This window comes from Panthera pardus, unplaced genomic scaffold, assembly GCF_024362965.1.
Source record: "Panthera pardus isolate Hobbes unplaced genomic scaffold, ASM2436296v1 HiC_scaffold_17, whole genome shotgun sequence".
Taxonomy (NCBI): domain Eukaryota; kingdom Metazoa; phylum Chordata; class Mammalia; order Carnivora; family Felidae; genus Panthera; species Panthera pardus.
The window spans coordinates 119,029,773-119,101,582 of record NW_026526732.1 but is presented as its reverse complement, the minus strand read 5'-3'; the positions used below and the strand labels follow the sequence as shown (position 1 = coordinate 119,101,582).

Below are 71,810 nucleotides of genomic sequence, written 5' to 3'. Positions count from 1 at the left end.
CTCTCTCTCTATATATATATATATATATATATATACACACACACATATATATATAGTTTTTATATTATATATATAGTTTTATATATTATAGTTTATATATATGTATATATATGTGTATATGTATATACGTGTATATATGTGTATATATGTGTATGTGTATATACATATATATGTGTATACATATGCGTGCACACACACACACATACATATATATTATAGTCAGGTAGATGGTAGCTAATGAGGGGAACCATCCCAAGGTGAGTTTTTGATGATATCTTAATTCATCATTGCCTTCAGGCTAACATGTGATATATGGAGATGAATTATTTATTTCTATTTATTCACCATGAGAATGTTTTCCATTATAGTGCTTTAAAGGGCGGGAGAATATTTTTCTTTGGCAGGCATAAAAAGCCAAACATTATCAGTCAAAACTTGTTGTGGTACAAGCATACAGATCACAGAAACATACTGTGCGGTCATTTCTATTTTTATTTTCTGTATAGTAAATGGAAAAGAACAGACTAAATGGTCACCTCGCTGGCGTCCTCCCCAACAGATGTTCTGGCAGATGGCTGAGGAAGCACATGGTAAGTTTGTTACCTGGGCATCTTTCTGACGTTCAGTGTTTCTGATGCTCTGATGTTCAGTGTTCGCTATTGGTCCTGGGTCTCTGGAGCATGGGACAAGGGGTCTGATCACACTGTGACCTGATTTCAATCAGTGCACGTTGGGGTGTCCCAGCTGGAGGTTTTGTGAATTGTCATTCCAGCTTGCAAATGACAGTCTTTTCCAATGAGGACTGAGTTTTATTGCTGGCAAATTCAAAGCAGTGACTGATACAATCATAGCTGGCAAGAAGTTTCTCTTTTATTCAGGCCACTGTTTATTTTAGCCTTTAGGAATGTTAATTTCCTCAAGTAGACTGGGAATCGTTGGTTATGGGTGCAGCAACAATGATAGTGAGAATTTTGTTGAGCCCTTCGGGTTCTGGTAAGGAAACCCAATAAGAGAACGATCTTCTTGTGTCCTGCAAGGTGATTTGGTCTCACTCTGCCTGAAGAAGCAAAATTCTGCATGCTAATTTCTGTCTTAATTGCTGCCCCTAGATGAACATCAAGTTAATGAAGTATTGTATTATGACAATCATGTGTTGCAAATGTACTAACCTGATCTGACAGGGGAAGGAGGAGGGTAGGAGTGATCCTTACGTGAATTCAGGGGTTTATTTATAAACCACGTAGACTTTGCCTGTGTCATTAAAGACTAACGGCCTCATTCCAAGGTAGAGTTAAGGGTAGGTTTACTTACCGCTAAGCTGCTAAGGTTGTACTCAGAGAGTAGGCTTGCTCTAGGAGAGACACCAAGCATGCCGAGGGTGGGAGGGGGGGCCATCCTGAAGGCCAGCAGGCACATCTCAGCACCCCTGCAACAGGTCTCGGCAGGTGCCTCACAGCGGCTCAGACTGGGTGACAGCTTTATCACCTCAGTCTGTCCTGGAGAGAGAGGGCCACTAATTCTCCCTATTTACGAAGTCATTTGTCACTGAGAATCCCCAGGCATAAGCAATCCACCAGTCTTTTATGAATATATTGCTATACGCTAAACACACTCTTCAGGTTTTAATATAGCATTTGCAACTAAATTTAAACTGTTGCCCTAGATTCAAGCTGCCCGGGCAGGCTGTAGGCTGTATACGTTAGGCTTCCCAGCTTCAGCTAAATCAGGATAGTCTCCCCACCAAAGGAAAGAAGTCTGTCACAAAGTGGTATTTGTTTGAGAAAAATGCAGGCCCCCCACGGCCAACTCTCGGGACTCTTCTGCCAAGACACAGAGTTAACATCAAAGTTTTTAGAGTCGCAACGGACTTTTCGAGAGTGCAGTAAAACATTGGATCGTGCGTAACTTGTTCTGTGATTGTTCTGCAAGACGAGCAAATATTTCTAATGAATTTTAACTTGATAAACGAACGATGTCTTGTGACTCGAAGTCATACCTGATGCCGAACATCACATGATCACAACTGAGCCAATGGTTCTTGAAATTTGCTTTGATATACGAGTGCTTTGGATTACAAGCACGTTTCTGGAATGAATTATGCTCGCAAACTGGGGTCTTACTATACCAGTTCCCGTGGCAAGACCAATGAAGGCACAACTTCCCCAGCTGTTTCCACTGAACACAACCTAATAGTGGCATCATGTAGGAAAGCCTGACCACTTCGGCTTAAGAGGCATTAAACTCACTTTCGGATGAAAGCCGTGTTAATTCAGAAACTCCCATACAATTGCATATATGGTAGGTGATTAAGGCCTGAATTCCTTCTGAGGAGATGGAAGGAAGCAGTCAGATATGCTGGAGACAATTCTAGACTTGGGAGCCATGGTTCTTCGGGTGGTCCCAAACTCATGGATCTTAGCCAAGTGCATCTCAATTCGTAGGCCTGGCTTCCCGGTCTGAACAATGAGAAATTATGTCTGGGCCCCTTAAGATGAGACTCTGCTCTGAAACTCTAGGAATACCTAATTATACTGTAGCCTGGAAAAAATGTATGGCATTTCATTTTCAAGTCTTACATCTAGAAATAGACTCTCCAAGTTCCTGTTGCTTGTTGAGTCAATTTTCGCATAGAGGAACTTGCACAGTAATATTGTAGAGGGACAGTCCCTCGGGGCAGAAATGCGGAACTCTACATTTTTGCGTGTTTGCACTGTGTTTTTCATAAGACTGTTTATTCTTCCTTTTACTTTTGAACATTAAAATATTGTTAAGGTACCTTGCTCGGGTGAGTGTCCAACTCTTGACTTCAGCTCAGGTCATGATCCTTGGTTCGTGGGATCGAACTCCATGTCAGACTCTGCACTGACTATGGAGCCTGCTTAATATTTTCTCTCTCTCTTTCTCTCTCTCTCTCTCTCTCAAACAAAATAAAAATAATAAATAAAAAAATAAAACATGGTTAACAGCTATGTCAGCCCGCAGGCAACAATGGTGACCCAGGGTAGGGTTTGACTGCGTGAGAAAGACAACCCGTCTGGAATGTTTCTCCCTCCTGTCGTAAATTTTGGATTTTACAACAAGGTTAGTGGTAAGTAGACATTTTTAACCAATCACAGGAGGTTAATACACACACACACATGGATGCATGAACATGTGCGTATGTGCATATGTATGTGTATGTATAAAAAGCCACTCTAATTTTCATCAGAAGTTAAAGCAAATTGGGCACCTGGGTGGCTCAGTCAGTTAAGCATCTGACTTCGGCTCAGGTCATGATCTCACAGTTCTTGGGTTCGAGCCCCGCATCGAGCTCTGTGCCGACAGCTCAGAGCCAGGAGCCTGCTTCCGATTCTGTGTCTCCCTCTCTCTGCCCCTCCCCTGCTCGTGCTCTGTCTCTCTCTGTCTGTCAAAAATGAATAAACGTTAAAAATATTGTTTTACAAGAAGTTAGAGCAAATTACCACGCCCCACTTAAATAAAGCTCTAAAAAATGTGTCAGGCAAAGCATAAAATATTTATATAACAGAAGCGTCAACGGGCAAAGGTCTAAAACCACAAGATACCGTATTGCAATCAAGACATTAAACCCTCTTCTTAAATCTCTACCCGTTTCATTTCAGACCCCAATAAACCAGCCTTGCTTTTACTGGTCTTACAAGCTGTGAAATGATTTGGCCTGAGTTTCCTAGGAGATTTTGTCCTGAGAAGGTTCCCCACGTTCTCCGTATCATTAGGAAAGTCTCACATTTAAGAAGGCTGCTGTAAAGCAAGTGTAGATTTGGAGAAGCAGGGACTCTCTTCCCCCAACCCTACACAACTCCAGACTTTTTTTTTTGGGGGGGGGGGGAGGTGTGCACACACGCATGTGTGTGTTTCCCCCTCTTTTTTTTAGCTTAAGCCAACAAAAGCAGTACATGCCAACTATTTATTTACAATTCCAACGTACCCAGATAAGATTCAATAAAAATATCGTAAACTGTTCTCTCACAGTAGCTATAATACCAGCCTCGAAGTTATACTCAGCGCCTGCCGGAAGTCACAATTATTCCTAATCTGAGTGGAATTCTACTCCCATGCCTATAAAATGGAACGATTTTTCACATCGATAGTAGTATTGTGCATGCAGCATACCAATATTCATGTCATTCTTTGAATACGCTAGATACTTTGTGGAGCGTTCAGTACTGGAAAACCAAAACCCAAAATAAATGAATAAATGAATGAAGTATGGCAACGGCTGTCACAGGCACCCTCTCATACACATTAGCTTCATCTACACTTTACTTCTTTGCATTCCCTTCAGAAGCCGACCCTGCAATGTGTAGAATCCAAACACTATGCGAGCCTCTATCCATATTTTCTTTCCGTGCCAAGCTACATGAAAACTGGGCAGACCGTGGGGGGTGCCTGGGGGTCTCAGTCAGTTGAGCATCCGACTCTTGATTTCAGCTCAAGTCATGATCCCAGGGTCGTGGGATTGAGCCCCGCCTTGGGCTCCACGCTGAGTGTGGAGCCAGCTTGATATTCTCTCTCCATCCCTTTGCCCCTCCCCCACTTACATGCTCTCTCTCTCTCTAAAAAAAAATTTTTTTTGTAGACTGTGTTAATGTGTATACATAAGGTCAAAATTTATATAGCAGGAATCCAACGTGCAGACAAAGAAACATTTTCTTTAATTGATCTTATCTTGCTCGTGAGCTCCAACGTGCATCATTTCTGTCAATTAAAAAGTGACTTTTTTTTTTTTTAACATACTGTGCAGAAGAGGTTTACTGTAGCAGGCCTGAGGCTGCTATCTTTAGAAAGGCCCGCTTGCAAGGTGGGGTCTTTGGCTGACATCTGGGAATTTGGATTTGGAAAGGGTTTCCCACCACTCCCGGCTCTAGTAAGAACGACTCTGTGCCCATATTTCTTCTGCAAACAATATGGTTTATGCTGAACACCTGCTTTCCTTTGGGGAGACTGAAATTTTGGTACCTGCCAGGCAGAGGGTGCCCAGGGGACCAGAGCACAATAAAAAGCCTGGGCACCGTGTCTGTAGTGACATTTCCTGGGAGACAACATTACACGTGTACTGTGATATCTCACTGCTGGAGGGATTAAGCACAGCCTGTGCGTCTGCACCGGGAGAAGATCCCGGGAAGCTTGTGTCTGGCTTCCCCCGACTTTGTCCCACGTCCCAGGAATCCCTTCACTGCTGTGGTCGTTCTCAGCAGTGAGTACTCACTGTCTGCTGAGCTCTGCCAGTCGTCCTAGTGAATCACCAAACCCGGGAGCGGTCTTGGGAACCCCCAGCACACACGTGATCACTGAGTGTGTCCCGTGTGCCAAGCACTTTTTCTAGCAGCAGGGGATATACAGGCAAGCAAAACGGCCCCCATGGAGCTTCCGCTCTCTTTGGAGGGTCTGTTATTTTATACAAATAAACAAGCAACGTAGACGGTGTGTTGATTGTAGGAAGTACAGGAAAGGAGGATGGGATGTGAACTTCGGGGCCTGCCGCTTTGAAGAGGGAATCAGAGAAGGCTTTCAGAGAAGAGCTGAAGGAGATAAGGAAGTGAGTCATGGGAAAATCTAATGCCAGAACTCTCTAGGCAGAAGGCATAGCTGGTGCAAAGGTCCTGAGGTGCACGACTGTCCAGTTCAGGAACAGCAAGGAGACCAGTACGGCTGCAGGGCTGTGAGCCCTAGCAAGAGTGGTAGGAGGTGGGTCAGGGAGCACTGGGGACTGCCAGCACTCTGGCTTTTTTTCTCAGGGAGACAGAGAGCCATTAAAGGGTTAGGAGCAGGAGAGTGATTCTAAAAGATTTGCTTTTCAAAGCACGATTGTGGCTATTTATGGAGGGTACAGTGGGGGGGCAGCAAATGCAGCAGGAAAGATGGTTAGAAAGCCGGCTACAGCCCAGGACTTGCAGATGGATTAGGTGCGGGTGTGACAAAAAGAGTCGGTGATGACTCCAGGGCTCCCCCCAAGCACTCGATGACGTTGCCAATCACTGGGCTGGGGAAACCGAGGAAGGAGCGGGAACGGTCGGGGAGCGGGAACACGAGAGAATCGGGAATTTTGCTCCTAGATGCGTTAAGTCTGAGATGCCTAACAGTCTAGTGGAGATGGGACAATCATTATGTCCACTTTGTAGATGAGGAAACTGAGGCACGGAGAGGTTAAGTGACTTCCTCAGGGTCCCACTCACCGTCAGCAAAACTAAAATTACTCGCCCTTGGTGACAGCATACACACATGTTAATCATAAATATATCAACGTCATTTAAGGAACAGCGATATAATGTGACAAATACAGTCTCATCAAAACAAATACTGCTGTCGTTGACCCGCTGTGGTTTATCAGTATACGGTTGGCGGCTGAGTGGTCTCCTAAAGCCCAGTTTTCCCCAGAGAGTTGTCTGTTGGGAACAGAAATCCTGGGACTGCGCACTGCCATTTGACATGCCATAAAGCCTCGGCTCCAGGAGTGATAAGCCAATAATACAATCAGGAGAATGAATGGAGGGGAGAAAAGACAAAAGACACTTATTTAAATTTTTTAATGTTTTATTTTATACTTGAGAGAGAGAGAGAGAGAGAGAGAGAGAGACAGGACAGGACAAGCAGGGGAAGGGCAGAGAGACGGAGACAGAATCTGAAGCAGGCTCCAGGCGGTCAGCACAGAACCTGTTTCGGGCAGTGACACCATGACCTGACACTTAACCGACTGAGCCTCCCAGGCACCCCAAAAGATGCGTATTTAAAAACCGCAGAAGGCTTCCCCATTAGGAGAGGACATAGGCGGTGCTGTTTCTGTTTGCAAAATGTTGGAGACATCCTGCAGGCCCAGATAGGAAGGTGATAAAATTAACTTTGGTATATCTGTGCAAGAGAGAATTATGTTGTGCAAAAAAGAATGGAGAAGACCTTTATGGGTTGACAAAGAGGGATACGCAGAATATGTTTTTTAGCAAAAGCAGCAAAGTGTAAGACAATGTCCTACAGCACGTTACTTTTTACGTAGGAAACAAGGAAAATAAAAATAAATGTAAGAACTTGTTTGATTTGCAAAAATAACACGGGAAAGATACACGGGGAAAATGAATCATATTAGGGAAAGCCCTAAAAAAAAGGAAAACACAAAGGAACATACATGCATTTCAAATGAATAGCAAACCACCCTGAGGGGGGTGGGAGGAGGGAGGAGGAGTGACAACCCTACGAACTTTTGAACACAGTGTTTCAATTATACACGCTCCATCTAAAGACAGAAGGAGCTCTAAACAAATTTTGGGCTCTAGGGGCGCCTGGGTGGCTCAGTGGGTTAAGCGCTGGACTCTTGGTTTGGGCTCAGGTCAGGATCTCACGGTTGATGAGGCTCTGCCCTGACAGCGTGGAGCCTACTTGGGATTCTCTCTCTCCCCCTCTCTCTCTGCCCGCCCCCTGCTTGTTCCCTCTCACTCTCTCCCAAAAGAAATAAATACACTTCAAAAAATGTTTTTGAACTCGGGTTAGTAGGTTTGCTTTTGCAGTGGAATTGCGACTGAGCAGAGGGGAAGAACCAGACATGGTCGCTCCGCCCTTTTGCAGAGAAAAAGATACGTTGCAAGGCGCCAAGGAAGAAGGGGAGAGACAGTTTCTCAAAGCCACCTCCCCTAAGGGTTGGGGCTGGGTGTATTTAAGCATAAGGGTCATGATGTCATTGGGTACGTAGGTAGAATGGAATATGCTGATTGGATATGGAGGAAAGGGCGGAGCCTCCTTTCTGAGCATGTGCATTCAAGAATCATGGCTCTTCACGGGATACAGGTTGGTCAAATGGCAATGGAAGCGTGACCAGGGCAGTGGAGCTCAGGGCATGTTGTCACTGAGGTTACTTCCTTCACTCCTGGTCTTTTCCGCTCAACTGTAAGAATTCTTCCCCCTTTGCTCCAGTCATAGCTAGTCCTGTTGCTGATGGGTCAACTATGCAGAAAAAAAAAAAAGCCTCGTGAATCAATCAGGTTAACCAGAGTTTCCTTGGGGGGCAGAATAGTCAAGCATTTGTTAACTTAAGCAGCCAGTTTCATAATGGCTCGGCCATACTTCCAGTGAATTCTAGGATTGAGCCTAGATTGACAGTGGGTGCTGGGCTTCCCATTATCAGAAATGGGAGTTACAAATAAAGAGGGGAAATTACAGACTGAGACTTGTGGTGCTGGATTGAAATGGGAGGTATCACTATAAACTTTAAGATAGGTAAGTAGATGGATGGATGGATGAATGGATGGATGGATGGATGGATGGATGGATGGATGGCAGACCGATAGAGATAAGCACGTATGTGGATTTGGCATGAACACTCCATGCTGCCCAGATTCCTCTCAGGACTGTGGGATTTATTGCCAAAAATGCAAGGGAATGCTGTTGACTAACAGCTCTCAGCTGTCAGCCCTCTTCAGAATTGCCTGGCTTCATGACCTCTTCTCTTGGCAGCCTGTGTCCAGTGAATGATGGATGGAAGGATATAAAGGCTGAACCTCTCACCCCCGCCCAGAACAACTCTGAAGGACTATCCAGCATCAGCGCTCCCCTGGGGTCAGCTGAGGCCTTGTAAATACCACATCGGAGCCCGTTTCTCCCTTTGCACAATCCTGCTTCCCTTGCAATACAGAGGATTTCCTCCCTAGAGTGCTCCCTGTTAAACTTTCTGCTCACTAATGTCTGTCTTGGGGTTTTTTCTTTTATTTTTATTTTTTTGATGTTTATTTATTTTTGAGAGAAAGAGAGAGAGAGTGAGCAGGGGAGGGACAGAGAGAGGGAGACACAGAATCCAAAGCAGGCTCCAGGCTCCGAGCTGTCAGCACTGAGCCTGACGCAGGGCTCGAACTCATGAACCGCAAGATCATGACCTGAGCTGAAGTCAGACGCTTAACCTACTGAGCCACCTAGGTGCCCGTCTGAGGGTTTGATTCTCAGGGAACTCGACCTGCAACACACACACACACACACACACACACACACACACATCCTAGCTCTGTCTGCTGAAATGGCTAAGAAGAAAAGACACCCAGTAACAGTGAGCACACCTTGTGACCATATATTTTTAGCTGTTATTCTCCACTAAAACGAATAAGGACTCCTTGAAGAAATGGCCAATTCCAGGGTTGGAAAATAAAATAAAAGATGAGCCTGAAATATCTTGCATCAGACAGAAGTGTTTGTTCAAAGAAGGATAAGACCACATCAAAAGGACACATGAAACAGCTTGAGGGATTGCCACTGGCCAATTCTGGCATAATTTTAATGTTGAAATAAATAATATTAATAACAAATCGTGAACCGCTGAATGAGATAGGAATCTACAAGTCTCCACCGTTATAAGTAAATGAATGAATGAATGAATGAGAAGGAAAATCTCTTCACTGTAGTAGAATACCAACAAATAAATGTAGAAGAAATGATGGAAGTAGAAAAATCATTTGACAAACAGCAAAGCAATGAGTGGTTAATTCAAGCAAGAATCATTGATGGATGCTAAAAATTACCAGTGAGAGTTTGGTGACGAATAGGATATCTACATAATTTCACAATATCCTCCCATAAGATACTTACTGATTACAAAGGGGAAAGAGTAGCTTTATAGAGGGAAACTGGGTAGACGCCACCTTAACCAAGTGACCAATATTAACATCACCCATAATGGAACACGTTGACATCCTGCCCTCTGAATGAATGCATTGAGAACGTGACATCATTTTAGTGGTATCCTAAAAAATGCACAACCTCAATCTAATCTGAGGAAACATTAGACATGCCCAATTGAGAGACATTCTGCAAAATAACCAGCCTGTACTTGTCAACAATATCAAGGTCATAGAATGTACAGAGTGGGGATCTACTCCAGATTAAAGAAAAGCTGAAGCTATTTGCCAGTATATGATCCCAGATTGCACCCTGGACCAGATTCTTTTCTTCTATTTTATCTTATTTTTGCTCTAAAGGACATTATGGGGATAATTGGCAAGGTTTTAATAAAGTGTGTTGATTAGGTAATATTTATTAATTTCAGTTCCTGATTTTAATGAGTTATGCTGTGGTTATTTAAGACAATGCCCTTGTTCTTGGGAAATATATACTGAATGAAGTGTTGAAGGATAAGGGGACATGCCTGCAATCTATTCTCAAATAGTATTAAAAAAAATCACATACACACACACACACACACACACACACACAGACTAATGAAGCAAATACAATAAAATGCTGACAACTGGGTAATTTGGCTGAAGGGCAAACGGAACAGTTTCTGTATAAGGAGCTCTTTGTATTGTTCTTGCAACTTCCTGCATTTCTGAAATTATTTCAAGCTAAAAAAATTAAAACTTGGGGGTAACTTTTGAATATCCTACTTGATAGCCTACAAAATTGAGGAGATTGGCCATTGGGGAAAATGAAGTGCTTAAGACAAAATGTTTAAAAGTTTGAGGATGTATTACTCATTAAGATAACAAATCTGAATGAGCTGAATCAGAAAATTAAATGAGTATGCTGGACCAAATTTTCAGTATTTCACTCTATACAAAGGTGCCATTTCAGGGGTGTTTGGTTGGCTCCGTTGGTTAGGCGTCTGATTCTTGGTTTCGACTCAGGTCGTGATCTCACGGTTCATGGGTTCAAGCCCCGTGTCAGGCTCTGTGCTGACAGCGCAGAACCTGCTTGGGATTCTCTCTCTCCCTCTCTCTCTCTCTCTGCCCCTCTCCTGCTCGTACTTTCTCTCTTTCTCAAAATAAATAAATAAACATGGAAAAAACAAGCAAAAAACCCAACCAAGGTGCCATTTCAGATTGCATGCCATATAGCCTATGGTGTGATGCCAAAAACATTTTAAAATATTGTCTTTGGAAAAGCAGAGGATAATTATACATACCCACTAAATTATTGCAACTGAAGTGACTTGCTATAGCCCGGGGATTGTTAATATGTTTCTTCAACATTATTGTGAAGGTGATTTGACATTTTTATTTGTATGGAGTTTTTTACTTTAATATGGAAAAGGAAACGCAGAAATAATCTTAATACACATTCTCATGCAGTCTCTGCACAGACATTTTAAGATAAGTAATACATTTAATAATTCATTTAAAGGAGAGAAGGAAATATCACTGAAATAAGGGCGCAGCGTTATCTGAATGTTTTATGCAATTATTGTAATTAATATTTAATTCTTTTTATGTGTGAAGTTCATGCTGGCAAATATGTAACTTTGCTATCTCTGGAGTCTGTGTTGATAGTTTTAGTTTTTTTCCATTAAAAATAATTACATTAACTTGGTATACATGATCATAGTCAAGGGATTAAGGTTATCAGTAAGCCACGTAGGTATCTTGTATCTCCTGATACGATACAATGAGATTGGCACTTCACCTCTGTACCTCAGACAAACTCCCACTGAGGGGCATTCGACAAAATACCCAACCAGCACCCTTCAAAACTGTCAAGGTCATGAAAAATGAAGAGAGTCAGAAAAACTCTCACAGATCAGGGGAGACTAAGGGTACATGACAACTAAATGCAATGTGGCATTGTAAAGGCATTCCTGGCAGAGAAAAAGAACATTAGTGGGAAAACTGGTGAAAAAAAAAATGTCTACAGTTTCATGAATAGAAACGTACCAATGTCAGTTTCTTAGTTGTGACAAACATACCATGCTAACATTCGGGGGAATGGGTAAAGGGTATACGGAAACCCTCTGTACTATCTTTGCAAATTATTCTAAAATAACAAGTTTATTTTAAAATGATTCCATTAATAGGAATCTATTCATGAGGTTGCTAGAATATAACTTGCTTTGCAAATTGAACATTTAATAACTCAAAAATAATTTAATGTACCCCTACTATTTGTCGAATAGTTCTGAAAGGACTAATTTAGCCTGCTGAATGCATTACGAAACAATGAGAACTCAGATTACATTAGCCCAGATGACATCCCATTCTCTACATTCTAGACCAGAGGAGAAAAATTTTTGTAAGCTTTGGTTGGAGGTGGAGGAAACCAGATAATGAAACTACAGATGTAAAATAACAATCAGTAATGATTCTATTCACTAAGAGTTTTGAAGAATATCAACTATTCAGAGTTGGATTGGTGGCCCAGAAAATAACCTCTGATTGAGGGGGAAAAGGCCAGGCTATTAGATTCTTTTTCACAAAGAGAGGGGAAAGCTGTTCTTTTTTTTAACCACACGTAAAGGTCGCAAAGATAAGATGCTTTGCTTCCTCACATCTGTATAACTTTAGAATGTGCTTCGGCTCACCCTTTAGAAAACCTGTATAATGTACAATTTAAGTCACAATCAGGACTGAAAAAGGAATGACGGGCTTTTACTGATAGGAAAAGATAAAATAGGAGGGGAAAATTCTGGGAATGGAATAATTTTAAAGAATTATGTAATTATAGAACCCTGCATTTACCCTTAAGGTCCATAGTGCTAGCTCAAAGAAACCATTTAGCCTACGTCCATCTTGCTATAGGTCCTTTTTTTGTTTGTTAAAGTTAAAAGTCTAGCTGAGTCCCCAAATAATGGGACTGCCAACATAATGGTTTAGTGATTTCTTTTAAGTAATTATATAGTAGAAATAGCCTTGATATAGAACTACAGTCCATGTTTGATCATCTAGATTTATCTAGATTGAGTTATAGTTTCTACATATGGCCTGAAAGTGCTTTTCTGCTGTTTAGCTAACATGCCACCTACTTGGATTACATTAGTAGCCGTGACTTTGCTGAATGAACTGGGGTCCCCATGGAGGATACCTTTGACAGACCCCCTTTCCAAGAGCCCAAGGCAGAAGTTCTTTAGGACAGATGCATCACATTCAATAAAATGACAAATCAAATCCAATAAGAACTAATGTAGCCCAGGTTTAATGTTGTCTCACATGGTAATAAAAAATGAAACGAAAATACGACAACACCACAGCCCCAAACCTCTGGGACGCAGCAAAGGCGGTCATAAGAGGAAAGTATATAGCAACCCAGGCCTTCCTAAAGAAGGAAGAAAGGTCTCAGATACACAACCTAACCTTACACCTTAAAGAGCTGGAAAAAGAACAGCAAATAAAACCCCAAACCAGCAGAAGACAGGAAATAATAAAGATTAGAGCAGAAATCAATGCTACTGAAAACAAAAACAAAAACAAAACAAAACAAAACAAAATGGTAGAACAGATCAATGACACCAGGAGCTGGTTCTTTGAAAGAATTAACAAAATTGATCAACCCCTAGTCAGTTTGATCAAAAAGAAAAAGGAAAGGACCCAAATAAATAAAATCAAGAATGAAAGAGGAGAGATCACCACCAACAGTGCAGAAACACAAACAACAATGAGGGAATATTATGAGCAATTATATGTCAATAAATTGGGCAATCTGGAAGAAATGGACAAATTCGTAGAAACATATAAACTACAAAAACAAGCAGGAAGAAAGCTGGATGGCTCTCCAAGGGAACTCTACCAAACAGATAAGGAAGAGTTAACACTCATTCTTTTGAAGCTGTTTCAAAAAATAGAAATGGAAGGAAAATGGGCTAACCGGGCAAGGGGCATTAAGGAGGACACTTGCTGGGATGCGCACTGGGTGTTATATGCAGGGGATGAATTACTGGATTGTACTCCTGAAAGCATTATTGCACCATACATTAACTAACTTGGATATAAATTTAAAAATAAGTAAATATATAAATAATTTTTAAAAACGAAAGGAAAATATAAATGTGAAAGCAGCAGAGTTCAAGGGAAGGGAACACAGAGTGAGATCGGAAGATTATGGTCTAACCATAGCCCGCTAGGAAGACGGGCCTGAAGATCCCCGACGTCTAGAAAGATCTGCTGTGCTCTGGAGTAGCTCCTTTCTTGAAAAGAAGCCACTGCTGTGTGCTCACCCCACTGTGCGAGCAGGCCAGAAGTTGGCTGTAATGAAATGTAGGAAGACTTGGGATCTTGGCCTTGGTTAGGGAAGAAATTAGCGCTCCACTGGTGACGTCTACCAAACATTTAGGGAAGAATTAACACCAATTCTACCAAGGGGAGGGGACGATACTCATCTCATTCGATGAGGCCAGCGTCATCCTGATGCCAAAACCAGACAAAGATATTACAAGAAAAGACAACTGTAAACCAATCTTCCTGATGAGCATAGACGCAAAAATCTTTTACATGACATTATGAAATCAAATCCAGCAATACGGAAAAGGGAATTAGGTCTGTTTGTAATTCCTTTAAAATTAAAAAAAAAAAAAGATGGTAATTTATTTCCAACATCAAAACAAGTCTTATTTATGCCTCGTACAATGTTATGTAATTCATTCTTCTGAAAGGAAATATTGTCACTTTTCCTTTGTGCGGGATGGTGGAGCTTCCTTTAAAGGCCACCGATGCCTCTATGGTGGTCACTCAGAGACTTGGCAGAAAGAACCTGGCATCCTTTACGACTCTTAAAGAGGATATGCGCATGGCATATGATATCATCCAGAGCGTATTTTGTAATTTTATGTCATTTTATCACATTCCATTATGTACTTTAATCCTCTGAACTTTTAGTGGGTGCCTGGGTGGCTCAGTCGGTGAAGCATCCAACTCTGGATCTCGGCTCAGGTCATGATCTCATGGTTTGTGAGTTTGACCCCTGTGTCCGGCCCCTCACTGACAGCATGGAGCCTGCTTGGGACTCTCTCTCCCTCTCTCCCTGACCCTTCCCTGCTTGTGCTCTTACTCTCTCTCTCTCTCAAAATAAATAAATACACTTAAAAATAAAAGAAACAGAATCTTAAGTATATCTTCTGCTGTACCTTAAGGAAAACGTGTCTGCTTTATATTTCAATAGCGCTTTCATGTAACTTATCTCATTTAAATCATATAACAACCCAGTATCAACGGAGGACAGGTATGACTCCATTTACAGCTCTGAAAACTGAGCCTCAGGTTGTGACATTGGTACCTCTTGCAGGGTCAGCACTAAAATCCACATGAGTGCATCTTCCTCGCCCATCAAGCTGAAAGTTAGCAATCTACACTGACCATGTTTCCATGCTACCTGTGTGGGTGTTGCATAAAAGACTCTAAGGGAGGGGCGCCTGGGTGGCGCAGTCGGTTAAGCGTCCGACTTCAGCTCAGGTCACGATCTCGCGGTCCGTGAGTTCGAGCCCCGCGTCGGGCGCTGGGCTGATGGCTCGGAGCCTGGAGCCTGTTTCCGATTCTGTGTCTCCCTCTCTCTCTGCCCCTCCCCCGTTCATGCTCTGTCTCTCTCTGTCCCAAAAATAAATAAAAAACGTTGAAAAAAAAATTAAAAAAAAAAAAAAAAGACTCTAAGGGAGAACTTGCAGCAGAATGATCTTCCAGTCAAGGAATAGGAACTATAGCAGGCTAGATTACAAGTGACCTACTGCTTATCTTAGCTCATAAGTCCTGAGAGAAAGCACCATTTTATTTCTCTCCGAAGAAATGGGAGGCATTGCCATATTCAGATATACGCTTGGTGTATGTGTATATATAACGACACATCCTTCAACATGAAAATCTCTTTGGCCTGATCGAGCTTGCTCCTGCCTTTTTACCTGAAACTACATGTGGGTGTTATAGGAATAACCCCCAAATGTCCTGCTTTAATATCTGTCCTGGGGCACTGAGATGATATTATTATAATTAACAGGGTTCAAAGGATTTTCAGGTAATTAGAATGTACGGTGCTTAAAAAAAAAAAAAAAGAAACCTGAGTTTAGTAGTTTAAAGACTGTAAGAACTCCCTAGTACTTTTTCAGTAACCTACTTGTCCAAGTATAAATACCTGTTAGGCAGTATGTGGGGAAATAACCTGAATACGTAATTAGTACCTTTAGTTGACAGATCAGGTAGAATAATATTAATATTTATCCTTTGAAGTGCAAGTAATGGAGTTTGAGTCTATGCATAGTGGAGGCCCATATCCAAGTTTTATTTCTTTGGTTCGTTTAAAATACCTCATTGAGAGGCACCTGGGTGGCTCAGTCGGCTGGGCATCCAGCTTCGGCCCAGGTCATGATCTGGCTGTTCGTGAGTTCCAGCCCCGCGTCGGGCTCTGTGCTGACAGCTCAGAGCCTGGAGCCTGCTTCGGATTCTGTGTCTCCCTCTCTCGGCCACTCCCCTGCTCACACTCTGTCTCTCTCTTTCTCCGTGTGTGTGTCTCTCTCAAAGATAAATAAACATTAAAAAGAAAAAAAAATTTTTTAAACCTCATTAATTATTTAAATAATGCTATGGAAGTATAACACTCCACTATCTTTAAGTATTATTTCTAGATAACAGAAGCAATGGCCACTCATTTAAATCAAGTTCTAAAAGAGGTAGCTCTTTTCTATTATAATTTCTTCTTATAAATTCCTGCCAGTCAAGACAATCACAGCCCACATTTGGGTGTATTTCCTCCCGGGTTATGTTCCTGCATGGATTTGGTGTGTGTTTTACATTCTACTGATATTATTGGTTCTTGACCTTGGATGCGCAGTGAAGAAAGGAGGGAGAAAGGAGCATCCTAAAGAAAGAGTCCTAAAGAGAAAGGTCATCCTAAAGGCTCTGTCGGCTCCATTGGCAACTCGGAGCCCGTCCTGTCTGGGCATCCTGTCTGTTCTCTTCTTACGTTACTCTGGTTGACTCTGGAGGTTGCTGAGCCCCCCACCCCGTACTGTTGACTCTCGAGAGGCTTGCAGGAGAATCTTCGTCTTTGTGCAACATGGAAGCAAAGGCTGAGAGCTCCTGAGAGTCAGCCCGGGCTGAGGTTTTCAAAACCACCTACACAGGACTTGCCTATCTGGGCCAGTGATGCTGGCAAACTTTTCCTGCTTCTGAGGCAGACGTGACACTTCCTTTTCCATGACCACAATGAGGGGAAGGAGAGCTGAAAACAGGAACACAAGCAGATTGCCGAGGGGCAGCAAAGCATTGCTGTCAACTGGCCACAGTCTCGTGAGCAGGGAAGGTGGAAAAGTTCCTGAGACCACAGGATCTGTATAGTCCCAGTGATGAGAGAAGCAACGGTGAGCAGTGAAGTCTTTTCCTGGTTTGATTTCTTTTTTTTTTCTTTAATTTTTTTTAATGCTTATTTATTTTTGAGAGAGAGAGACAGACAGACAGAATGTGAGCAGGGGAGGGGCAGAGAGAGAGAGAGAGGGAGACACAGAATCCGAAGCAGGCTCCAGGCTCTGAGCTGTCAGCACAGAGCCCAATGCAAGGGCTGGAACCCACAAACCGTGAGATCTGACTTGAGCGGAAGTCGGATGCTTAACCTACTGAGCCACCCAGGCGCTCCTGATTGGATTTCGTTTAATCACAGTATCCAGTGAGGGCTTGTGTAGCTCTGAAAATGCTGCGTCTTGAAGGTTAGGCCAGTGAGGAATGGCCAACCGCTAACAACGTTGACTTTCAACCCGTCTGATTGGAATTTGATCACAGCCATCAAATTGTCACTGCAATTAAAGGCACAAATCTTAACCTTTTTCCTTAGGGCCTCCAAGTAAGGGTCCAAGCCTGAAAGCCTCTTACATGACAAGTGATTTAGAAAACAGCAAAAGCATGTAAAACACCATGGGCTTTTATAAAATGTTTACCCTTCTTTTAAATTCATGTTATATGGTGTTACATACGTTACATGGTGTTATATGGTTACATGCTGGGTTTTGTTGTTGTTTGTTTGTTTGTTGTCTGGAATTTTTTTTTTTTTTTTGCTTTTACCTAAAAAATGATCATTCTTAAATTGAGGGATATTCTACAAGATCTGTACTCTTCACAATGCCCATGAGACACTGACAAACTGTTCCAGGTCAGAGGAAGGTAAGGAGACTTGATATCTGAACCCAATGCATTATCCGGAGTTTTTCTTTTGCCAGAAAAGACAGTAATGGAACAATTGCTGAAATATGAATAAGGTCTGGGTGTTAAACCATAGATATGCACCCATGTGAACTTCCTGGTTAGGATAATCACATGTGATTCTGTCAGATAATATCCTTATTTGGGGATATAGATAAAAATTTTTCAGTAATAAAACCTAATTTTTAAAACCTTAAAAAATGTGTTAAAGGGTCTTGTTAACATTACCTATGAATTGCAAGGCACCGCTGTGAATACTAAAGATAGTTTTAATTATTGATAATATATGTTTTGCTATCCGTGACATACACCTAAATTCTAATGGCAAAACAATTTTACATTTTTTAATATGTAACAATCTAACTCATCTGACTCTATGAATATCTCCAATCTGCTCAGTGATCCAGTAGCAGGAATTATACCCCAAGAGAACTGATTTACACATCAGGACACCAAATGGATGCTAAAGACACACAACATAGGTGAGAATTTAAAGGGATATCATTTTACCGCTGTACATTTGAATATCACTTTTTCTCTTCTGAGTATTTTTGCCTATATTATTTCATTTTATACCTTGCATTCATGTTCTATGTTAGGCTTGCAGTTTTTCCAGTAAGTGTTTTTACAGCTGGATGAAATTTAAAAAATAAAATAAAATATATAGATATAGATATAGGAAGCTGCTTAAAAATAACTACAGATGAGATTATACACACACACACACACACACACACACACACACACTCACACACACATATGTATATTTAAAGTTGGTTAAAAATAACTACAATCTGAGAAAGACCTCTGACTGATGGGGGCTGGCAAAGGGAGAGGAGAATTGTATGATTCTCAAAGCACCCAGAAGTACTCCTGATTCTTCATCTATCACAATCCTCAGATCTGACACCTGCCTTGGGCAATCTGTCTATGATAAATCAAAATGTCTTTTAGCCACAACAAGAACAGTGATATCAACCCAAGTGGAATCTTGTTTTTATGAGTACTATTTGCCCTAATCTATTACAATGAAGCTAATTAGAGTTTTGTATTACAAGTCTTCCCATCTAAATTATACCCTGAGATAAAGAGATTTGGTGTTTAAACATTTTCTTCCTTGTATTTACCATTGGTGGCCAGATTCTGAGAAAAAGATGGGAAAAAAAAGGTTTTTTTAGGTTGATAGAAAAGAAAAAAAGTAACAATGGATTTTAATTTTCAGTATATGGAAGGGAAAATGGTTCAAATGTAAGGATTTCGAACTGAGATAATCTGACAATTATTTGTATGTTTAAGTCTCCTGGACTTTATTTTTAAAATCTGAGGGAAATACGTGCAGTGATTTTTAATAATGGATGTAATTCAGATTCCAGTGTCACTTGTCTGGTTAACTCCCTCCTTACCCCCAAGTTCATCTCCTCTCCCCCTGCTGTGGCCACACCCCCTTCAAAGGCTTTTGTGCTGACACTTCCTTTTCCAGGAAGGCTTTCCCCACAGATATTCGTCCATCTGACCATCCCTGGGATTCTTTTTTTTTTTTCAAGTAATCTCTACAACCCAAAGTGGGGCTCAAACTCACAACCCCCAGATCAAGAGATGAACCCACTATACTGACTAAGCCAGCCGAGCACCCCTTGCATTCTTTAAGTTTTGCTTCTGTAACTTTCTCCATGAGCCTTTCACGGCCAATCTATCCAAAATTGCAAACCATACCCCATCCTTCACCTTCCTGCTTCCTGTCTCCCTTCCCTGCTTCACTTTTTTATTCAGCATTTACAGTTTACTTGCTTATCCTGTTTATGGCCTGTTTCCTGGAATGTAAGTTTCACGAGGTAGCTTTGTTCTTTGCTCTATCACCAATGCCTGGCATATCATTCATTTGTTGAATACATGAGTGAATGTTGAAGACCAAATGAAGATTTGTAGCAATGAGTAGTAATAATAATAATAATAACAATAAGCAAATTTATGAACCTGGCACTGCCCAAGCTATCAGTTATAGGTATCTTGTTGGCTGGTTTGCTTATCTTTACCCTTTTACTGCTCTTAGTGTGGACAAATACAATTCACAGTAGTGAATTCCAGAGCATACTTGCCCCTCAACACTTGCATATCCTGTAAACATGTGCTAGAAAGAATTGTACTTTAGCTAACAAGTTACTACACTGCTCAGTGAAAATCTGAACCAAACCTCCATTGATGAGCTCTTCATAGCTGGTTCCCCAAGTCAACATCAATAGACATATATTTGAGTTTACTCATTATATGCAAATAGATTAAGATGGGAAATGCATGTGGGGATATACAGAGTTGCTGTATTTCTGAATGCTATGGATTTTAATCCACACTATTTATAGTGTCCCCCAAATTTCACATGTTGAAGCCCTACACCTCAATGTGACGGTATTTGGAGGTGAGGCCTTTGGAGGTGATTAGATTTACATGAGGTCAGATGGGTGCGACCCTCATCATGGGATTAGTGTCTTTATGAGAAGACACCTCAGAAAGCTTGCTTCTCTCTCTCTTTCTCTCTCTCTCTCTTTCTCTCTCTCTCTCTCTCTCTCTCTCTCTCTCTCCACCATGTGGATACAGGAAGAGAGCAAACCAGAAACTGACCATGCTGTCACCTTGACCTTGGACTTCCCAGCCTCCAGAACTGTGAGAGGATGCATTTCTGTCACTTAAACCACCCAGTCTACTCTGTGTTGTTACGGCAGCCTGAGGGGACTAAGACATTGACCAAAATTACAAACAACACCGTGCAAGATGAGAAATAAGGAGTAAACATCCCACGTAGCGAGGGCAGCTGGAATTTTCACCTTTGTCTAGAATTATTCCCTTATAATTACTATTATTGCCACCACACTGGCCCTGTGGGCATTCTATTTACTTTAGAACTCAGACCCAAGTGAAGTCCCGAGGCCATTCTCACCATAATCTGCAAAAGCTAGCACAGGGCTGGGCTGGCTGTTTGGGCAAGTTTTACAAATGAGCAAGAGATAACCAAGCATGACTACGCAAAAACTAGGTAGGTCAGTTCAAGGCCTGGTTTGCTCTCTGGGCCTCACGGTACCCATTAGGCACAGCTCTTGGTGGACACCAAGCATCAGACCAACCACTGAAGAGCACATGCGTGGATGCCTCTTCTTCCAGAAGCTTGGAAGCAAGGAAGGGCAGGATCTCCAGCTTGTGCCCGTCTGGGCAATGCTTACAACTCCCACCTAATCACTGCTGGGTTTCTGAGCTCCTGTACTGAAATGTCTGTTGTGGAGGGAAACGTAGGGTGAGGGACTGAAGTCCAGATCCCTTGTGGGAGAAACAGGACTTCTTCCCCTCACTCTGGCCTGCCATGGCTTCCCGTTCCCAGGAATTCTGAACAGAGAAGATAGGAGAAGGCAATGCTGGAGCGTGCTTATTACTTATAGCCACTGAGGGGCCGCCAGGGAGGAATTAGACCTGTTTTCAAGTCATTTTCAAAGAATCACCATCTCTGAGGACACCGCAAGAACAAAATATTGAATAACTGAAAGGGGGGGGGAAGATTTGCATATCAAGCGATATAAACAATGCAAATGTCCTGGGAGGAGCTGGTGGAATTGAGGTTTCGTAAGAAGTTGCCTCTTTCCAAAGCACTCATCGTTTTCATTACCTTGTTTTCAATATTGTTGGTTCCTCCGACAGATGTAGCTGATTTTCCTGTTCTTCTGGAGTTCCTATAGCATTTCTAACAGTCGTCACTTTTTCTCTGGAAAGTTGGTGCTCTCTAAACGTGCCACCGAATCTTGGGAATGGCCACCCCCACCAAGTTCTGTGTCACATCCACGCACACAATGCATCATGGTGACCCCTCTGTCTTTTACAGCAAGGCATGCCCAGATGGTACGAGGGACAGAGGAGAGGTGTCATTACGGATCAGCTGGTTAGAACGCCACCAGTTGGGATAGCTTTGCGAGTTTGAGCCTTGGGCTGATTGGGTCTGTTCTGTGTTTCCTGGCTCCCAACTGCGTCCCCAGTATCCACCCAGTTTCATTCAAGGTCAGAATGATGGCGAACCCTGTTGTGGGAGAACCAGCACCGGCGTGTCACCGGATTCGAGAGGCACCTGTAAAAGCACACGCCTAATCATTGACCGTCCCCATAAATAAGAGTTAGGTATTAAAATATTAAACAAAACATTTTTGTGGTTACCCAAATTGTACCGGGTTGGAAATGATTTCCCAGCTCTGAGCCATCTCTCCGCTAAATGATCCATGCCACAGAAGCAAGCATGATCACAAAACGTAACACTTCAGGGCACACCAGCAGTGAGAAGGAAAACACATAGAAGAAGGAGGAGTATTTCGGGGGGGGGGGCGGGAAGACAGCTGAGACACGTTAATAGTTGGAATTTTTTCCACGAAGTTTTTTCTTTCTTATTGTCGTGACATTCGTATTAGCTTTAGATGGGGAACTTCCCATCCCACGCACCCCTTGCTCTCTTGATACACCTCCAGGAGTTCGTGGGCAGTATTTGATGACATCATAATCAAGATTTACAGCACATGGCATGCAAAGAATGAAGGTAAAACATCAAGGGGTTCCTGGGCGGCTCAGTCGGTTGAGCGTCGGACTCCGGCTCAGGTCATGATCTCACAGCTCGTGAGTTCGAGCCTCGAGTCGGGCTCTGTGCTGACAGCTCGGGGCCTGGAGCCTGCTTCGGATTCTGTGTCTCCCTCTCTCTTTGCCCCTTCCCTTCTCATGCTCTCTCTCTCTCTCTCTCTCTTTCCTTCAAAAATAAACATTAAAAAAAAAGAAAGAAAGTGAAACATCAGTACTAACCGGAAACGCCTGACAAAGTTATAGGCGTCTCATTTCTTTTCTCCCTTCTACTCTTCTGTCTTTTCCAAGTAGTCTTCCATGAACATGAACCATTCTCACAACTAAAATAAAATCATTTAAACTGCACGGTAACGAAGACGGAACCATTATATATGTTCCAGATTTTGTAATACAGGGCGTTGCCTCTTCTGTCTCCGGTTTTTCCTCTACTCAAACAGACAGTTTTGGAAACGAGACGCTCCGCTTTGATGGTAGGCCAGGATCAAATTAAACCACTCCTGATTTTACAAGCCTAATATTTCAAATGGGAGAGACTTCAGCTCACTCAACACATTCTAACCCACTTGTGCTTGACGAAGCATTGCTCATGAGAATAATCCGCTTGAATAATGTGCGAGAGCAGAAAGACAGCTTTTTAGGAAGCCACGAATTGCTGTTCCCTCGACGCTCCCGCAGATGAAGGTGGAAAGGTAAAGAGAAGGGCCTTTCCTCTGACCCAGCGGAGGGTGTCTGCAGCTGCATGGGCAGTGTTGGGGTAGAAATAAGCACAGGTATCCGGTGGGCCAGATCAGACCTCGCGCCCAACCAGAAGAAAAATCTTGCAGCCAGTCAGCCATCACATCACATCCTTCGAATACTATCTAGTGTTCAGTCTGGAGCCCTAGGGTGGGAGACAGAAAAACTGTAGTGCTTGGGTGTGTTCCAACAGCCAGGGTTCCACTGCCTTAGCCAACTCTACCACTGAGTTACAGTTTCTATCTTAAAATTCTAGGGGCGCCTGGGTGGCTCAGTCGGTTAAGCGTCCAACTTCGGCTCAGGTCATGATCTCGCAGTTCATGAGCTCGAGCCCCGCATCGGGCTCTGTGCTGACAGCCCAGAACCTGGAACCTGTTTCAGATTCTGTGTCTGCCTCTCTCTCTGTCCCTCCTCTCTGTCTCAAAAATAAATAAACATTAAAAAAAATCAAAATTCTACCTTCGTGCAGATGATCCTTTTACTTTGCTGGTTAATTTTAATCCTTTAAAAGGTGATAGCCAATTGCTAGCAAAAGAAAGCAGACACAGATAAGAGGTAGCACTTCTCTGGGTAATTCAGATCGGCTTCAGTCACTGCATCACCCAATGCAGTTACCACCCCCAGGCCGAGGTATTCAGCGGCTCTTAGTTTGCAGTTAGACCCAGCTGGGGCTTGAAACTGACTCCAGACGTTTAGTAGCATTACCAGATGGTGGGATCCTCTTAGGAAGTAATTCTGTAGGCTTTCTATTCCCTAACCAGGTCTTTGAACATAATGTGCGTTCCCACCCAGTCACCAGCAAACTCCAGCCTTCTTGTTCCCTAACTAACCAGTCTGTCCCTATCTCTACTCTAGGAAGAAATTAGGAAAGAAAGAGAGGGACCAGAGAGAGAGAAAAGAGAAGGGGGGGAGGGAGAGAGGAAAAGAGAGAGGGGAAATTATGGTCTCATATTTTCTGGTATACTAGTAGACTATATTATTTTTCTTCTCAGTCGTCAGGATTTCTTCCACCTCCTCAAGTACATTTTCATGTTTTTAGCTTTGTTTAGTTCTAAGAAATATTTCTCTTCCTCAGTCTTATCTGGTGATTCTTTTATTATTATTGAAATATAATTAGCATACAGTGTTATATTTGTTTCAAGAGTACAATATAGTGATTCAACAATTCTATACATTACGCGGTGCTCATCACGACAAAAGTGCCCTTAATCCCCTTTATCTATTTCACCCATGCCCCCACCCACCTTCCTGATGATTCTTAATTTCAAAAACAATTGGAATCTTTATCAACCATCCATTGCAGGACATAAGCTGGGTTTGGATTAGATATATCCCTGCCAAAACCAAAAATATAAGTTATTTTTAAACTAGTTTCTCAACAAAACAAGTATTTGGCTTTGGTTTTTGCTTACTTGGGTTTTGTTTGTTTGTTGTTGTTGTTCTTATTTTATTTTTGGTTTTTTTTTATTTTTTGTTGTTTTGTATCTTTGTTTTCGACCAATATTTCTCCCTTTCTATTCATTTCCGCACCTTGTCCGCATTGATTTTGTGAGCTTCCAAAATCTGTGCACTCGATTGCCTTTTGCTTAAGTGAGCCAACTTTTGGTTAGCTGGCTTTGGGTGAGCCAGCTAATTGCCCATAAATAAAACTATTACCCAATACACCTGGATCCCATCTTGGTCCTCACTCTTCTTCCTGTCCTAAAGTTGGTAGTGATTAAGCATAGATGAGATAACAATGATCCAAATATTGTCTCTCTTATAAATTTCCCAGTCAGTAAACTGGAATTAAGGAAATGAGGAACAGGAGTTGACACAAGAGGAGAATATTTCAACAGCACAGTGTGGTGAAGTGTATTCATAAGACACAAAGAAAGCGGCGTCAGTGCACCTGTCTGCCTGCAGCACTGATAGGGGTACTGGGGGTAACCTTTGACTCCTTACAGGTTTACCCATAGTTGGTGGTAGTGAAAGACTGTGATAGGATCCTTCCCTGGAGCCTTCTGCTATGATGCCCTTCCTATTTCTTTAGCAATTAAGGCCACTGGGACAGAGATCATTGAGACTCAGGAAAAGAGGTAAGGACAGAAGCCATTGGCAGGCAATAACAGCTGACATTATAGATCTCCCTGCAAATACAGGGTCATTCAAATGCTCTCCTGGACATGTCTCTTGCAGTTCTTCATAGCAATGCTGGGCAGGGGAGGGCAGAGCAGATATTGGGGTTTCTACTTTACTGTTGAAAACACTGAACTTCAGAGAGATGAAGTAGGTTTTTCAAGGGTCCAAGGCTGAAACCCCATCTTTTCATTTCTCCTATAAAGAAACCAAAGAGGTAGGCTAACTAATGTACCGGCAAAGAGGAACAAGTGAGTGAAGAGCTGTAGGCCTTAAATTGTTAATAGCTACTACTGAGGTTATACCACCTGTTCGGTTCTGAGATAAGTCCCTAACCTTCAAGATGGGGATAACATCTGGTTGCCTGAGAAAAGGGACTGGCAGCACAGCAAGTGATCAATTAACGTTTAATGAATGAATAACACATGAGACAAGATGCGCTACCCCGAGAGAGGGCCTTAGAGCCCTGTAAGGTGTCTTGATTGAGCACAACCAGTAAATAGAAGCCTCCAGGGAGGATTTATACAGAAGCACTAGATCAAGTTCCCTGGCTCATTGGTCCACTGCAAAAACTTTTATGCTCAGGTTTTGTTTTTCCACGGACGAGGTCTAAAATGAGGAGCAGCCATTCCGCCTTCCAACAACCCACCGTGGCAAACCCCAGGGGAAGACGGTTTGCTTTTGGCGTTGGGGTTGCTCGCTTTGCTTTTTATGTTCACCTCCCGAAATGCGTTCCGCGATCGACCCAAGGCTTCTGAAAAACAGCGGCAGCTCGGAGGCGTCGCATCGCCACGCATTCCAGCCCGCAAGAGAGGCGCCCCCGCCTCCGCGCGCCGGGCGGCCGCCCGCTCCGAGCAGCGTCGCCCAGCGGGCAGAGGCGGCGGGTACGTCCCTTCCCGTCCCGGGGCCGCCCTCCTCTCGCAAGCCCTCGGCGTCCGCAAGCTGCCACCTCCCCAGGCGGCCCGGGGAAACTCGGCCGGCGCTGGCAGGTCGGGCCGCGGCCGAGCGGACGCCGCTATTGGCCGGCGGGGCGGCGGAGGAGGGGCGGGGCCGCCGTGATTGGCGGGAGCCCCAGCCGGAGGGGGCGGGGCCACTATATCAGAGGAGTCCCTGTAGCGCCGCAGGCAGTCGGGCTGCTGGAGTGCGGCGCCGCCGCGGAGACCCGGGCAGCCGGCGGGCGGGCGGGCTGGCGAGGGGGTGGCGGGGAGGGCGCGGGGGGCGCGGAGCACGGGTCTGCGGCGCTGCAGCCTCCCGAGGGCCAGCCTCGCCGAGCCCGGGGCTGGGTCTGAGCGGTGGCGAGGCGGCAGCCCCGCGCACACCAAAGAGGAGGCGGCTGTGGCGGCAGCGGCGGCCCCAGCCATGCTGTGCTATGTGACGAGGCCGGACGCGGTGCTGATGGAGGTGGAGGTGGAGGCGAAAGCCAACGGCGAGGACTGCCTCAACCAGGTGACGACGAGGGGCCAGGCGGGGGCCCCGGCCGGTCCCCCGAGGCGGAGGGGCCTCGCGGCGGCGCCGGGCTCCGGGGCTCGCCGCCTGCCAGGGGGCGGGCGGCGCTGCGGCGGCGGCCGGGGGGGGGGGGGCGGTTTGGGGGGGGTGAGCGCGCCCCAGGCGCCCGGCCCGCCCCCCGTTCCTCCCCGTGGCCGTGGGGCACGCGGTCCCCGCACGCTGGGAGCGCGTGGTGGGGGGGGGGGGGGGAAGCTCCCACCCTGCCCCCCACCCCACTCCCAGTCCCGCACTTTCCCGGAAGAAGGCGGTCCAGCCCACCTGCCGCAGGTGTGTGCATGATGCCGCCTTTCGGGTCCCCGCGGGGCCTGGCAGCGCCACCCGAGTCCCCAGATGAGGTGGCTGCTGGCCGGCGCTGGTGCCTGGGGTTGCTTGGCAGACAAGCCCGGCCCTTGTCTCTTGCTGCTTCTGAAATGGACCGTTCACCTGCACCTGCCGGTTTGCGGGGCTCGAGAGGACCTTGGGTTTTTGGTCATCCACCCCTCCGTTGTCTTTAAAGCTCGTGTTTCCTAAGGAGTAAAGAAGAATGGTTCCAAACAGTGCATATGGGTATGACAGACAGCAAATTTGATCTCCAGTGGGACGCCATGCCCTGAAAACCCCCCCGACCTGAGATGTTTGGAAAACCTCTTTTAACAAGCTTCGCTGACACTTGTGGCGTGTTTCCTCGGCGTGTTTGTTTTTTTGGAGTCCAGATGGTTAAAATTGTCCAGATAATCTGCCAGATCAGCTGTGCAGATTGTGCTGGTGGAGGGAATTCCCGTGATGGGAATAAGAGGGAAAATACCCCGTAGATTCCTTTCCTCAGCCTTTCTGGAAGGCTGGTTTTAAGGACTCCTTTTTCTCTACTGCAATCGACCATCTCCTCGGTGTTAAGGAAGCACAAGCCTCACTAGTGGTGTAGCAACACTGGAAGCTTAGAACTTTGTTGTTACAGCTTTAAGGCAGGAATTGTAACACCTTCCTTGAACTTTGCAAAAAGTAGGCAGGGATCTTAGACCCAGATGGAGTCCTTGAGTTTTGCTTTGACTACATGGACTGTTTGCTCATCCATGCTGCATTCATTTTTGTTTTAGGTGTGCAGGCGGTTGGGAATTATAGAAGTTGATTATTTTGGACTGCAGTTTACGGGTAGCAAAGGTGAAAGTTTATGGCTAAATCTGAGAAATCGGATCTCCCAGCAGATGGATGGGCTAGCCCCTTACCGGCTCAAACTGAGAGTCAAGTTCTTCGTGGAACCTCATCTCATCTTACAGGAGCAGACTAGGTAAAGTGATGCTGAACTAAACCAATGTCAACCAGACCTTTGATTCCGCTGAGAAAGGGCCGTTGCACCTCCCCAGAGATGTTCACAGGCAAATTTGTTTGCTGCAGAGTGAGTTGGTTCATAACTGAGAAGTTTTGCACGGCACAGCCCTTTTGTCGAGGTGAACAGGGAGCCGCCTAGTTGGCCTGGGGTACATTTTCTAGCTCTTCCTGTGGTTTTTCTTGTCTTTATAAACAACAAGGGAGCAGGGTTGAAGTCTTACTAACACTCAGGATCAGTGCCACGGCACAGGAGGGAAAAAATTAGAAACGCAACTGACTTCCTGATAGCAGCATCTAATGCCCGATAGTAACCTCTGTCTCAGCAGTGTTAATACAGGTCATTGTAGAGTGTTCTAACAGAAAGCAGGAAACAGTTCCTCTTGGGTTACTTAAACTTAGTCAACTTCAGCCTAGTGTCAGATTACAATATGTAGCAAAGAGCTCTGTCCCACTTAATGCAGATTTCTTTTTTTAACTTTTTACATTTCTTGAAAACTTTGTAAGGTGTAGCCAATCTCCAGCCCACAAACATGTTTACACGTGATTGTTTAGACTGTTAAATTTATCTTCTAGAAAACCACCAGTAGTGGTAGGCGACTAGGGCATGCGGTTTCCTTTTTCCAACAGAAATGTTTTCTCTCCTGGACTGACTGTAATACTTCTCAAGGATGAGCCAGATTAGGAAAGTAGTGTTCAGTATTTATTGCTGAAATGCAAGAGACCTAAATCTTAGAGTGGCATGTAAACAAACAAACAAACAAACAACAACAACCAAAAAGAAAAAAAAATGACTTTTAAACACAACAAACTCTGGATCTAAATTCTACATTTTTCATAATCCTTTGGTTTGGAAAGTTGCCCTTACACGTGAGAAATGGGAGTGTGACAATCTTGAGTAATGGTAAGTGAGCAAAACCCCTTAAGAGGTGTTAGCATGTGGTTTGTTTGTTTACTTAAGAACTGATAGAAACATCTTTTGAGATACTATTTGAATTGGAAATCTCTCCTTATTGCTGCACTTTCAAAGGTGAAGGAGATGTTCAATTTTTTTTTTTCTGAGACAAACTACTATATCGAATTCTCAGTGCTCCTGAAAATGTCTTGAAAAATATCCACATGATTGCATGTTTAAGGATGTCTTAGCTGTGTATATTAATCAGAATAAGTTGGTTTCGGGGGGGGGGGTGGGGTTGTTTGGTTTGGGGTGTTTGTCTAACTTAAAGCTGATTTGTGAAAGTTTCCACTGTGCCCTTCAGTGTGATAAATTGGACTAGAGTAAAAGGATACAGAAACACACGTATATATTATAACATATTGGAGTTTTCATTGTGTGGTTCTGTCATGATTTCGCAATAATTTCTGGGCCTCCAGAGGCAAATCCATTTTGATGATACAAATTCATTTTTTAAACCTGCAGAGGCTTAGAGGACCAAATACATCATTTAAACAAAGGCTGCGGAAATACATCATTTAAACAAAGGCTGCGGTCATAATAGTGTGATACATTTATATTATGAATGGTTACAGACTTTAAAATTTGCCACTAGATGGTCTTTACCTGTGCTTTTTTGCAAGTGAGTTAATAACCATTATCAAGTCCATTTTATTTATGCAAGATATTCTGTGAATTAGAATTGAAATAAAATTTCCTGTTACACTGACTCAATTGACTTTAACTCCTGAGACTCATGCCTCATAGCACTCTGAGAAGGCACATACCTAGTTAGCCCAGGTAATTTTAATTGATCTTAGTTCCTTTTGAAATCTTATTGAAAAATCAGTGTGATCTAAGCATTTGACTTGCTTTTAAAATATTGGTGAATATTACTTGTTTTCAGGAGGTTTGCCCAAAATGCAGAATTTGAAGAAAATGCCTCCTCAAGTTTATACAGCATTCTGCTTTTAATAGCTAAAGCGATTTGTAATTAGCATTGGTGCCTTTTCATTAGGATGAGAAGTTGTCCTGGGTCCAAAAAAAGTCACAATTAGCGTTGTTTTTATGTACATGATACGACAGAGCACAATTACTTATTTTCCCTAGCGTCATGTTAGCCAGATAAAGCTGGCTGGTGAACTTTTTGATGTTTAACAGTTCATTATAAAATATTTATGTAAAATGCCATGAAAATAAAATAGATCTGCGTGTGTTGTCCGTAAGCCCAGCTTTGCCAGTTCGGTTATGAGTGGTGATTTTTGTACCATCTCAAAGTCAAGTCATGAGGGTACGTTCAGTATACTGAAAAGTGTCTGGACAGTTTATTAAATGGGGCTGAAATATCCTGGCCAAATTGGCCTCTGTGGAGAATTAAAGCAATGTACTCACAGTAGAGCTGGTCTAAGTGGGGGCAGTGAATCTGTTAGTTTGCAAGAGACTAGGGAGGCTGCTGGGGAATAGGCTGGAGGGCCTGTTTGTAACTGGAGACTGGGGGGGAGGGCGGCAGTGGAGGGGGGAGCCGAGGTGGGGGGCGGCAGAGGCCCTGCATTCTCAGTGCAGCCCAGCCCCCAACTACCAGGGTATACAGACTTCCAAGACTGAGTACCCCCCCACCCCACTTCATTTCTCTTAAAAGGCCAAGAAGAGCTTGTCTCTAAAATCCCCTCTAGCAGTATTTTTTTTTTTCCTTTGCTTCTGCTTCCCCTCTATTTTCCTTCATGTTTCCCTAAGTATATTTTTCTGAAAACAAAAAACCCAAAACACCCAACTATATCACATGTCTGCTTAGATTGATACAGTTAATCTGGGCTCGGATTTGGCCTAATTTTAGATTCTTTACCCAGATTATTACGTTTGCCGTTGAATGAGGGTCTGGAAAGTAACCAGAGAGTCTTGTCCAGACTCAGCTGGCACATTTGAGAGACAGAGAGACAAGCAGGTATATCCAGCAGATGTTTGCCGTGCTGTGGATTGAAACTAAAAGTGAAACTAATGTATTCTGGAAGTAGATCTGAAATAATAATGATCTTTGAAATTCTTGCCTTTCAAAGGCTCTCGGTTAGTCACAGCAATTCAGACCAGATTTTGTCAACGTTTTCACAGCCAGAGGTTAGAGAATTATATGCTTCGTCTTCAGAAATGGTGATCATACCATCCACGGCCAATAAAATCTGTTTCTCCGGAACTTTGCCGCATTTTAGCAGAGTTCTGTGGTCTTTGCACTCGGGCTTCGTTAAGACTCAACGACACCCGAATTCTCTCCCAGAAATCAGCCTCGATACAAGGGTTCCATGAGTCCTGAACTAACTGTTCAGGGAGATGCTGTAATGCTGAGCGTTGAGTCTCATCAAGATTTCAGTGATGCGAGCGAGGGGTGTTGAGTCTGACTTGTCCCTTGTTAAATCCTGCTGTCTCCCAGGCTCCACTCATTCATCACTCCTTTGAAAAGCATCCGCTGGGCCCTGCTCAGGAGACTGAAGTGTCCCAAGGCATCACGTAGCTTTCCTTTATAGCATCTAATGAGCGTATAATACTACTGTTTACCTATGTGACAATTTGTTTATTGTCAGCTACTCTAATAATTTAAATTCATGAAGCAGGGGACTGATCAACATCGTATCTCCAGAGTCTAGCAAGTGCCTGGTGCATAAACATTTGGTGAAACAATGAATTAAGAAATTAGAGATAAATAGAGATGGAGTTAACGGGCATGAATAATATAAGTTTTCTTAGTGAACTGATGTTCGCCAGTTTGCTTCTATGAACTGAAAAGTTTAAGACTATCTGAGAGATCTCTCACCATTAAAAAATGTATTGTAGGGATTATTCTCTGTTAAGGGTTTGCTCAGCGCTTGGCATTCTTTTGCTTCCTTCCTTCGGCCTCTCCACTTCACCCCAAGCCATTTGTTTCTCGTGGCTGTTAGTTCTCATCTAAAATAAACTACCACTTGCCTGGACCTTCTGTGAAGTTCAGATAGTTTTCAAGCTAGAGGCTCTCTTAAATCTAATTTTCAACCAATTTATAGGTTCTAAGTACTTCCTAAACCCAATTTTTCCCTTTCTCGCAACAAAAATCACTTAGATGTCAAGATCTAGAGAAGAGAGCACCGTTGAAATCCACAGAGCAAATGCCACATGCAACCATGGGCAGATTTGAGGTGGTAATCTTGAATGTGTTCCAGCCAAATCATACGGATCTTAGCCAGGGCCTGCAATGATGTTTGAGATCTTTCAACACATTGTCACTGTTGGTAAAGGTTGCTTAACATAATTTACCTTTTAGGATTCACGATGGGTAGGATGTCACAACAATATTTATCTGCTATAAAGGCGTCACTGTGTTTTACATATCGACTCTGTGCCTAAGAGTAGAATGGCACATTCCCTTTGTTGTTTTTTTTTTAAATGACCAAACTCAAAATAGGCCCCAGGAAAGTAAGACAAACTTGTATATTGTTTCCAGAAAGAATTGATTAGATTTCTGAATTCTAATTTATCTATTAACTCTTTCTTTTTGCTCAGAGTGTAGGCTGTTTGCATTATTGTCTGTTTATTTTAGCCACAGATCTCCCATCTGGGCACATTCAGTATCTTCATCAATGTCTCGTACTTGTATATTTGTATGAAGGATCCAAAGAACATTATTGATTTTTCATGCAACCCAAGTGAACTTTTAATTTTAAATATGTAGTTTTAAATAAAACTTGACTCTTTAGATGGCACATAGGGTCAGACTCCAGGGGCACCAGGCACACTTATTCTCTGAGTCCTGCCCCCACTGTAGCCTGCCTCCAGACCCCTCCTCATTCTAGAATGGCACTCACCACAATCTAGACCCTTGGGAGAGATTGTAGCTAACACTTTTAAACGACAGGATTGCTGGATTTTTGCTTGCCTGGGTCAGGTATCTGTTGTGAGCGAGTAATCCTGTTTTTTCCAAGTGCTTCTGGTGTGGGTTGTCATCGCTTTTGATGTTGGGGATTTCCCTTACCCCCCACTCCTGTATCTTTTAAATGCTTTGGAACCTTAGGAAGAGCGAATTTGTCCATGGTTCCCATTTTGCATTTTGGGCTTTGAGAAGGATTCCCTTAAGCTGAATAGAGACTTGACTTGGTCATTACTTGGCCATGACTCTTTCTCAGTTGCAAGCCTTCCATGGAGTGGAGGAGATCTGATAGTTCATTTGAGGTGTAAGAAGCTATTCATTTGAATTCCTAACCTGACCCTGAGGATTTTCACTAGTGTTATTTCCTCAACCTCTTACGAAAATTTCCAAACATGCAGGTAAGTTGAAGATTTTTGCAGTGAACACCAATACCCCCATCTAGGTTCTACTGTTAACCACTTAATCAGTTTAATATACTTGCTTTATCACACGTTTATTTCTGATGCTTTTCAAAATAAGTTGTGGATACATACACTTCCCCCTAAATACTTCAGTATGCATATCATTAAGTAGAGCTCCATATTTGTCTACAGTTCTTTTTTTTTTTCTTTTGATAAAATATTTACGTATGATGAAATGCACGAATCCTAATTATACCGTTTGATGAGTTTTAACAAACAGATGTGTCTGTTTAAACAAAATCCTTATTAAGATGTAGACTATTACCGGCACTCCAGAAAGTTCCCTCAGGCCCATCTGCAGTCAGTCCTCGCCCCCCGCCTTCCCTCCCGCCCCTCCACAAACAGGGTTTGTTTTTCCGGCATAGATCTACTTCACACACACGGAATCACGCAGCGTCTGGCTTCTTTTGTTCATTATGTATTTTTTAGAGATTCATCATACTGATATATATCGATGGCTTGTTCATTGCTAGATAGTATTTCGCCCTACGAATCTACTACTGTTTGGTGACCCGTCCTTCTATTGATGAATAGCTGTTTTCCAGCTATTGTGAGTAAAGCTGCTGTGAACATTGCAAGTACAATCTTTTGTAGGCCTGTATCTTCATTTCTCTTGAGTAAATCTAAGAATGGAAAAGCTGGATCGCAGAGGAGGTGGTTGTTTAGTTTTGTTTTTAACTTTTTTTTAATGTTGATTTTTGAGAGAGAGAGAGTGAGTGCAAGAGTGTGAGTGAGGGAGGAGCAGAGAGAGAGGCAGACACAGAATCCAAAGCAGACTCTAGTCTCTGAGCTGTCAGCACAGAGTCCGGCGCGGGGCTCAAACCCATGAACCATGAGATCATGACCTGAGCTGAAGTCGGACGCTTCACCGACTGAGCCACCCAGGTGCCCTGGATTTGTCTCTCTTGATCAGTAACGTTAAACACTTTTGTCATGTGCTTATTGACCTTTCCTACATCTTCTTTTGTGAAGTATCTATTCAGGTCATTTACCCATTTTTACCGCGTTGTTACCTTTGCTTTCGAGCCATACCTATTCTTTATATATACCACTTCTTGGTCAGAGATACGTCTTGTAAATGTATTTTCTCCTGGGGCTTGCCTGTTTTCTTAATGCCTTTTGATGAGTAGAAATGTCTGATGTTGGTCAAGTCTAACGTATCAGTTTTTCTCCCTTAGGATTCTTGCTGTGTCCTGAGAAACCTTGGCCTACCTTCCTCCCCCCAAGTCATGGAGCTATTCTCCAATGTGTCCTAAAAGTGTTACGGTTTTAACTTTTACGTTTAGGCCTACAGGCCATCGGGAACTGCTTTTTGTTTCGGTGGAATTTAAGATCCAAAACAAAAACATGTATAGTAATTTTTTCTTATTTGATAGTTTTTTTTAGGTTTTTATCCAGTAATCTCTACACCCAGTATAGGGTTCGGATTCATGATCCCAAGATCAAGAGTCACACGCTCTACCAACTGAGCCAGCCCGGTGTCCCCTTTTTTTATTCGATAGTTTTTAAATGTGATTTGGCAGTTAGTTTGGTTTAAAACAAACTGATGTGGTTAAATGGCTCATTGGACTGAGGCAGACACACTCCGGGATGATCTCAGAGGGGGTCTAACTGGGTGGGGAACACACCAGCCATCACCAACGGATGGGATGGCCAGGTTCAGTGAGTCAGGTCTCGGGAAGAAATGCTGTTCATAGATTCTTAGCCATTTGAAAGATGTTTTAGGTTAGTTACTTAAATGCGGAGTCTAACAGTGAATGTGGATATAGTTGATTTACATTTGTGTCACAAGAAAGTTCTTCAAAATGATGTCACTGGGAAGATACTGGAGGGCAGTGATTGGGCATAACTGCCTATGGTGGACAGGTCAGTGACTCCCGTTGGTTTGCAGAAGGTTCTGCTTTGATTATCAGATGATTTCTTTATGAGACAAATCAGCGTTCAGGGGACAGTTCTCTGCTTACGGTCGTTAAAAGATAAATGACCTAACTGTATTCCTTAAAACTATGGAAAGGAATTAATTTTTAAAGTAGAGGAAATTTGAGGTACTCTGAAACAAATGTATTAAGGATATGTGACTTTTTTTTTTTTTTTTTTTTTTTTTTTTAACGAGACTGGGGCGTTTCCGTCATACTCTGTTTTCAAATCTTCCATAAGGCTACAACACGTGGGAGTTCATTTCTACCCATGATGCAAAGTTAGCCAGAATGTTTCACTTTGGGCTTCTAATCAATCCACTCATCGACAGGATCCACTCTCTTAGTAACTGAGTAAAACCTTGAAGAACCAGGCAGCCAGAAGAATAGAAAATGCAGTTTGAGCCTATGTCTGCAGGACATATCCACAGACATTTACTTAAGACTAAGAAGTAAGTTTTTTCCCAAAGGCTTTCTGTTTGTGATTCTAGCACGTAGCCTCAAGTGAATTAGATAGGTCTACCGCTTTTGATCTTTAGATAAAAAAATTTAAAAAAATTCACTGCAGGCAAGACCTCTTTGTCCACATCTGCTTGTTTTGATATTATCAGTAACCTTTCACCCACTCTACAAAAAAAAAAAAAGGAATGGGGAAGAATCCATGAACCAGACAGTTACAGAGCAGATGGTTCAAGAGAAAATGATTGGGAAAAAAATACTTGTTTAAAACTCACCCCAGGGGCCCCTGGGTGGCTCAGTCGGTTAAGCGTCCGACTTCAGCTCAGGTCATGATCTCACAGTTCATGAGATTTAGCCCCGCGTCGGGCTCTGTGCTGATGGCTCAGAGCCTGGATCCTGCTTCGGATTCTGTGTCTCCCTCTCTCTCTCTGCCCCCCGCCCCATGGTGTCTGTGTCTCTCAAAAATAAGTAAACATTAAAAAAAAAATCACCCCACTAACTGTTGAGCCATCCCTGGATTCCTTATCGGAATGTCTCCAAGCTCTGTCATCTTCCCTGTTAGAAAGAGCACATTAAATAGAGTCTGCTGATGGCTCACCACAGCTGGTGACCTTTGCTGTCACTGCTCCATGGTGCCGTTCTCCTGGAGAACATAAAAATTTGTCACCCAAAAACCAGTTTGTGTCTGGAGTTCACTGTGATAGGGATATGCACCTTCACACGAAAAAGCTGTAAGTTCCATCTATAAAAGGACCTATCAGATATGTTCATACTGTAACCCCAGGGTAGGGCTTGGCACAGAGGCAATGAATGACAAATATTTGTTGACTCAAAACGAAAAGGTTGTTTTATAGCCATGAAATTGGCAAAATGCAGGAAGAACCGTATCGGAGAGTTGACGTAAATAGTAAAGGGGAGGATTCTTCCACTCACAGGGTATCGATTGCATTTCGGCCTAGAATGCGGAGTACGTACAAAAGGCCGGTTGTTCTCCTCCGTTTAAAAAATTCTGACCCACAGGCCTAGAAAAGATTGGCGTTCGGTCTCACCCTGCTGACCACCTGTTAATACTCTGTTACTGCTTTTTTGCCTGATTTCGGCAGCTGCCTCTCCAGAAGCGGGTGTGAACAGTGCCGAAAAAGAAATCGGATAGATTTGGCAAGTCTTCTGTTGCAGGCTACACACAACTCTTGCATAAAGCAGAAGACTAGTCTCTAGGTTGATCGTGGGGCAATACGTGAAAAGACCTTTCCACACGAGCAGAGATCAGATTTAGAAGACTTGTTTTTTGGATTCCCCCTTAAAATCCTACAGCACACCATTTCTTCTTTAAGCACACGTTCAGATTTGTGTCTCCTACAAACACAGCCCCAGCGAAGAGAGACAGATCCGTTCACCAAGATGAAGTTTACCAAATGGTCATCTAAAAAAGGCTTTCGAAGGCCAAAGCCGCATCGTGACGCCGACATCCCGTGGGGAATGCCCGCCCTCCGCTGCTCAGATAGCTGTTTCAGAACGAGTTATTTTCGTGCTTATTTCTTTGCCCCAGTAGGGACCCCCTCCTCAGTTTAGCAGCGTGTCAGAAATACTTTAAAGACTAACAGATGTTTGGGTTAATAAAAACCATGCTTCTCTCCTTTCAGTGCTGTTATGCGTTCTTACCGTGATTTCTTCATCGGGGCTCTCGATAAAGACAACCCTGCAGTATTTGGCAGAGTGTGATCATTTTAAATATTTCTTTATCGTTCTAGAACACGCAAAACATTGAATTCAAACATCTCTTCAAGGAAGATTAACGGCTCTTGCCTGCCTGACATTGTGAGACTGTCCGTAGAGCCCCTCCTTGTGTGTCTCAGCCCCTCTTCCCTTGGCTTTTCTTTCACTGCTCATGTTGTTCCCTCCACCGGGGACGTCAGACGTAAGACGAGAGTATAAATAAAAGCATAAAAGCAGTGTTAAGGATACCCAGCTCAAGCGGGAAGCTGGGCTTACGAGCCCTATTCAGAGCAGTGTTAGAGCTTTACTGCTGGTCGTAATTCAGTTGTTAGTGGAAGGAATATTGTGGCATTTAAGCAAGTTTGAGAGGCTATAACAAGTCATCAAAGGAAGGTTATACCTGTACGTTTGCCAGAGACCAATTTTATAATCTAGACTGGCCTGTCTGTGGCAGTTTGGATACTCCTTTGAGAATCTTGGTGGAGCTGGATTGGCAGGCAACCTACGTGGAGTTTCCTAGGAGTTTCTAAGTCTGACGTGCCTCATAGTGAACGGAGCGTAGTATCATATGCGACTGGGGCAGGCACACAAGGACTGCAACTTAGGTAGGGAAAGAAACTGACCACAGGCCATGTGCAGTTTTACATCCATTCGTAGAGCTCTGTGGTGCCAGGGACACTTAAGACATCCACTTACGTGCAGCTAACTGTGGTAGAAAATCAGAATATGTCAAATACTGTAAGAGAGGAATAAACAGCTTGCAGATGATGTGGACAGAAAGGTATCTAAATGAGGGGACAAAAAGAATACCCCGCAGGACACAGGGAACAGCCAAGACGAGAGTCGTGGAGACGTGAGCGTGCTCGGTCTTTCCAGGAAGAGGAATTGTCCCTTTCCCAGGGCACAGTGGCTGGAGGGAATGGCGGATTGTGTGGCTGGACATCGGGGGCCACACCCACAGAAGCTGGGGTACACGCCAACAGCACGCTTCCTCGGCAAACAGTCGGGATCCCTCGAAGGATTTTTTATTTATTTATTTTAATGTTTATTTTTGAGAGAGACGGCACGAGCAGGGGAGGGGCAGAGAGAGGGGGAGACACAGAATCCGAAGCAGGCTCCGGGCTCTGAGCCGTCGGCACAGAGCCCGACGCGGGGCTGGAACTCACGAACCGCGAGATCGTGACCTGAGCCGAAGTGGGGCGCTTAACCCAGGCACCCCTCCCTCGAAGGATTTTGAGCAGAGAGATGGCAAGCTTATCCCCGAAGCAAGTAGCCTGGAAGGTAGATTAGCAGAGTCGAGAGAGATCAGCTTCGGGGAGATTGTAAATTCTCTGACGGTTGAGAGCCCCAGGTAGGACATCTGAGGTAAAAATGGGAAGAGTGTAACTGGGTTTAAGGAGTTTTCAGAGACAGAAAGTAGATGGGAATAAAATGAAGAATCAAAAGCGGGTCTTGGGGTAAAATACCAAACGAGTCTCTGGTTTTCGCTGGGAGAAAAAGTGGGTTTGGGAAGGAAAGCAGGGAGTTGGGTTTTGAACCGTGAAATTAGGATACTGAACATCCAAGTGGAGACGTCTGTAAGCAGTCGGACATCCGAATAGGATGCTTACAGTGGTTGGGGCAAAGCCTAGAGATTTGGGGGTCATTTGAATAAAGGTGAGGATCTAAGGTACCAAGTCCATGTCAAGATCAGGTTTATGTGAACAGCGTTTCTTTAAAAAAAAAATGAAATGCGGAAACCTCTGTGAGATTATTTTGTATGTGCTGACTTGAATATTCCTGAGCTTGTCTCAGATTTGTTTTGTCTGAGTTACGCTTTTTATTCCGGAGAGACGAAAGTCCTTAGGTTTATTTTGCCTTCATACTAAAAACAAAAAAAAAAAATGTTTTTTAGTGGTGAGCGTTTTCAGGGTGGCTTTTTAAGTGACTGTGTGTTCCTTACCGAAAAGGGATTGTGAGATTGCACATCAAGCTAGTCCCCCGGTTGAGCTTGACATCAGGCTAGTCCCCAGGGTAACCTCATTGTCACATTGCTTTGCAGGCATATCTTTTTCTTGCATATCAAGGAGACCCTCCTGGCCGGCCACCTCCAGTGTTCCCCGGAGCAGGCAGTGGAACTCAGCGCCCTCCTGGCCCAAACCAAGTTCGGAGACTATAATCAGAACACTGCCAAGTACAGCTACGAGGAGCTCTGTGCAAAGGAACTCTCCAGTGCCACCTTGAACAGGTGAGGCTGCTGCGGAGGTGACTGTTTACATTCATAGATCTAGTGAATTTATACATATTTCCCAAAGAATATGAATCTCCAGTATGTATACAGATATTTGGTAAGGTTAAGACTAGGCCGTTTTCCAGTTTAGCTAAGTTGTGTTCTAAAGAGTCTCAGCCTTCCCTCTGAGAGATTTACAGGCACAAAACAGTCCACCTAAATCTATGCCCTTATATAAAATGCTATGGAACGGGAATTTTTTGAATCTCTGAACTCTTAAGAATGTAAATCTCTGGGTGGCTCAGTCGGTTAAGTGGCCGACTTCTGCTCAGGTCATGATCTCACGGTTCATGGGTTCGAGCCCCAAGTTGGGCTCTGTGCTGACAGCTCAGAGCCTGGAGCCTGCTTCCCATTCTGTGTCTCCCTCTCTCTCTGCCCCTCCCCCGCTTCTGCTCTTGTCTCTCTCTCAAAAATAAACATTAAAAAAAAATCTAAAAATGCAGGTCTCTTCAAAAGTCTGTCATGTCTGTTAGTATTTTCTTCATCCCAGCAAAGACTAAACAAAGAGGCCAAAATAGGTGTTATCTTAGTTATCTGTTCTTGGGGGACACGTTACCCCAAAACTTAGTGGCCTAATAACTATATATCACGCTCCTGTGGGTCAGGAATCTGGCCATGGCTTGACTGGGTTCTCTGGATCGAGACCTTTCACGAGGCTGCAGGCAGGCTGTTGGTAGAGTTCAGTGTCATCTGAAGGCTCAGCCGAAGGAGGGGCCCCCTTCCACGTTGATTCTTGTGGCGTGTTGGCAGGGCCTTATTCCCTCTCCGCATGGGCCTCTCGAAGGGGCTGTTTCATAACGAGGTAGCTGGCTCCCCCCAGGACCAGCAGTCCAAGTCAGAGCAAGAGAGAACACCCAAGACAGAGGTCAGTGTCTTTTTAGAACTTAATCTCAGAAGTGACATCCTACCACTTCTGCCATATTCTGTTCATCAGAAGCAAGTTATGAATCCAGCCAGTGATCAACACAACAGGCACTCAGCACTCAGGTGAAGGGATTCGCACAAGAGTGTGAATACCAGGAGGTGGGGATCTTCAAGGACTGTGTTGGAGGCTGTCTGCCGCGGTAGACAGAATAAATCCTGCCGATGATCTAATCAACCCCTTAGAATGCTATATATATATATATTTTTAATGTTTGTTTATTTTTGAGGTGGGTGGGGAGAATGAGTGGGGGAGGGACAGAGAGAAAGAAGGAGACACAGAATTAGAAGCAGGTTCCAGGCTCTGAGCCATCAGCACAGAGCCCACTGCAGGGCTTGAACTCACAAACCGCGAGATCATGACCTGAACCAAAGCTGGACACTTAACTGACCCGACTGTGCCACCCAGACGCCCCTATAATGCTATATTATAATGAAACTTACAAAGTAGACCCTTGCACGAAAAGTACCTATATACAAAACGTCTCATGTATATTTTTAGAGATTTTCCATAATTCTTCCAATTCACCCCTATTCGGCCTCTCCACTTGCTTTTTTACTAAAATGTCTAATAGTTGAGATCTGGAGCAGTGTCTTAGAAGTATATTATTACAAATTTGTTAAACAAATGAAATGTCATTGCTATATCACTTTAAGTGTTACACATAAATGGCAGTGTCTGTATGATTCACTAGGGAAAATGATACAGATTTCCTCTCTAAGGACCACATGCGTTAATCTGTCCACGCCTCTCTGCCCTTTTGGCATCCTGCAGCATTGTGGCAAAGCATAAGGAGCTGGAGGGGACCAGCCAGGCTTCTGCCGAATACCAGGTGTTACAAATCGTGTCCACGATGGAAAACTATGGCATAGAGTGGCATTCCGTGAGGGACAGTGAAGGGCAGAAACTCCTCATCGGGGTTGGACCTGAAGGAATCTCCATTTGCAAAGACGACTTTTGCCCAATTAATAGGTAACGTACCTACGTCTTCCATTTTGTTTCAGCCCCGAATGTGCATATATCCCTTTGTAGCTCTGATTATTAAAATAGATAAAACTGGAAAGGGATTTGCTAGACAGTTAGTTATCCTTTGGGGATGAAATGTTTCATTTTGGGTATGTATATTAATTTGAGTCAGGCCTCGATAACCATTGAATTACTCTTTAAACTACAAACTCAAGTGTATTGATGTGGCAGAGTTAATATTTTTTAAGTACGTTCACTGCTGTAAAACTCTCGTTTCCACCTACACACGCGTGCGCACGCGCATCACTCCCAACACTTCTCTCCACAACTGGTTTCCAACGCGCCTCTATGACTAGGGAGCCAAGTGCTTACTAGGAGTCCTAGAGCGATCTGATTCTACTGCGGGGTCCTGAGCACAGGAGAGTCCTACGAAAGGGCACACACCCTGACGGGCCTCTCCTTCCGGGCTTGCTCACCTTCTCATCCCGTGTTTCAGGATTGCTTACCCGGTGGTCCAGATGGCCACCCAGTCGGGGAAGAACGTGTACTTGACCGTCACCAAGGAGTCCGGAAACAGCGTCGTGCTCTTGTTCAAGATGATCAGCACCAGGGCCGCCAGCGGGCTCTACCGAGCGATAACGGAGACGCACGCTTTCTACAGGCACGTAGCGCTCCGTCCCCACAGCCCGAGCGTCTGTCTGCAGCTCTAAGTTTTCAGGTGCCACCAAGGGGCCTACGCTTTCTGGTATCGCTGTGTCCACGAATCTTGTTCAGAATTCAAGAAATCCACTGCTCTTGAACATTTTGTTCGTTCTATTCTGCGTGGCGGTGGGGGCCTTCTCAACGTGGTGCTGCTTTTACCACAGAACGTGGTGGGAGTGAGCTGCACAGACCCCTTCCCCCCGCTTCTCTTGCCTTCTTTCCTCACGGCAGCTCCTCTCCCGGGAGCTCTGAGTGGTTGGACCCGTCCCACAACGGCTTTAACGCATCCCCACAGGATGACCTAACCGTCCTTGTGGGGAGCCGATATCCCGATTCCTCACTCCGTAGTACAAGGATTTTTTTTTTTTTTTTTTTTTTTTTTTTTTTTTTTTTACTGACAGTAGCAATACCCTCGTTTCAGAAGGTGCTTTAAGGTAGACTTGTGATTTGACCCAAATATTTGAGAAATTGAAGCTAAGAAATTTAATTGCCATCTTAACCTTTTTTTATGTTAAGGTAGACACACAAATCTTGGAGCAGAATGGAAAATTTGTAGAAATTTTTAACATAAAAGCCAGGACTTGAAAGAAGAAAATGTCCTTTTTTCCTCGCCACAAGCTGTTTTTGACGACTGCTTGTGTCCCCGGAGGTGAGGGCGCGCGCTCCCTGTTTCTGCGTTTATGACTCCTTCATCAAGGTCCTTTGGGGACACTGGAGAAACCTGGAGGTAGAATCATGAAAATGTTTAGCACAGATACCACTGGAAGAATTTACTTGCAGGCATGCACACAAGAATATAAATGTCTGCTGCCACAGAATATTCTCATTCACGGCAGCATTTGAAGGTCTGAGTCACAGAAGTGCCCGGGCTTGTAGGTATTGACGTGCCGCGTCTCCCTGCAGGTGTGACACGGTGACCAGCGCCGTCATGATGCAGTACAGCCGAGACCTGAAGGGCCACTTAGCGTCTCTGTTTCTGAATGAGAATATCAACCTCGGCAAGAAGTACGTCTTTGATATCAAAAGAACGTCTAAGGAGGTGTACGACCACGCCAGGAGAGCCCTGTACAACGCCGGCGTCGTGGACCTCGTTTCGAGAAGCGACCCCAGCCCTCCGAACTCCCCACTCAAGTCCTCGGACAGCGGCCTGAACTGCACCAGCTGTGAGGGCCTCAGCTGCCAGCAGACCAGGGCGCTCCAGGAGAAGCTGCGGAAGCTGAAGGAGGCCATGCTGTGCATGGTGTGCTGCGAGGAGGAGATCAACTCCGCCTTCTGCCCCTGCGGCCACACTGTGTGCTGTGAGGGCTGCGCCGCCCAGCTGCAGGTGATGGTTGCTCGGCGGCCCTCCCCGGGTGGGAGGGCTCTCTCCCCACTGTGACCGGGGTTCCTGAGCGCCTGCTGTGTGCCAGGTGCAAGCCGGAGGGCCCCGCCACGCCCGGCTAGGGTCCCCGCGTTCGGGGACCTCAGAGGTGTTGCTATAAGGGGACATTTTGGATCGCCATAGTATTTGCCACAGTGTAACTGCTGTAAACCGTAGGCTTTTTTCAGGTTCTGGGAATGAGGCTCAGATTCACAGGGCAGCGCGTCTTAGTGTGGTGACCGGGGGCTAGAACCCAGGCCTCCCGAGCACTGGTTCAGGATTTGCAGCTTCCATTTGTGTCTCTTCCCGCTTCCCAACGCTTAGGATGGTTTTTGTTTTGTTTCGTTTTTTAAGTTTGTTTATTTATTCTTATGTTTTTAATTAAAAAAATTTTTTTAAGTTCACTTATTTATTTTGAGAGAGGGAGAGTTGAGGAGGGGGGGAGAGAGGGAGAGAGAGAATCCCAAGCGGGCTCTGTGCTGTCAGCACAGGGCCCAACACAGGGCTCCAACCCACAAACTGTGAGATCATGACCTGAGCCGAAATCCAGAGTCAGAAGCTTAACCGACTGGGCCACCCAGCCTCCTCAGGAGGATGGTCTTTATTATTTACTTAAAATACTTGAAAAAGAATACTTAAGAGGTTTTAGTCATAGCTACCTTCTAGTTATCCATGGGTGGATTGTTTGCTCTGTGATTATCTGTGATTAATTTTCTTTGATGGCTCCATATGCCTCTAGGGGGCATCTTGGATTGGCCTTTAGTAAGTCAAACTAATTTTAATATCAGTACAAAAAATAAAAGTCATGTATGTTTTCCTTTCTTGCACCTTACATTTCCTCTTACAATTATTTTTTCTGTTCATTTTCATTTCTAAGAACTGTTTGCTTAATGTCAGTGTGGTTTTATTTAAAAGAAGCCCTCAATACATTTAAAAATTTTTAAAAAGTAGGAGGGGAGGTGCCTGGGTGGCTCAGTCAGTTAAGTGTCTGACTTCATCTCAGGTCACGATTTCACAGTTCACGGGTTCAAGCCCCGCATCAGGCTCTGTGCTGACAGCTCGGAGCCTGGAGCCTGCTTCGGATTCTGTGTCTCCCTCTCTCTCTGCCCCTCCCCGACTCATGCTCTGTCTCCCTCTCAAAAATAAATAAAACATTTAAAAAAATAAATTAAAAAAAAAAGCCCTAAATATCCAGTCCTTCAAAAGCTGCTAATTTCAGAACTATTTTTAGGGTCCTATAATGAGCCATCAGGATGCCTTTGTCTTTCTGAAGAGTAGATCGTTCTACTACAAGGAGTTATTTCTCCAGCAGCGGTCACAGATTTGCCTTTTTCCACCTACTTGGTCTGATCCCCATGCCTAAGGCTCCCCTGTGGTGGGGGGGGGGGGGGGGGGGCGGGAGGTAGGGGGGAAAGGTGGGGGAGGGACAGCGCTTGCTGAGAAGCCAGCCGGGGATGTGGCGCTGTGACCTGTGACTTGGAGCAGAGCCATGTTCACTGGCCACATGGCATTAATGACCCAGTGATGCTGGTCTGAGTCAGCCAGCTGCCCAGACTCCGGAAGGGTCTCAGATTTCCTGCCTCACTGCCAGAAGGGGTTACAATTGGCCCCTGGAGGGACCACAGCCTTCTTGCACGGCAATAGTTCTTCAGCAGCCACTCGTTGTGCCTGGTTTAGCGCGTGACTGCAAACCTAACTGATTGCCTGCACTTCATACTTTTCCCCAATATTCTGAGCCCCTTGTAAGGTATAGAATTTCAAGCCCATTAGAAAACAAAGATCTCTACCAGTGGAGAGCTAGAAATAATTGTGACCACCACTTACTAGCAAACGGAACAGAGTAGGCGCCACACGTGAAACTGAAGACACATCCTTGAAGGTGTCCTAACAAATACTGTTGGCTTCTCTTTTCCAGTCCTGTCCGGTCTGCAGGTCGCGGGTGGAACACGTGCAACACGTCTACCTACCGACCCACACCAGTCTCCTCAACCTCACCGTGATCTGACGTGTCGTGCACTTAACTGGACAAGCCACGTTTCCGTGAACTGCACTATTACTTAAACTAAAAAACGATCGTGGAGAAAATAAGTACTCTGACACCCATCTGCCATGCAGTGTTTAAAAAAGAAAAAAAAAAAAAAGGAAGAATCAACAGAATGTTCCTCCCCATCAAAACAAACCATGCGTAGAATCCGCACCTGCAGTGGTGGGGACCAGGAAGGGTTCTGGGACACAGACATGTTCCTTGGGCTCATTCTTCTTATGATCAAGTAAAGGAATAAGTCAAATCTTTGATGTCAGTTAAGTGGCAGCATAGCCAAAAAGTTGGGTACCCTTTAGGAAAGGATATTGTTAAGTCTCCTTAATGTATCCCAAGGTAAGTTTCCTACTTGCAGCAAATTTTGTAAGAATTCGTTTTAAGAATTTACTTGGTTCTTTTTGTACGGTCATGGAGCTCTGAACATTTTAATAGGAAATTTTTCTTAAAGAAACCGTCATTTTAATGTCATTTCTGTTTTTATAACTTGGTCAAGAATGATTGGAAGGCAAACAGACGCAAAGATCAATTCTGCGACTTGTAAAAGGTTGATCACCAGGTTGCCCGATGTAAACCGGTCTGGCTGGTGGAAAACCGGTCACTCAGTGTGCACGGCTTCCTCTTCCCTCCCCGTCTCCTCACCCCCACGTCTTGCGATTTATAAGACACTACCGGTCTGGTAAGAAGATTTCTGTGGAGCAGTCCTCACTCCTTGGGCTCTTGAGTTGGTGGAGTAGATTATTTAAGTTGAAGAGGGAACCCACGTTCCTCGGAAAGCCAAGTGTTGCTCGCGGAGATGAAGCTTCCCGGTGTACAAACCGGGGGGTTCTCCACTTCTCCCCAAAACTCCAGCTTCATCCGGTGGGGTCGCTTTTGCTTGAGCCATCGAGCCTTTACAGCCTTATCATAGGTATCTTAGAGATTGTATGCTTTTTGTTTTTGTTTTTGTTTTTTTTTTTTTTGTAAGTGCTTACGTATTAACGTTCAGTTGTCCCCTCCCTACGTCTCAGAGGGGTTTGGAGCTTCTTCGTTTCTTTGTTCTTAATCAAGTTATCCACTCCCACTTGGGCATTTTGGACGCTGGTCAGCTTGTGGGTTTTCTAGGACGTCGGGACACCTAGATGACCTTATTGGGTGCAATACTAGCTAAGTTAAAGCTAGGAACCTACACTGTCACTTTACTGAGATTTCCGAGTATACTTTTCATATTGCCTTAATGTAGCAGTAATGTGTTTATGCATTTGTTTCTTTGCACAGACATTTTGTCAAATATTAAAACTCTACTTTTTTATGGCACATATTAGCATATAAGCCTTTATTCCAAGAGGTATTTATTTTTTCACTTGTAAAAAAAAAAATAATGTTTCCACATAAAGAACTCTGTTATATCCTCAAGGACTTCTGTCTTTTGTATTCAGGATAATAAAGACTTTAAAGCAAACATGGCTGTTGGAGTCATCACAGTTTTTGTCATTGAAGCCAGTTGTCTTCACTAAAAAAAAAAGCATTGGTGACATCACACTTTATTGTGGTCATATATGGAAAACTTGAAAACGTTGGGGGTATTGGCTCTAATCGAGAACATTCATCCACTTATTCACTCCTCTGCTTTCTGGTCTAGGATTGAAATGTAGGCGAAAACGGAGTAATCTATGTAAGCAGATGCAAAGTAAAAATTGGGGATGGGACCAGAGGGTGTTGGAGGAGAGGAATGGCAGAAGTGGAAGGTAACAATTTAATTTTTTAATGTTTATTTTTGAGAGAGAGCACGAGTGGGGGAGGGGCAGAGAGCGAGGGAGACACAGAATCCGAAGCAGGCTCCAGGCTCCCAGCTGTCAGCACAGAGCCCAACGCGGGGCTGAAACCCAAGAACTGTGAGATCATGACCTGAGCCAAAGTCGGACGATTAACCGACTGAGCCACCCAGGCGCCCCTGGAAGGTAACGATTTAGACCCAGATGATGCAGCTAGTTAGTTGCCTGGACAGATGAGTACCTGTCGGGGTCTGAACAGTAACGGTCTCGGGACAGACTCTGGGAATATACTTTGTGGGACGCCTCGCTGCTGCTGCTGGGATCTGCTGTAAGCACGGCCGGATGTGCTCATTTGTGCTGCTGGGTGTCGTCTAGAACGCGGCACGTTATGTCTGTAACTGATAATTAGCTGTAGCAGTTGAAGGATGTGATTTCAACTGCAACAGAAGTTCAGTCCGGCACAAGTCCGATCATTTCCAGAAAATAACCTTTTAAAAATTGAGAGATGGGCATTCATTTTCTACGATTCCTGTACCTGATTCAGTCTTCCGTCGATTTCTAGCAATCCTTCGTTCGTTGAGTACGTAAGTTATTCTTGCAGGCTGGAAATTTAACGAGGATCAAGACGTGATTCATCTGTCACTGCTTCACACAGAGAGGTTAAATACTCAAAATCCTAAGACCATGAGGAGGAGCTGCGGCAGGGTCAAGGAGCTGGATAGCTAGAAGGGGGCATAAAACGTGGCAGTCAATAGGAGGTCCAGGGTTCTGGGAAAGAGTGGGTCTATTTTGAGAAGTGAGGAGATGCTACAAGTTCCCAGACCGTAGTGAGCCGTGGACACGTGTGAGACAAGCACGTGGACCTTATAGGTGGAGGCCAACGCACGTTGGGTGGCGTGTGAAATAACAGGATGGTGCTGGAGGAGGAGGCTGGGTCAGAGAAGCATTGTGGTCTTGTATTTTCAGTGGGAGGGCATGGGTAGGCATAGAAGAGACGGCCATGGAGAGGCTGAGTTAAACAATATGGCGGAAGGGCGTCGCTGTGGCTCAGTTGGTTGAGCGTCCACCTCTTGATTTCGGCCCAGGTCACAATCTCACAGTCATGGGATCGAGTCTCACGTTGGGCTCTGCACTGAGCGTGAAGCCTGCTTAAGATTCTCTCTCAAATAAAAATGAAACGGCAGGGAGGAATAAATGGAGAGACTGAAGCCTCAAGAGGCTGTTCTGTCAAAAGACACAAGTTACAAGGGTTACAAGTCCACCCAGTGCTGTCAGTGAGGAGCCCAAGGCAGGTCCTGAACCCACGAACCACGAGATCATGACCTGAGCTGAAACCAAGAGTCAGTCACTTAACCGCCTGAGCCACCCAGGCACCTCAGGCCAAAGCTTTAGTACAGTTCTCCCAAGCAGTGGAAGAAAGCCTCGATGGAGTTTGAGTATAATCACCATCTAAGACAAAAGGCAGCCGTTTTTGTCTTTCTCCTTGCTTATCACGAGTGCCTTCTCGCAGAACTTCTAAAACACCACAGATGACTTTTATTCATGTTTGCAGAGTCTCTTTGAAATGGGTTTAAAAACTGCAAGATATTAAAGGGTTAGCCCTATGCCTTTTAAAACCGAAACTGCGTCAGGAGCACCCAAACGACACACATTTAACACACCTGCTCGTGGCTTAAAGAAAAAATTCATTCCAAGCAAACGCTGAACACCCGCTGTTCATAAAACTTGCACGAACGCTGAGGAGGAGAAAAACCTTGAAGGCGTGAGGACGCTATCAGGGAGCGATTCTTCTAGTTGAGAAGAAAATTCCTACACGTTTATGAAACAGATGAATGGTTCTAAGACCACAAATAATAATCCGTAGGCATATGTGTGTATAGACCTCTATTACACGTATATTACATATATATGTATTCTTACCATTTTTCCTCCCTGATCCTGTTCCTGAATACTTAGATCGTTGTAGGCTAGGTGAGTTGGGGAAGGCTTTTTGAAGTAGGTAAGTTGTTCTCTGTGTTGAAGTGAGTATAGAATTTAGGTTGGCGGGAAGGAAAATAAAACTCAAGAATGGGGAAGAGCCCATGGGCGAGAAGCACAGGGTACAAGGAACAGAGAGGGAGAAGTGAAGCCAGTTCATGAAGAGCCTTGACTTGCTGGAATAAAGGTTTTAAGTTTGATTTGGTAAGTGTGTAAAAGCTGTAGTGAGGTCTTTCTTCCTCTGTTGATTCACCCAGCTTTTTATTCATTAACTTGGACATTGACTTATCAGCTTGGCAAATATTTATTAAGCACCTAGGATAGATCAAGCTCTCTCTTACAGGCCTGGAGCGGTGGTTCTCAACCAGGGGCCCTTTTCTCTCCCCCCAGGAGGCAACGGGCAATGTCTGGAGATGGTTTTAATTGTCACACTGGGGATGGGGTGCTACTTGCATTTAGGGAGTGGGGGTCAGGGATGATTCCCACAACAAGGAATTTTCCAGCCCCGGATGTCAATGGTGCTGCTGTTGAGAAACCCTGGGCTAGAAGGTACAAATGTCAGAGATAAAGTCCTTGCCCTTTAGGGTTACCAGGGGGAGGGGATACCGTAAACTAATAATTCCAGCACACTAAGGTCCACAGTGAAAAGAGTACTGGGTTATTTTGAAAGGGCAGGACACTATGCCATCAATTCTGTTTGGGGTTGGAAAGATTTCTGGAAGAAAGTCACATTGGAGATGAACCTTCAAAGATGAGTAGAAGGTTGGTTTCCCGGACGGGAAAGGTGGGTGGGAGGAGGTTGTTCAAAAAGGTGGCCTGTTTGGGACCTAGTGGGTGGCTTGGTGTAATTGGAATTCCAGGTCTGTGGTGGGATGGATTGAGGCCCAATGGTGAGAGATGACATTAACATAACACATCCAGGCATAACACATGGATGGCATAACACATCCAGGAGGGTGCTATGGGCCCCGCCCACCCCTACCCCAGCCCTACTTGATAAGAAGGTCAATGTCCACAAAGGTCACACAAAGGAACCTAAAAGTAGCTGGGTTCTGGGATTCTGTTCACACCACTCTCGTCTGCAGATTTTATTTCCGCATCTGGGCTCTGGTAAGTGTGCGTCCTCTGAGCTTTGAGTAAAGGTAATAGCAAAATAGAGCTCTCGCTAATAATTTGCCCTAGAGATGGAAGCTGTCAGATAATCATTCAGAATTTAAAACCTCATTTCAATATTCCTTCAGATGAAGAAAATGGTAAGATAAAAATATAGCAGGGCTTATTAGCACCGCCTTACCCATTTTCCCCCTAAATGGTTAGAACATGCTGCCTTTCCCTGCTCTTTACCTCAGCGTTTCCGTTATTAAAGCTGTCTATTTCTCAGTTCTAAATCCTAGGAGGATTTTCCCCCATGAATTTAACATGACTGACGAAGCCTGCTCCAGGGTAAAACTTTACTGCAAATTATCTAACTCAGACGAGGCCTCATAATAAAGAGACCGAAAAGGAATCACGGCCCTTTTGTGGCTTCAAATGTGGAGTTACCTTTTTCCTTCACCCCCAATTTCAAGATTATGCATAATGGAAGTAGGCCGGCTTTATAAAAAGATTACACGCAACAAATGTCCTTTGTGTTCAAAACCAGGGCTCCGCTGCTGCATATGGCCAGGAGAGTGTGCGAGTGAGCGGTACGGGTGGAGGAGAGTGACAAGGCTACTATTTGTAAGCTTCTTCCTACACGTGTGGAACGATGCTCACGCACGCTGGGCGGGTACGGCCCTTAGAGTCAAGGCAGCACCTTCCGGAATGGTACTCAGGTTATCTATTCGAGTCCAGCTCCCTACCGTGTCTGACCATGGCCTTCCTGGGTTTTAGGTATTCTATAAGCTCTACCAAAGCAAGTGTAACCTCCACAAATGAACCAGTTACACTGGAAAAGGAAACTGGAAGCAGAATTATAAACCTCAGTGCCTCCTCTTTCCCCTCTTTGTAGGAGAACGTGTAAGGTGTACGTACGTAAGGTATAAAACGTAGTATCTAGTCTGGGGGAGCCATGACCTCCCCTCCCCTGGGTTTGGTTCCAGACCACCTCACAATAAATGGAATATCACAATCAAGTGAGTCAGATGAATGTTTTGGTTTCCCATATAGAAGTTCTGTTAACACCCTACTGTGGTCTATTAAGTGTACAGTAGCACATGTCTAAAAAAAAACAACGTACCTACCTTCATTTTAAAACACCACTAGGGGCGCCTGGGTGGCTCAGGTTCCAACTCTTGATCTCACCGTTCCCAAGCTTGAGCCCGGAGTTGGGCTCTGCGCAGGCAGCATGGAGCCTGCTTGGAATTCTCTCTCTCCCTCTCTCTGTCTGCCCCTTCCCCACTTGCTCTCATGCTCTCTCAAAATATATAAACACTAAAAAAAAATTACCACTAAAATTTGCTGGCTATTATCTGAGCTTTTGGCGAGATGCAGTCTTTTTGCTGGTGGTGGGTCTGGACTTCACATTGATGGCTGCTGACAGATGGGGTGGCTGTGGCCATTTCTTAATATAGCTGCGAAGTTTGCCATGTCGATTCTTTTTTTCAGTAGTGATTTCTCTGTAGCATGCGATTCTATTTGATAGCATTTGACCCACAAGTAGAACTTCGTTCAGAATTGGACTCCATCCCTGCTTTCAAACCCTGACGCTGCTTTCTCAACTACATTTATATAATATTCTAAACCTTTTGTTACCATTTCAACCGTCTTCACAGCATCGTCACCAGGAGTCGCTCCATCTCCAGAAGCCACTTTCTTTGCTCGTCCCTAACACACACTTCCTCATCTGTTCGAGTTTTATTATGAGATTACAGCCATTCAAACATAAGAATGATGAGAAGTTGGAAATATTGTGAGACTTGCCAGAATGTGACGGAGACAAAGTGAGCAAATGCTGTGGGCAAGTGATGTCGATAGACTGGTTGCCACAAACGTTCCATTTGTAAAAAACGCGATACCTGTGATGCTCAATAAAGCAAAGCAAAAAAACCCAAAAAACCAAAACAAAACGAGGTATGCCTGTAACTGGTTCTAGAAAGCCTTTCCTGTCTCCATATCACCGTGATGTTTGAAAGCTCTTTTCCTTTGGAGAAGAAGCCAAGCCTCCCGACAGCTTTCTAATATTTACAGACAGAACTTGAGAATCTTCGGTAGGGTCCCGCTCAGCACGCACAAGGGGAATAAAGGCCCAACACTAGATGCTAGGCAGTTCCCCTACCCTTCCAGGAATCGGCCTTTTCCATCCCCACCCCATACCTGTGAAGCAGGTGCTCTTTGGGACCTTCTTTATACATAAGGACCAGAAAGATGAAGCGACTTCTCAAGGCCACGGAGCCAGGAAAAGGGAGAACCAGGAGTGTAATTGTGGGGCTGTGATTTATCATAAGAAATATATATATGGTCTTCGTCCTGTTTCTCCTAAAGCCCTTGGAATTTCCTGAGAGATGAGACTGACCAGGGTGTCTTTTGTCATGTTAATGTCGACCTTTGGAAAGCACCTAAGAAGGGGGGGTGGTTGCCAGGTGACCCAAGCTTGTGATTCCTACACCCTGAACTCCGGGGGTGGGAGGGGGTGGAAAAAGAGTAGGACCAGAGGGTGAATCAATCACCAATAGCCAATGAGTTAATCAATGATGCCTATTATAATGAAGTCTCTATAGAATCCCAGAAGGACAGGGTTCACAGAGCTGCTGGGCTGGTGAAAACAGGCAGACGTGGGGAGCATGGTGTGCTTGGGAGGGCTTGGAGGCTCTGCGTCCTTCCCCACACCTTGCCCTAAGCATCTGAGTTCTATCCTTTATAATAAACCACTAATCTAGTAAGTAGAATGCTCCTCTGAGTTCTGTGAGCTGCTGTAGCAAATTAAACCTGAAGAAGGAGTTACAGGAACCACTGGTTTACAGCCAGTCACGCAGAAGCACAGTCACAGCCTGGGCTCGCAATTGGCATCCCTAATTGGAGGGGGTCGTTGGAACTGCCAGTTTGTAGCTGGCCTTCAGAAGCACAGGGAACAGCCTGGGCTCATGACTGGCGTCTGAAGGGGTGGGTGAGGGTCTTCTTGCAGGACTGAACCCTCAACCTGTGGGATCTGAGGTTGTCCCCAGGTGGTTAAGTGTCAGAATTGACTTGAATTCCTGGTGTTTTGTGGGAAGCACCCTCCCGCTCAACACCCACATTGGAATTGGTGCCGGAACCAATTTGCAAATGCAGGCCACTGGACGGCTTAAGCCCCACCCAACGCTGTTTCAAAATGACACATGGCCTCGGATGGTTTCACACGGAACATCTGAAGGCACAGAATGGCCATAAACTGTTCAGCTTGTTTCAGTTGGCTTTGTTTTTTTTTAAGGAGTGTAACTAACAGCCCCCGTTTTCTCCACCCCCGTGAGCTGGAAGGTCTAGTTCTTGAGTGTGATCTTCCTCATTTCTGTCTGGTTCTCACACTTTCCCTTTGAAGCAGCCCAGTGCCGCCCGGGGAAGCAATTTCACAGCCATATTTTTTAGCAACTCCCGTGTTTTTGTAGGGGGAAGAAAATCCTTCGACAGTGAGAAGGCGTACAGGTAGAGCCAAATGGGATTAGGATTCTGGGACTTCCAGCCCTGTGTTTCTGAAAGCGTCCTGAAAACAACTGAAGGATTTAAGCCTTGGCAAGCCTTTGCACTTTCAAAGTATCAATGCTAATACCCATTTCTTTGCCAGCCCTCTTCAACTGGCTTCAAATTTCCACACTAATCCCTAGGGAGAGAACCAGAGCATGGGCTGGTAGGGCCTTTGAGTCAGAGGGGGGACCCTACGTGCATCACAAGCTCTTTCTGCAACCACAGTGAACCGCCCCCCGCCAAGGGTACCCCCTGTTCCAGTCCCACACCCCCTGGGAAAAAGGCCAGATTACTAGAGCCAACTCCACAAAACATTCCTGAGAAATGGATACTTCACTCAAGACTTGAAGGAAAGTTGGGGAAAGAGTACATCATACTTACAGCGTGGCCCAAATGTCTAAAATTGCCCACGGAGGCATCTCTGTTCTTCCTTTCCAGACATTATAAACACCCACAAAGAGAGGAGAAAAGACAATGAGCCTCAATAAATACAAGGAAGGAAAGGGGCGCCTGGGTGGCTCAGTCAGTTAAGTGTCCGACTCTTGGTTTCGGCTCAGGTCATGATCTCAGGGTTTGTGAGTTCAAGTCCCATGTGGGGCTCTGCACTGACAGTGCAGAGTCTGCTTGGGATTTCTCTCTCTCTCTCTCTCTACCCCTCCCCAGCTTGCTCCCTCTCTCTCTCTCTCTCTCAAAAAAACAAGCATTTTTTTTTTTCATAAGGAAAGGAAAATGGGGAAGAAGAGAAAGCACAAGGGAATAGAAGACATTTTTCTTTAAATTCAGATGAACCAAATACCTTTGTTGGCTGAGTTAGCAAGAGGGGAGTAAATGGGGGGATAATAATTAAATGATTTTGTGAAATGGAAGTATTGGCTTCTTCTCTGTGGCGCTCTCTACTATAAATCATGATGGCAAATTGCAATGTCAGGGGAGTGAAGATGGCAGAATTCATTCCTTTCCGTAGTTCTCTGACCATCTGTAGGCAATTTGTCCAAAGACACAAGCCGCACCTCTCAACGCGAGCGTCCACTGAGGCTTGGTGCAAGAAATCCCTACGAGTTGCCAGTAGATCTCAAGCGTTGCAGCTCCCAGGTTGCTCAGCCACAGTGTAAAAGAAGAAGCTGTGAATCTGCCTGTCCTGGCCCCAGTTTACTGCCCTTGCCCTTGAATATCCGTGGCTGAGGAATGAAAGATCACGTTTGCATATAAATGTCCACTTTTGTCCTGAATCATCTGAGTAATAAGACCGTGCCACCTGTTGTTTAAGGGAAACCAAAGACTTCTCCTGTCTCGATGCCACTAGGGGTCAGCCACCAGGGCCAGCACCCCTCCAGGTGTGTCCCTGTACCCTGAGGAGACATCCCGCTGGCACACCATCATCTGTAAACACGTCTGCTGAGGGCACTGCCTGCATAAAACACTCAGTACACCCCCCCACCCCCACTGCATGCAGAGCTCAACCCATAGCCCTTTGCTATCAAAACCGCCCATCACTTGGCCTCTCTATACCTTTCCAGACTGTTCCTGTTCTACCTGTTATCCCAGCCCACTGTTGAGACTGGAGCAAGCCGTTCAGTGCCCCTGAATGTGCTTACACCCCCTCTTTCCTCACTCCTCGACCTCTAATGTCTCCTAATGCCCAAGGAACTTCGTGTCCCCACAGTGTGGCCGGTCCGTTCACCTGGCCTCACTTCTCTCCAGGGCCAGGTTAACGCTCACCACTTGTTTTCCACGAATCTCTCCTCCTCTGTTAAAAAGAATTTCTTCTCGGGGCGCCTGGGGGGCTCAATCAGTTAAGTGTCCGACTCTTGATTTCAGCTCAGGTCGTGATCCCAGGGCCATGAGATTGAGCCCTGTGTCAGACTCTACACCGGGCATGGAGCCTGCTTACGGTTCTCTCTCCCTCTCGGGGCGCCTGGGTGGCTCAGTCGGTTGAGGAGCCGACTCGGTTTTAGCTCTCGTGATCTCACGGTTTGTGAGCTTGAGTCCTGTGTTCGGTCGGCTCTGTGCTGACAGCCTAGAGCCTGCTTGGGACTCTCTCTCTCCCCCTCTCTCTGTCCCTCTTCCACTCACGCTCTCTCTCTCAAAATAAATAAACTTAAAAATAATACTCTGTCCCTCTCTCTCTGCCCTTCCCCTGCTCATACTTGCACTCCCACTCTCCCTCTCTCAAAAAAAAAAAATTCTTCTTCCATAGTAAACCCAGAGCACTTTGGACCGACAAACAGCACCAGAAAGGTTTCGTCCTTTAATACACATGCCTAGATCACAAGAGCCGCTCTGTTGTACCCTTATGTAGCACACCGCACATTTGCTTATTTACTTTTCTATCGTCTGTCTCCCCCACCAGAAAGTACAGACATTTTGTCTCATCTCTTTACTGCTGTATCTCCAATGCCTAGGACAGTGCCTAGCAGATAGTAAGTGTTCCATCAGCATTTGGTGACTGAACGCGTGAATGACTCACGGGAGCCCTGCGGTCCCAGTCTGTCCTCATCTCTCCGTTGCCCGGGAGGGGCCAGCATAGGGCTTTGCCCACGCTTCTTGGATCCCACCAGATTGAAGAGCCAGCCGACTGCACCTGGCCGTGAACATCTCCTCGGCTTGCAAGAGGGGACGTGGGTTTAACCACAAGTACAAAGCTGGGGTGCAGCGAGGCGGGCAGGTGCAATGGAGGGTGAGGCTTCTGCAGGAAAACTTGGGGTTCATGGGGAGCCCTGACCGCCAGCTCTCACCGGGAAGGGGAAGCCAGTCACGCGAAGAACCCCCTCATGTAAGAAAACCAAGGAAGAAGGTACTGGACAACATTTTCCTTGCTCGTTCACTTCGATCAGCTCCCTCAGAGACGGTGGCAAGGCGGCCAGACCCAGCACCCATGTGCTGTTGGGCCAATGGCTGTGCTCCCACGCCCACGGAACCCAGAAAGAAAGAGAAACCTGGTCTCCGGCCATGAGGCTCCTCTCCGGCATGGGCCGCCACGTCGCCTCTCCGAGGATCTTCAGGATTATCGCTTAGGAACGCTCAGCCTCACAGGCCTGACTCCTGGCCAACGCTCCCAATTTGGAAGGCTGATCCTCCTGATGGAGCAAAAGTACAGCCATTCCCCCCACCTCGGAGCGAGGGCCACGGAAGAGCCAAGCAATTTCACCTCCACCGCTGCCTGGCTGCTTGTGTCCAATTCAGCCACTTGATTCAGAGAAGACAGACCTTTCCCCCTACACACTTGCAACTTTCAGTGTGGTTACATCATCGTCTCCTGCCACACCTCAGGTAGCGTGGGGGGCCCCCTCCTTTCTTCCTGAGGAATCCAGCAAAAATATATTCAAATAGAGAGCATGTTTATAAGAATCACCAACATCACTTCCAACAGAATTGTCCTATTTAAACGTATATATTTACTATCTATTTATATACGTCAACTCCCTTCTAGTTACAGGGCTATTTAAATTATCCCTGAGGTGCTCTTCCTCCCCTCCTCCTGTCTCTTTTCCTCTTTTTTCTTCTTCTCCCTTTTCCTCTTCCCCCTCCACACCCCCTCTCCCTCCCCACCCCCGTCCTCCTCCTCCTCCTCATCTGCAGTTATTCTGCAAAGATTAAATGAGATAACACTCGTACGGCACTTAGCACAGCACCTAGAATATAATATTCTGTCCATGCCCAGTGAATAAATTCATAAACTGACATCTATCCTCCAAACCATTGGTCTAGACCTGCTGCATTTCTGAGGCAGTGCATCGTCGTCTTCTTCTTCTTCTTCTTCTTCTTCTTCTTCTTCTTCTTTTAATGTTTACTTATTTATTTTGAGAGACAGAGGGAGGGGCAGAGAGAGAGAGGGAGAGAGAACCCCAAGCCTGACCCGGGGCTCGAACTCCAGAACCGTGAGATCACCACCTGAGCCAAAATCGAGAGTCGGGTGCTTAACCGACTGAGCCACCCAGGCGCCCCGTCATGCTTCAAGGACTTGTACATTGCCTGTTACGATTTTCCTGCACATTCCTGTGACTCTCCAATCGACGTAAGTAAAGCATCATGAGGCAGGAGAGATGTTTGCTACTTTTCCCGAAGGCACTCTACGGGCAAGCACCGGTCCCCGGCGGCAAAGACAAGCGCTTGGAGCCCAGCTCCCTGGGAGAAAGCGATCCGGGATAGATGACAGTGGCTGTAGCCAGAGCTGGGCTCATTCCTGGGACTCTAAACAGTGTGAGTATTGTTGCACAAGGCTGAAAAGCTGCTCTCGCCAGGCAGTCTTGGTGTGTCAATTTTAGCTACTGTGTTTGCTGTCGTACTGTAATCAGGTGATCTTACAATTGTATTTACTGTGTTCGAACTCATCACAGAGGCCGCGCCCGTCTCCTAAAACAGTTGGTCACGATCATCTGCCTGCCGTGATAAAGATCAAAAAGCAAACCCCAGCTAGCCCCGTGCCATCCTGAGGCCAGCTCGTCCTCTCTGGAACACCGCCCCCCTGCAGACTCCGCTTTCCTCTTTGGACTGGAAGCAGGTCCTGAATCTGCAGAGATGACTCAGACGACCCCAGCTGGCTAGCGGAGGGGTGACAAGAAGGAGGGATAAAACAAATCCAGGGTTGTGAGTCCTGGGGAGCAAAGTGAGCCATCAGCTCAACCCCGGGGCAGCAATCAGAAATGGCTCTTTGGGTGACATACACAGTCACAAGGACGAGATCAGCTATGGGTCCAGAGCGGGGGGCCCTCCCTGGTGCAAGCCCCCCAGACCAGCTGTGAACCTCCCTCTGCACATCGCCTGGTTGCCCTCCTGGAAGGAGGTTCAGAGAAGGGGAAGGCTGTGAGAACCTTGAGTCTCTCCTGCTTGTTTATACCACGAGAGTAAGTCCATGCTGGCGGATCATAAACCTACATCCTGCTTTCTAGGTCTTGATGGTAGAGCTGGTGGTTACACATCTCTCTACACCTGCCAAAACCCACAGAACCGCACACCCTAGAGAGTGACTGCTATCATGTGTGAGATAAGAGAGAGGGAGCATGGCACGCACCAGCGTTGCCTAGACAACGCCTTTCTCCCACACCCACCTGGCTTCGTTACTAACAAAATCCTGATTTTATGCAGGCATCTATTTGGTTTGGGGGAGACTGGACCCTCCTTGCCTCTTAAAGATACATCTTGATTACTCTAAACCAATTGGTAAGCCAATTCCTCTTGTCACTGATTGGCTAAGAATGGCATTTCAAAAAATGTTGTTAATGTCTATTTACTTTTGAGAGAGAGAGAGAGACAGAGTGCGAGCGGGGGAGGGGCAGAGAGAGAGAGAGAGAGAGACCCAGAAGCCGAAGCAGGCTCCAGGCTCTGAGCGGTCAGCACCAAGCCCGACGTGTGGAGCTCGAACTCACGAGCCGTGAGATCATGACCCGAGCCAAGGTCGGATGCTTAACCCGAGCCAAAGTTGGACTGAGCCACCCGGGGGGCCCCGGCTAAGAATGGCATTTGACAGAATTCTTGGTAATCCAAAATGGGAAGGTCTGGAAGTTTCTGCCCAGATTCTGTTTCCTCTTTAAGTAGGGGCTGAAGGGACAGTCATGTGCCTTTTGGTACTTACTGTCCTTTTCTGGCTTTTGACATGGTGGAAAGATGTGATGCTCCGAGCAGCTACAGCAATTTTGTGACAATCGGGGGAGCAGGACATACAGAGAGATTGGCAGACCACACGGGTGGAAAGAATCTAGGTCAGCCTGACAGCACCGGGCAGCTGAGCTCACTGATTCCCCGAGACCAGCCTCGCCTTACCACCTCCGGACTTACTGTCACCGGTGGCGATCCGTTTTTTTCTTATTCTTGAAGCTGCTTTATTTGGTTTTCCCATTCCTACAGCCCAACGCATCATGATTAACACCCTGGTCCCATGCTGTGAGAAATGGCTCAGGCGTCCTCCTGTAAGAGTGTATCCAACAACCAACACATGGAACACAGGGCAGGAACCTGTTAAACCATTGCCAAGATAGACTGTGTTTGTTTCGCTGTAGACACGGTCTCTCACTTACAAGTTGGCTTTTGCTACCTGTGGAACCACTGGTACCTCATTCAGCCCATAATAAATGCTAGAAACTTCAGCCAACAATACCTTTAAAGCTGAGAATTTTATCTTGGTTTCTACTTAGACAGTTTGTTGTAATCTTCTAACAAATGTCCTTTTTCTCCTCTTTTTTTTTTTTGGCTTCTTTCCTGTTGGATGCGGAACACCCTATGTTAGTTCCTTTTGTGAGGCGGCTCTCAGCGGGCCCTTCGGATTCCGCCTTTGTGTTGTGTTCACCTGTCTGGAGCTTCGTCTTTCTTTGGTATTTGTTTTCATCTGAAAACTCTATATTCTTCCTTTCCTTCTCGGCTTGACCTTACATGAAACCAAGGTTGTTCACCGAAAGCTGTGTTTAAGAATAAATGTTAAGAAAGGGCGTCTGGGTGGCTCTGTCAGTTAAGCGTCTGTTGGGCTCCGGTCGTGACCTTGAAGTTCGTGAGTTCCAGCCCTGTATTGGGATCTCTGCTGTCGGCGCGGGGCCCTCTAGGATCCTCTGTTCCCCTCAGAGCCGGCTTCACATCCTCTCTCTCCCTCTCTCTGCACCTCCTCCGCTCTCGCGTATGTGCTCTCTCTCTCAAAAATAAACATTTTTTTTGAAAAAGAATAAATGTTAAAAAAAATAATCTTTACATTTTTTTTTTACCTTTAAAAAAGCCCTTTCATTTATTGCCTGATCATTTCATTTTTATTTTTCATGGTTTTCTCTTGACTGAAAACGTTTCTTATCTAGGGTCATTGGAAATCTCTTTATTGCCATTGAACTTATTTCAGATTAGACATCTTTGTCCTCAGATTTGATTGTCTCCTTATTAATCTGGCAGGACAGGCTCCTCCCCTGGCCTTCCTTCCTAACTGTAAGATGAACAATTATCTGCCACCCGCGTCCTGCAGGCAATGTGCCAAGCGGGCAATACATCAAGCAGCCACCGTTTTGCAGAACCGGACCTTTCCCCTAATCTCTCCCCCAAAGGCCTCCTGTAATAATTTGTTGCGTAGATCCTTCATAATTGAAATTGTTTTGAATTAAATCAAACTGGATTTTTATAGTCACGACGAGATAGCAGGTGACATGGGGCTGTTTTGGAACACACGGATAAAGGACATCAATGCTAGCCACACCTTGAGACCCCAAGAGCTATACTCAAGCAACCTGGGACGGTCAAGGGCTGAATGTTTATTATGTGGGTCACCTAGTTCTAGTTCACTGCCTCACCCTTGTCTTGCTGACACCACTGGTGCTTTTCACTCCAATATCTGAAATGTCATTGTAAAATATCTAGCCGGCATAAATTAATTAGTTAAACGCCAGGCGTTTGACCCTAATGAGTAAAGGTTTGGCGATGTTGAAAAGATTTGCAATATCCAGTGTCTTCTTAGCCTTCCTGGGGCAGGAGGGAGGATGGAATTTGTAGGGAAATTCTCACAAGGTCCGCTCAGTTTATTATTACCTTTTAAATTTGTTTGATATTTATTTATTTTTGAGAGACAGACAGAGCATGAGGGGGGAGGGGCAGAGAGCGAGGGAGTCACAGAATCCGAAGCGGGCTCCAGGCTCCGAGCTGTCGGCACAGAGCCTGATGCAGGGCTCGAACTCAGGGACCGTGAGATCACAGCCTCAGCTGAAGTCGGGCTCTCAACCAACTGAGCCACCCAGGTGCCCCTGTTAATAATTAGTTTTTGACTGCAGTATGAGAACATTATAACACTTTGTGAAAGTCATTGGCACTTTATAATATTAATATATGATGATTATATTATAATAATATGTTTTTAGAACTTTATAATGTTTAATAACACTACAAAATGTTATTATGAGAACACGTGTTCTACAGAATGCACGTCAGAAATCCTTCTAGCTGTGATTTGACTTTTCCAGCCGTTCACTTTTTTTTTTCTTACTTTCAGCAAGCCAGGTGGTCAATACTCCTTTGTAATGGATTTGTCACTTGGATCGCTTTGTTTTGTAAATTCTTTAAAGAGGAATTGGTAGGATCCTAGCATTTCTATGAATCAGGGAACACGATTCAGGCATGTTGACAACGTATAAAATAACTGAAGATCTGTCTTGCGTCGGGTTTTGGATTGTCCACAGCTTAAACCGGAGAGGCGTCTAAAGGGATGCTGGTCTAGTCAATCTCTCCTCTTTTGTTTTAAGGAGTGAAACGTTCAGGGTGGTCAGGAGAGAAATACGTAAGGGAATAAATACCACCACCTCTCACGGCAGGTGGGCCTGACCAGGAAAAACAAGCATTAAAATGCTCCGTCAGGGCAAAGGGGACACAGAGAACAGGGCAAAGGGGACACAGAGAACAGTCTCGATAGTTCCAGACCTCTGGTGCTTGGTTCACCTCGGGGAACTTCACGGACAGAAGATGCAGTTTCTCACAACGGTGAGGGCTGCCTGGTTAAGAGTCAGGTCTCGGGATCTCGTGCTTAGCAATTCCTGTTTTAAAACGGAAGACCCAGACGCCAATGTGATCCTGTCTTCAGGCTCGAAGAGAAGTAAAATGCTAGTTTAATCTAATACATAAGTAAAAGGAAGAAAATCCTCTCCAGAGAGTAGGAGATGTTCATGGCTCCATTGTACTTCCCGACTGTAGATGTGTGAAAGAAACTTCCAGGGGAAAAGCCTGCCCCAGAGTAGCCTTTTAAAAATGTTAAACCACTCTACTTTGGAAACCCAGATAAAAGGCTCTGTACCCCAAGCTATTTCTCTGTTCCTTTTTCCTGAGCTAAACCCCCTGGGTAATAGTTTCTTCCGTCCGCTTTGTCCAACAGAACGTTTCATGTGGCTACTGCCTCGTCATGGTAATCAGAAGGGCACGGAGTCAAATTTGGCCTTTGGAAAACAACCCGGATGATGACTGCCTGTAATTGCATAAATGTTTAAATCACAACTGGATTTTAATTTACTCTAAGGGAAGTGAAACTTAGCACACCCTTTTAAGTCAGCTTCTTTTTGAAGTGTTTATTTGAAAAGCATATTAATACTGAAGAATAATTAAGAATAATTAATAACAGAAAATAATGAGCGATGTGACTTCTTTAACACTGCTCTCCTTTCTCAAATAAATTCCTGGTATATGGCTCTCCAGAGACGGATAGAACAAAGCCGGCTGCCATGAAAGTATCAGGTGACTTTTTTTTCCTCCTTAAACTGCCTTGGATTCAGAGCGAGGCCACAGTTTTCACGGCCTCAGGGTCCACACACCAGTGTCCATGGAGAATCTTTCCTCCTGAGTCTAGATTCCTTGGCCAAAGCCTGAAGTCCCAGCTCACCTTTCTAGCCTTCATGATAAATCCCTTCCTCCCCATCCCCCCACAGTCCCCAGGTTTATCTCCAATCCCGTTTACCAAAATAAAAAAGTGCGCTTGGTCTTACCACTTGACGCAAAATGTTTCAACTATGTGCTTTGCACTGCCTCCAGGAATAGAACCTCTGCACACTTTACCAGATCTTACTTTGAAGTGCTCTCTGGAGTTAGCCAAGCAAATGGGGAAAGTCTAAGTAAACCAGGATTCAAGAACTTGAGCCAGTCAATGACTAGGTGACCCTCAGGGCTGGAATTTGCCTGACCCAGGGGAGAAGGCGGCTCCGAGAGATAGGCTTTTAGGTCAAGGCAGGGGGAGGTTGCTGACCACCATTGGAGGGGGGGGGGGTGGTTGGAAAGGAGTATCTTAGGCACCCACTGAAGGAGAGGAGGAAACCCTTAACCCCTGAGGTAGCACTTCCTCGTATTTATTTGTTTATTGACCATGTGGAGGGCCCCTGCACATTCTGGGGAAGCTCAGAGTCTGGGAGGTTGTGCAGTGGGGTGCAGGGGTGCGGGAAGACCCCATTCCCCACTCACCACCTCCCTGTCTTTTCCCATCCACTTCTCACTGTTACAAAATCACACTCTGTTCTAACCTTTGGTCTTCTGGACCTCCTTTTTCCCGCATGGAGAATCTGGAATCCCCAAATGGCAAGGACGCTAGAATTCAAATATAATATAATTATTCATTTGCTTTATCCCAGAAAACACACACAACCAGTTCAGAATAATCATGCCAACACAGTCCCCAACAATATGACTCTTGCAAACAGTTTAAGATACTTTGTTTGTTGGCATGTTTGTTTGTGGGCTTTGGAAGATCTTATTTTTCTTAGCGTGTATTTCACTAGGGACGTACTATCAAACTCTCGTGTGCAAAATCCCTAAGAATAATTTCCACTGTGTAATTTTGCCACCACATGAATGGATATACATTCGTGCTTTTTTTTTTTTTTTTTAATTTCAATTCTTAGGGATTGTTACTTTCAACTTAAAAGTTTTCAATTACTTTCAGATTTTGCAATCGTGTAAAATACTTACAGGGTTCCGAAGTCTGTTGTTTTCGGAGAAATCTAGCGTCTATCCTCTATCCCTTCCCTAGTAAAAATGCCATGATGTTTTTAATGTTTCACCCTCCATTTTGTGTTTGTGCTTAAATATCAACAGATGATGTGTACATGCGTCTGTGTGTGGATGTGTGTCCTAGTTCTTAGCTAAACAATATCAGACCCTACATCATTCGTCCATCTGGATTTTCTCACCTAAAATGCCTCCTGGAGATTACTCCCTACTGTAGAGGATTACTCCTCTACTGCATAGAGAGGTGTACCTCTGTACTTTGTAAAGTTGCACAGTACTCTGTTATGTGGGCACGCCCTGGCTTATTCAACCACATTCCTAATGATCAACCTTTGGTTTCTTTCCAGTCTTTAGCTATTGAAAGTAGCCCAGCAATGACAAGCCTGTCCGTATGTCTTTTTATGTTTTCTGGGTAATCTTTGGCCGGGGATGGGGAGGTGGCAGGGGGCTCTGTGCAATTGCCGGGTCAAAGAATGAATGTGCATGTCATTTTGCCAGACATTACCAATTTCCCCTCTATATGGGTTCTCTCTTTCTATTTTTTACATCTAATCTTCCAGACTCTGCATGCGTCCCCACAGCATTACCGATATAGTTATGTTGTTAGATTTTTGATTTTTGCTAATCTTTTAGGGAACAAGGGATCCCAGCCAACTTGTGATATGCATTCCTCTTTTGGGTAAGTTTGGGCAGCATTTCACACAATTAAAAGCCATTTCATTTCTTTTTCAATGAACTCTCTATTTCTCTAGTACTTTTGCCCATAGCCGGTTGTCCAGGATAATCACGATGATGGGAACATTCTACACCTGCGTTATCTAATTCAGGAGCCACGAATCTCAGAGTTCGAGTCCCGCATCGGGCTCTGAGCTGACAATGTGGAACCTGCTTAGGATTCTCTCTCTCTCTCTCTCTCTCTCTCTCTCTCTCTGTCTGCCCCTCCCCCACTCGGGCTGTCTCAGTCTCTCTCAAAAATAAATAAGTAAACTTAAAAAAAAAAAAAGAGGCTCTTGGTCTATTAGTGGGTGTTAGCTCCCAGCATCTGAGAAGTAGCCTGCACGGCTGGACCTCAGCACTGCCCGAAGTTTGCCCAGTACTGACGGCTAGACCTGACTGTTCTGTTGGCCATTAACAAGCTCAAAGAGCACCAACATCAGACAAGGCCACTCTGCAGCCATGATGAAGTGAGACCCAGCCAAACAAAATACCAGCTGAGGATTTTGTCTAAGCACAGACAAAAAGAAGTTTACCATGCAAACCACAAAAATGCCACACATCTTCGTGTCCTGGCTGACAATAGTCCCTGCTGCTCTTCTACCAATTGTAGCCTTTGCCTTGATTCATTTTCCCATCTTAAAGATAAGGTTTATTAAAAAAAAAATTCCAGTGATAGATTTGCTCCTTTTTTTTTCCTGAAAACGTCTAGTGCAGAGCAAAACCCCACTTCCTCAAACCCCTCCCAAGGTGCTTAACCAAGGCTCAATCCTATCCTCTGCTTGTCTCTCACCTCAGTGTCGGGTTTTGTTGCAAGGAGCCTAACTTTTTTTTTTAATGTTTATTTATTTTTGAGAGAGAGAGACAGAGACAGAGAGAGAGACAGAGCATGAGCAGGGGAGGGGCAGAGTGAGGGGGAGACAGAATCCAAAGCAGGCTCCAGACTCTGAGCTGCCAGCACAGAGCCAAACGCGGGGCTCGAACCCACGAACTGTGAGATCATGGCCTGAGCCGAAGTTGGATGCTTAACCGACTGAGCCACCCAGGCGTCCCACAAGAAGCCTAAAGTATCCACAGACGTGAATTGGGTGGTCTTTGGGTAGGAGGCACTGACAGTGCTTTGTGGTGTAAGGTGCTGATAATCTTTCCCAGCTCATCATTTTCTGCTTTACTTTATGGAAGGGGTCTTTAACTATGCACATTTGTATTTTGAAGACACTTTTAAATTTTTAAAATTGTTCTGGATTCTGAATCACAATAAAAGAAATGTCTCCCCCTCCCGGGCTGTAAAGAAATGCATTCCTATTTAGTACCTGTATGGTTTCATTTTTTAAAATTTTGATCTTTGATTCATTTGGAATATACACAGATTTACAGTGTGAAAAAGACATAACTTTTTCTATATGGTCACTTAATTATCCCAACACCACTAATAAAAATCTGGGGTGCCTGGGTTGGCTCAGTCAGTTAAGCATTAGACTTCAGCTCAGGTCATGATCTCACGGTTCGTGGGTTCAAGCCCCCGTCAGGCTCTGTGCTGACCGCTCAGAGCCTGAAGCCTGCTTCAGATTCTGTGTCTCCCTCTCTCTCTACCCATTCCTCTCTCCATCTCTCTCTCTCTCTCTCTCTCTCAAAAATAAATAAACATTAAAAAATTTTTTTTTAAATCCAAGTTTTCCTCTCTGATTTGAGATTCCCCTTTCATTGCATCCTACATTTGTGTATTAATTAAGTCTATTTCTGTATTTTCTCTTTTCTTCCATTAGTCTATCTGTCCGTTCATGTGCAGTACCACGCTGTTTCAATGTAGAAGCTTCATACTATGTTACTTCTGGAAGGGCTTAGCCTTCATCTGCTTTTTTGTTGGGTTGGGAGCGGGGTCCTGACTTGGTTGTTTCTTTTTTTTTTTTTTTGCCTTTCTAGATGAATGTACAATCAAATTGTCTTGCTCTAGTGCAAGCTCCAATGTTAATTTTATTGGGGCTGCATTGAATTTATAAAGCAACTTAGTGAGAATGGCATATTTCTAATGCTGAGTCCTTTTACCCAAGAACACAGTAGGCCTTTACACTCGTTCAGGCCCTCCTTTGTATATTTAACAATATTTTGTAGTTGGCCTCATATAAATTCAAAGTATTTAGGCTCATGCCTGGGTTTTTGTTTTTGATTTTGCTCTCTTACTCTCGAAAACAGCATCTTCTCTTTTATTATATCTCCTGTATGATTTTAGTTAATATATAAGAAGGTTAGTGGTTTTTATATGTTAATTTTAGAGTCCGAAACTCTATTAAATTTTTATCATTTAAAGGAGTTTTTCATTAGTTCTTGGGATGTGTCTGTGCAAAATCATGTGCCTGCAGAGTTTTGCCTCCTCATTCTCCTTTCCAATTTTTATCCTTCTAATCACTTTTTCTTGTCTAAGTGTATTGGCCAGTACCTCCAGCTCGGTATTAAACAGTAGTCAGGATAATGAGCATCCTTGTCTTGTTCCTTACTATACTGGAAAATTCTTGGTGTTACCACATTAATTAAGGTGCTGGTTTTTGAGCTAAAGCATGCACACACACACACACACACACACACACACGCACACACACACGCACGCACACACAAAATCGTATAAAGGAAGTAGTCATCAATTTCTACTTTATTAAATATTTTTAACCCGAATAAAAGTTAACTTTATCAAATGCCATCTCTCTGGAAATGACATGAGAAGATACAAACCTTTCTCATTAGCTCTCTCTCTCTCTCTCTCTCTCTCTCTTTTTAATGTTTATTTGTTTATTTTGAGGGGGAGAGAGAGAGAGAGTGGGAGAGGAACTGAAAGAGAGAGAGAGAGAGAGAGAGAGAGAGAGAGAGAGAATCTCAAGCAGGTTCCATGCTGTCAGCGCAGAGCCTGACATGGGCCTCAATCCCACGAACAGCGAGATCATGACCTGAACCAAAATCAAGAGTCTGATGCTTCACTGACTGAAGCACCCAGGCGCCCCTCTTTAGTTCTCTTAATATACAGAATTATATTAAATTTTCCAATGAAGATGGAATTTTCCAATGATGAATTTTCCAATGATGGCTTCCTTAGAAGAAATCCCGCTGGTCTGTGATGTTATTTTTCATGAACTACTATACTATGTGTTTTACTATTTTATTTAAGATTTATGCAATGATATTCAACAGTGATATTGGTTGAGGGTTCTCTTTCTGATGCAACCTAGTGTACTTTTTAGTATAGTCTTTCCAAATTTCAGTTCTGCTGGAAGGTATGGAAACAGCACCATATTAAAGATAAACCTGATTCCTGTAGCAACTACAATTAAAAATAGAAAGGGCACAAATTATTTCAGGAAAAAAAAAAACCAACAGATCCCCTGTTTCGCAGGGAAAGAGAATTTATATGCCATTCGTGTTTGTGACTAAAATAATCCGCTGCTATTGTTTAATGTCTTAACTCTGCACAGCAGCTATAATTAGAAGTGAGTTCCACACACACCTTTCCTTCCAGAAGGTAGTGCCAAGCACATCTGCAGCGTCTAAAAACGCTTTTATTCTTTTGCAGAGTAAACAGCAAAAGGTGCTTGAAGGCAAATAATAATAACCGTGCGGGGCACGGGAGCGACACGTGCCCAGAGAGAGTTTCTTGCTGCCTAAAGCCATGTACTTGACTTTGAAGAGAGCTAAAGATAGGACTATCTGATGTTCAGAAGTTAAGATGAAACCGTTAAGGAGCTTCCTCCTCATAATCCATAACCCTCGTCGAATCTTGAGGAAAACACCCGCTGAATCCTAACTGAAGAACATTCTGCAGGATTCCTGACCAGTCCCCCCTCAAAAACTGTCAAGGTCATCGAAAACGTGGAAGGCCTGAGAAACTCTCACAGCCAAGAGAGATAAAGACTAAATGTAACGTGGTTTCCTGGACAACTTACTAGAACAGAAAAAGGACTTTAGATAAAAACTGAGAAAATACCAATAAATGATGGGCTCTAGTTAATAAGAAGAACACTGGTTCATTAATTGGGCCAAACGTGCCCTACAAATGTGTGATGTTAACAATAGAGGAAAATGGATATGGGGCATATGGCGACTCTCTACTATCTTCACAATTTTTCTGCAAACTTAAAACTCTTCTAAAATTAAAAGTATATGTTTAAAAATTAAGGAAGCATACAATACAACATGGGCACACTTTTCCTCTAGATGCCAGAAAAAATGGGGAACCGGGCCAACAGGCGTGTAAAAAGGTACCCAACGTCACTCATCATCATTGGGGAAACGCAAATCAAAGCCACGATGGGCTATCGCTGCCCACCTGTCCGAACCCTGCTGTCAAAAACACGAGGGACAACAGTGGTGAGGAAGATGTGGGGGGAAAAGAACCGTTGAGCACTCTCGGTGGGGACGTCAGGGGGGGCAACCACTGTGGAAACCAGTATGGAGGTTCCTCAAAAACCTGAAACTAGAGCTCACGTATGATCCAGCAGTTCTGTTTCCGGGCAGACAGTCAGAGGAAATTAAAACAGGATTTCCAGTTAATATCTGCACCCAACCCCCCTTCACTGCAGCATTATTTGCCACAGCCAAGACGTGGAAACAACCTCAGGGTGTGTCAGTGGATGCGTGGATAAAGAAGACGTGTGTGTGTGTATGTGCACAACGCAACATTATCGGGCCACGAGAAAGAAGGGAATTCTGCCATTTGCCAAAACACGGTTGGACCTTCAGGGCAATAGGCTGACAGAGAAAGACAAAATGCGGTGTGGAATCTTAGAACACCGAACAGCGGGGAAACAGAGAACAGATCGGTGGTTGCCAGAGGCAGGAGATGGGCGGAGGGGCGAACGGGTGAAGGTGGTCAAAAGGTACAAACTTCCAGTCGTACGTGAAATAAATCCTGGGTCCATACCGGACGGCATGGTGACCCTGGGTACCAATGCTGGGTGTACTTTGAAAGTTACCAAGGCGGCAGATCTTAGAAGTTCTCACCGCACAAAAAAGTGGGCAAGTATGTGAGGCGACGGGTGTTCAGTAAAGTTATGATAGTAATCGTTTGGCGATATACGCATATATCAAATCCTTGTGTTGTATAACCTTAAACTAATGCAAAGTTACAGGTCCGTTATATCTCAATAAAACTGGAAAGATGTAAAATTATGTTCTTGAATTCCCCATCGGTGTTTACAAACCACCCACTAGTGTCAGCTCCGGGAGCAGTCTGGTTTACATTTACAGGTACACTTAGGGTTCTTTTGGAGAAGGAGAGTAGTAGGGGGAGTGAAATGGGGAAGCAGCTTGGAAGAAAACCAAGATGCAGAATCAGAGTCCCAGGAGCGACAGAGCCACGAGGGTCCTGTCCTGAACACTCGCCGTGCTCTTTGTGTTTCTCTGTTCCTTTTCTGTCTCTCCTTTTCTTTATTATCTTGGGGACTTGCTGGGCCAAGCGTGCTAGGCAGAAGTCTGCGGGAGGCTGCCTTCTGGTCCGTCTGTGGCAGCCCCAGGTCATGACCACGCTCCTCAGGTTCCTGTTTATCATTGGCCCCTGTTTTCTAGTCTGTCCCAGAAAACATCTCGGTTCAAACCTGCCCCCTGGCTTCTGAGCCCGTATTTTCCAAGAGCCTTAACTTTTATTGCCCTGTTGGTCTGCTTGCCCGACGACACCGAGATAAAGCCCTCTTGTCCTTCGGTGAGCAGCCTGGAGTCACCACCCAGAAGATGTCACTGACACGTCCCCAAGATGTCTTTAAAGAGAAAGCAGGCCCAAATCCTCACTTGGGTCTCAAAACGTGTTTGCCCTGTTCTCGGGGGCCTTTTCCGGATGTGGTGCTCGTTCAGAAAAACCACAACAAAATCCATTGCAGAAGAAATACTCATTTCAACCAGGAAGCAAAACTATCCTGAGTTTTGTGACATGTCATGGCACTCAAGTCAAAAGACCCCAGCGTCACCAGGGCCTAGACGTCTCGAACAGTAGCTATTGTCACAACTGCTGCGGGGCCTGGGGCGTAGAGATTCCTGGTGCCGGCTGAATGTTTCAGTTCACCAGACACCTTCACCTTGGCTGTGGAATGTCCTCATGACCCTTGAGTGCCCTTTCATTGTGCCTTCTGATTCCATTCAGTGCTTTCCGGTCACATTTTTCGTGAGTTGAGTGAAAAAAGGACAGTTTGTGGTTTGATGCTGTTGCAAGACCATGAATCTGTGTGGATAACACAAAAATGATTTAAAACAATTTTTTTAATGTTTATTTGTGAGAGAGACAGCGTGTGAGTGGGGGAGGGACAGAGAGAGAGGGAGACACAGAATCCGAAGCAGGCTCCAGGCTCTGAGCTGTCAGCACGGAGCCCGACGCGGGGCTCGAACCCACGAACCGCGAGATCATGACCGGAGTTGAAGTCAGACGCTTCACCGACGGAACCACCCAGGCGCCCCGAAAATGTTTTTAAAAGGAGGAAATTCTCTCAGTCTTTTGGGGATACTGACCCAGGGCTGCCAGGCTTTTACAGAGAGTAACTCTCTCCGGTGTTC

General features: G+C 44.7%; 1 protein-coding gene and 1 long non-coding RNA gene across 2 annotated transcripts; both read left to right on the top strand.

The window, feature by feature from the left end:
- The first annotated feature begins 26,505 nt into the window (after positions 1–26,505).
- MYLIP (myosin regulatory light chain interacting protein) lies at positions 26,506–47,203 on the top strand. Its single transcript, XM_053904884.1, has 7 exons — positions 26,506–26,768; positions 27,902–28,092; positions 39,547–39,732; positions 41,471–41,668; positions 42,159–42,323; positions 43,268–43,688; positions 45,640–47,203. The coding sequence occupies exons 1-7, from the start codon at positions 26,682–26,684 to the stop codon at positions 45,727–45,729; spliced, it is 1,338 nt and encodes a 445-aa protein (XP_053760859.1). The 5' UTR covers positions 26,506–26,681; the 3' UTR covers positions 45,730–47,203.
- A 3,250-nt stretch (positions 47,204–50,453) lies between these two features.
- On the top strand, positions 50,454–51,224 carry LOC128777713 (uncharacterized). Its single transcript, XR_008423037.1, has 3 exons — positions 50,454–50,603; positions 50,875–50,936; positions 51,136–51,224. It is a non-coding gene; the product is annotated as an uncharacterized LOC128777713 (long non-coding RNA).
- Positions 51,225–71,810: the final 20,586 nt, after the last annotated feature.

What these genes read in the sequence shown, in the direction of transcription:
- MYLIP (XM_053904884.1), top strand. Translation starts at nt 26,682, where the DNA reads ATGCTGTGCTATGTGACGAGGCCGGACGCGGTGCTGATGGAGGTGGAG. An exon ending in GACTTTTGCCCAATTAATAG is followed by an intron (nt 41,669 to 42,158) that starts GTAACGTACCTA and finishes CCCGTGTTTCAG; the next exon opens with GATTGCTTACCCGGTGGTCC. An exon ending in GAGACGCACGCTTTCTACAG is followed by an intron (nt 42,324 to 43,267) that starts GCACGTAGCGCT and finishes GTCTCCCTGCAG; the next exon opens with GTGTGACACGGTGACCAGCG.